Source organism: Silene latifolia, chromosome 11 (genome assembly GCF_048544455.1).
Source record: "Silene latifolia isolate original U9 population chromosome 11, ASM4854445v1, whole genome shotgun sequence".
NCBI lineage: Eukaryota > Viridiplantae > Streptophyta > Magnoliopsida > Caryophyllales > Caryophyllaceae > Silene > Silene latifolia.
This window is the reverse complement of record NC_133536.1, coordinates 46243120-46315208: the sequence shown is the minus strand read 5'-3', so window position 1 is coordinate 46315208 and position 72089 is coordinate 46243120. Positions and strand designations below refer to the sequence as shown.

At 39.4% G+C, this 72089-nt stretch overlaps 4 protein-coding genes across 7 annotated transcripts; 1 reads left to right on the top strand and 3 right to left on the bottom strand.

Moving 5' to 3' along the window:
- Positions 1-15401: 15401 nt before the first annotated feature.
- Positions 15402-18289, bottom strand: LOC141611593 (wax ester synthase/diacylglycerol acyltransferase 11-like). The gene is made up of 6 exons (XM_074430169.1): positions 17197-18289; positions 16942-17014; positions 16787-16863; positions 16466-16693; positions 16162-16299; positions 15402-15910 (listed from the first exon to the last, which is right to left on the bottom strand). The coding sequence occupies exons 1-6, from the start codon at positions 17992-17994 to the stop codon at positions 15590-15592; spliced, it is 1635 nt and encodes a 544-aa protein (XP_074286270.1). The 5' UTR covers positions 17995-18289; the 3' UTR covers positions 15402-15589.
- A 165-nt stretch (positions 18290-18454) lies between these two features.
- Positions 18455-26792, bottom strand: LOC141611594 (wax ester synthase/diacylglycerol acyltransferase 11-like). Of its 3 annotated transcripts, XM_074430170.1 has the most exons (6): positions 25748-26792; positions 23241-23313; positions 23033-23100; positions 21000-21218; positions 19396-19533; positions 18455-18778 (listed from the first exon to the last, which is right to left on the bottom strand). In XM_074430170.1, the coding sequence occupies exons 1-6, from the start codon at positions 26528-26530 to the stop codon at positions 18611-18613; spliced, it is 1449 nt and encodes a 482-aa protein (XP_074286271.1). In that variant the 5' UTR covers positions 26531-26792; the 3' UTR covers positions 18455-18610. The 3 variants fall into 3 exon arrangements, with proteins under 3 accessions (XP_074286271.1, XP_074286272.1, XP_074286273.1); XM_074430171.1 differs by lacking the exon at positions 19396-19533 and having other exon boundaries at positions 25748-26681; XM_074430172.1 differs by lacking the exons at positions 23033-23100; positions 23241-23313 and having other exon boundaries at positions 25748-26627.
- A 7175-nt stretch (positions 26793-33967) lies between these two features.
- Positions 33968-38010, bottom strand: LOC141614831 (uncharacterized). 2 transcript variants are annotated; one of them, XM_074433557.1, is made up of 7 exons: positions 37863-38010; positions 35557-35733; positions 35308-35431; positions 35081-35210; positions 34827-34987; positions 34607-34723; positions 33968-34504 (listed from the first exon to the last, which is right to left on the bottom strand). In XM_074433557.1, the coding sequence occupies exons 2-7, from the start codon at positions 35580-35582 to the stop codon at positions 34091-34093; spliced, it is 972 nt and encodes a 323-aa protein (XP_074289658.1). In that variant the 5' UTR covers positions 35583-35733; positions 37863-38010; the 3' UTR covers positions 33968-34090. The 2 variants fall into 2 exon arrangements, with proteins under 2 accessions (XP_074289658.1, XP_074289659.1); XM_074433558.1 differs by lacking the exon at positions 35557-35733.
- Positions 38011-45290: 7280 nt separating this feature from the next.
- Positions 45291-46004, top strand: LOC141613340 (uncharacterized). Its single transcript, XM_074432072.1, has one exon. The coding sequence runs from the start codon at positions 45291-45293 to the stop codon at positions 46002-46004; it is 714 nt and encodes a 237-aa protein (XP_074288173.1).
- The last annotated feature ends 26085 nt before the right edge of the window (positions 46005-72089 follow it).

Genomic DNA, 72089 nt, shown 5'->3' with positions numbered 1-72089 from the left:
ACCCGCGAGAGTCCATTATCAAAGGTATTCCAAGGTCGACGGTTCAGTTTTATTATAAACATCTTACAACTCGTTTGCATTTCATAGGTTTTGCTATAAGTATTAGTGCTTGCATTAAATCGGTTTAAGTGGATAATTTGTAGCGAGCTCTGAGTTTTCTTTTCGGTTCCATTAGTTTTGCATATAGTCTACTTGGGGACAAGAAAGGGTTTGATTTGGGGAGATTTGATGCGTGCATTTTATATATGCATTTTGTACTTCATTTGCTCGCATTCCTATGCATATTTAGTAGTGTTTAATTAGCTACAAATGTTCCCCGAATTGTCTACTTTGGTTTCTCTTGTATTATTTATAGGTATGAACCGGAGAGGAGCGTAGTCAAGCTTAAAACATGTCCCTATGCATGCATTTAGGAGATGAGTTGATTCGGAGCTTGGAGACTACTATTTTGAGATGCGCATAGAAGTAAGGAAGCTAGGCGAGCAAAGGAAGAGCTTCATATCACTAGTACCTACTTTGAAGATCCATATCTCTAGTTCTACAAAATATAATTAGGATATTCCAATTGGATATGAAATATTATCCTCTTACCTTTCCAACGCCACCGAAAACGCCTGATTTGCCTAAGTAACGAAGAAATGGCGGCCGTTTGAAGTTCAGTGCGCGAAGCAGGAATTACGCGCTGGAAACCACTCGATCGAGTACTATAGTGCTCGATCGAGTACTTAATGTCCTCGATCGAGTGGTGCCTTTTTGATAGTGCTCCATCTAGTACCTAATGTCTTCGATCGAGAGGTTTTTGTTAGGAATTACTCGATCGAGGAGTTCTAATGTCCTCGATCGAGTACTTTTCTATCTGACTCAAGATTTTCTTGCGTGAACTTATTTATTTTATTTTCTTAGGTGGCGTGTTGAATAAACATCTTTCCTATATAAAGGAAGGACGTAATTAGGTTTAGGCTCTCTTTTTCAGATCTCAAAAAAACCTCAGTTTAAATTCTGTTCGACGTTGCTCTTCACTTGCCGGATCCAAACTTTTTGTAATCTTCCTTTCTCTCTTTTAATCAAGTATTATTTCTCTTTTCACAATTTTATGTTATTTCTCTTTAATCATCTCTTCACCATGCTTAGTATTGTTTTATCTGTTGTTTTTATCGCTTTACTTATTATGAGTAGCTAGATCCCTTGTGTTAAGGTATAGGGGGGCCATGGTGATTAGGAAGATTGAGATTAGATGATTAGGTTTGGCTGAATCTAGTTTGTGTTGTTAATCATTGCAATTAACTGTAATTAGCTGCTTGAGTCGACGCATTTAGCTGATTAACCTTGGTACACCTTGACCTGGATCGAGAGATTGGAAGGGGTAAGACCTGCAATGAACATTAAGGCATTCTAATGAGGGTGAAAGCTAAGTTAGTAATGTTTTAGGGCAAATAGCAGACCGAGAGGACCTTTTCACTACCCTGCAACTGAATTTATGCCGACCTTTGACTCTAGTTTTGCATTCCTTGGAAAACCATGGTGAACCGACAATCCTAGCACTTTCTTCTCTCCTTTGACCACATCTTTATCTCTCTCACTGCTTTTAATTCCGTTTTTAGTTTAGTTTTAACAGCTCAAACCCCCTTGATTTGTGACCATAGACAAACCGAGCAACGAGTAGATAGTGACCCCTCCCTGTGGATACGATACCCGACTTGCCTCTGCTATATTAGTTAGAGCCGGTTGGTTATTTTTGATAGGGTTGCGACAGCCGTGTCAACGTGGAATGAAGAAAAGCCAAGAAATGATTTGGGTTAGTTGAAGGAAGGGTTATTGAGTATTGGGCCGAACCAGACTGAATCGCACAGACCCGCCAATTCAATACCAAACCCGCCCACATAATTTCAACTATTCATTAGTGAATGCTCACTTAATAGTGCATAGGCTTACTCTCTTTTATATAAGGGGGGATTTTATTATTTCTCAACAACTATATATACTCTCATACCCTACCACATAACCTCATATATTCACAACACAAAACTCAAACAAAAAAGATAGAGGGAGAGTTGGAGGGAGATTTTGAGATAACCTTCAACAAATATTTTCTAGATCTATTCCGTAAGTATCTTACCTTACCTTTAATCAATTATTTATGTTAGTTGTTGTTGTTGTTGTTGACCCATTGAACATCGTAGACCAACTGTTGACCGCCGAGACTCACCGTGCCAAGGTTGTCATTGACCGAACACGGGGTGGTTTGACCGTGGGGATTTGTCGTGGGGGTGGGGACAGTTTCTAAAGGTTTGTTATAGGTATTTTACATCTTAAATTTTGTATAAGACTAGTTAGTAATTTAATGTAATTAATGATTTATGAGAGAAAGCAGTGAACGCATAGAGAGAGAAACGTGCCGCCTTTGATTTTCGAGCCCATGGCTAGGAAATCGAACCTGCAATGGCAGAGAGAAATGACTTTGAGAGGAAGGAGTATTCCAGTTACATCCAGAGAGTCATCTTTGGCTGATCCAAATGAGGAAAATATGGAGAGCAGAAACCCTAGTGAATCAAAAACCGGTCCGAATGTTGATAAAGAGGGGAAAACTAAGAATATTCATGAGGTTATTGATCCCCGAACTGGTGGTGGAGGCGGATGACGAGGATGAATTAGAGAAAGATGAGAACGAAGTAGAGGTCAAGGAGGAAAAAGTTAATGAGAGTGCGAAGTAGGGGAATGCTATTCATGAGGATGATCCAAAAATAGAGACTGGTGATATGTTGCAAATTCAACAGAAAGATGTTGAGGAGGAGGTTGAGTATTGGAGTCAGGCTGTCTTATGTTTCATTTAAGGAGCCAATCCGCCATGGGAGGTCGTTGACAATGATAGTAACATATATAGATTGGTGAATCGTTTTATATGTATTTATCGCTTGAATGTATGTGGAGGCATTTATGATTTATATACACACTCCAATGATTAATTATTGATTATATTTTGATGGAACCGTAGTTTATATTTTGTATAAACTACCGCCTTGGTTGGCATCAAAATACAGTAGGCTTGTGATCTGTCAATGCTTCAAAAGTTGTTTTATCTATCACCGCCTTGGTTGGACACCTATTAGGAAGATATACAGCTGTGTTTACAGCCTCAGCCCAAAACTTTTTAGGCATTTTCTTCTCAAATAGAATGCATCGCGCCATCTCCATAACAGTTCTATTCTTCCTTTCAGACACACTATTTTGTTGTGGTGTATAACCAACAGTGAGCTGATGTGTTATACCTTCATCTTCACAAAATTTAGCAAACTCGTTTGATGTATATTCTGTGCCTCTATCGGATCTGATTCGTTTCAGCCTACAACCACTTTAGTTTTCAGCCATAGCCTTGAACTTCTTGAAAACAGTGGGAACTTCTGAGCGTTCTCAAAGAAAATAGACTCATGTCATTCTTGTAAGGGCATTACCAATAGACAAACCCCAAATGAGGTTTATCTAATGCCACATCACTCAACACACAAACCTCTCTAACAACAAACCTCAATACAATAATAGACAAACCTCATAAATATAGACAAATCTCATAAAATATACTACATAGGATCCACTATCACTCACAACCAAAAACACAAACCTGTATACAAAATTGTAACCATTCTCATCTATGAACTTCAACCCCCATTCCCAACAATAGAGAGGTTTGTCAACAAACCTCTAAAAAGTACACAAACCTTTGTTGAAAAACCTCTATTGTTGATGCCCTAAGATCATCAATAAAAATAATGAAATGCCTATATTTCTCATCTGTTATTGTTCGCATGGGGCCGCAAACATCTGTATGCACTAACTCGAGTTTCTCTTTAGCTCTCCATGCTTGATCTTATGGAAAAGAATCTCTATGCATTTTCCCCAATTGGCAACCTTCACAAACGTCTTTTTCAAGATTCACTAAAGGCAAATCTCTTAGCATGTCCTTTTTGTGGAGTGTTTGTAAAGCATGAAAGTTGTAGTGACCAAGTCTTTTATGCCACAGCCAAGAGTCATTATCCTCTACTCGGGCAACACTTTCTTTTGGATACGTCCATGAAAGAGGGAAGCTTTTGTTTTTCATTTCAATTCGAGCAATCTCATTTCCATGAAGATCATAAACCAGATATGGTGAGACGGTGTTGCTTAAGGTTCTGTGGTCTAATCATGAGGTTGAGGAGGCTACATGGGAGGCGGAAGAGGCTATGAGGGAGCGGTACCCGTATCTTTTTTATCAGGTATGTATGGTTACGGGGACGTAACCTCGTTTCTTTTAGGAGGGTAGGAGATGGCCACGAAGAGTTTTTGCATGTTTTTATGTGATTTTGATATAGTTAGTAGTTGTTTGAGTTGGGTTGAGTTTGGTTTCGTAAGTATATTTTGGAGTTTTATGTTGAGTTTTGTTTTTGTTGTTGTGTCGGGAGAGTGTTAGTGTGTTTTTGTTTTGTTGTGGTTTGAACTTCGGGAGTGAAGTTCTTTTTAAGGAGGGAAGACTGTAATACTACGATTTTATGAGTCTTTGGGTACTCTATCGAGTGGGGCTTACTATGTCGAGTAAGTATGTTTGGTATACGAAACAGTAGTCTGCCTGTAGGGTACTTGATCGAGTAGCCTTGGCACTCGATTGAGTAAGTGGCACTCGATCGAGTACGAGACTTACTCGATCGAGTAAGTCGGTTATCGGGTGATTTGCGACGGGCTTATTAATAATGCGGATTAATATATAATACTCCGTCATCTTTTTCCTAAACACTTTTACAAACCTAAAAACACAAAAAGGAGAGATTACAAGTTACGTTGTTCGATTCATTTGCATTATTGGCAAATCCCGGAGCTAGAGGTGTCGGTTTCCTTTGTTCTTTATACCGTTGTGATCCTTGCGGCAAGGGTAAGTTCTACATATCATTTTTATAGCGTTTGGTTAATGTTGGTTAAACCCTAATTTGGGGATTTGGGGGTTTTTATGATTGTATGGTTAAGGTAGTAATTGTATGAATGTATGTATAGGAGGAGGGTTCGTAGAAGAGAGGTTTTGAGACAGCTGCTAGATCGTCTGATTCTGTGATTGCATTCCAGGTATGGTTTCCCTACTCAGTATTAATTACATGATGTGTTTGGTTGTTTCATTGTGATTATTGTTAAAGTATATTGTTGGTGGTTGTGACGGTTCTTGGTTATATTGTTGGTTGTATTGTTGATTAATATCGTTGATTATTGTTGTATCTGTCTGTGGTCTTCGGGGTGCGTCCCTTGCTGAGTGGAGTCACTTGCGGGAGTGGCTTCACGCCCTTGATTCGCTTCTGTGGAACCCGCCACAGAAGGGATGTGCACATTAATGAACATGGGTTTATCGCTCGCTGGAGATGAGCGGAGCTTAGGTGGGAACGACTGCGGTCCCCCACTGGCGGTGTGGAGTATCTGTTGCGATGGGTACTCTGACTGGGCTACACACTTTAGTGTGTAGTCATTTGTGTGAAGTTTGGTGATGGAGACTGGGGTTTTGATGTGTTGGTTGAGTTGTTTGACATTTGTTTTGTTGTGATTTGTGTTGTGTAATTAGTACTGACCCCGTTTTTTGTTTTGTAAAACTGTGGTTATCCATTCGGGGATGGTGAGCAGTTGTTGAGCAGGTTTGATACGAAGCATTTTGGCTAGCTGGGATGAGTCATCACTTGGCTTTAGAAGAGTCTTCCGCTGTGTCAGACGATTTTTTAGTTGTTCAGTTTTGATAGTAGACACTTTTGGATTTGGATGTATTGGATTTATCAGTTTTGGTTTTAAAAATGTAAGCACTCAAACTATATTTACTTTTAAAGTACGTTTCTTTATTGTCTTTTGATTATCATTGCCTCGGGTAACCGAGATGGTGACGTTCCTATACCTGAGTGGTCCTGGTAAGGCACTTGGAATATAGGGGTGTCACAATAGCCGTGTCAAATTTTGGCGCCGTTGCCGGGGAGGCAACTATTTTATTTACTTGTTGTATTTTTTTCTGTCTTTAACATCAAGGAATTTATTCCTTGAGGCAGTTCTTACCTTTTTCCTCTAGTGCTGTTTTGATAGGCCCTACAGGTCCAGCTAAATAAGATTATTGGGAGAAGATCATAAAAGGGAAGGCTTGAGTGCCTTTGATCTTCCACCTATGTTCCATCCCATGGCGCAGCAGGTGGCATTTTGTGAGAGATGTGGTGATGCGGGGCACAATGTCGTTACCTGTTATGCGGAGAATGACCGAGTCTATGCCTATCGGCAGTATAGACAAGGTCGTTACGGTTCTCAAAGTGGGGGTTACCCAAACTATTCTCCACTGCCGCCGCAGAATTATTATGTGTGGCCACATCCGATTCAGCATCAAGGCTTTTAAAAGCCTCTATTTATTTAGCCGCCGCAACAACAAACTCCTCCTCCTAACAAAAAGAACGAAGAGATTGCTGAATTGAAGTCATTAGTGAAGACACTTGCACTTTAAGTGCAATAATATGATAAATCTAGAGAGGCTCATTTCGAGCTAATTGAATCTCAAATAGCTCAATTAGCTACCGAGTTGGATTCTAGGCAATCAGAGACGGTATGCACTATCTGTACCGAAAGCGGTCTTTCCTATGAAGGACCTGGGTTGCCTATTGACGACGATGATATGTATGACTCGGAACTCGAAGATTTAGCTGAAAATGACGCATCATACGAAAACTTCTGCACTGCACAACAACAAAAATTCGTTCGAACAGCCTATAATGTTCGATCGAATGAATTATATGAGGGAGAGCTCGATCGAAAAGAATTCAACATTCGATCGAACGGTTTGTATGAGGAAGACCTCGATCGAACTAATGTAAGTGTTCGATCGAGCAGATTTGGCGAAGAAACCCTTCGATCGAGCACTATTCATTCTCGATCGAATGGTTTGGCTATGAACAATGTTGACTCGTCATTTACGCCTATTCCGGATGACGATAAAAAGGTAATTGAAGACCAATCTGGTCAAATTGGAGGTAATGTTATTCCTTCTGTTGAGCTCAATGGGATTCCTTCTATTCCTTCCGTTAAATCATATACTGTTGTTGATTTGACGCGTCCGCCCCGGTTTGGGAGCAAGTTGGAGGAATATCGTCTTGTTTCTTCTTATACAGGTCTTGAAAGGTTAGAAGACCCGGGAGGAGGATATGAAGATTTCATCCCACATAAGAAGAGGGTGTGGGATATAGCTAAGAGAAGACACGACGTAGTTGATGCTGTAAAGAGTCGCTGTTCTTCCAATGCTGTGCTGTGGCAACCAAAAGTAAAAATCATGGATGCTGAAGGGACTGCATTCAGTCAGAAACCTTGTTGTGTGCCATTAATTCTTGTTGTTGGATGAAGAGAAGAAGGTCGAGCTGAGACCTGTCTGAAACTAGCGCTGACCGGGAGGCAACCCGGAGGTTAAAACTCTTTTTAGTTGATTTTCAAACACTTAAGTTTTTGTTGGACATGTAATAATTGGTTTTCGGACATAGACTGGAACGTTTGGTTTTGTTTTGTTAGTTTGTGGGTTGTTTGCTGCATGTCTGCAGGTACTTCTCGATCGAGCACTTCCGCGACCCATTTTAATCGATCGAGTACCTTGCTTTCTCGATCGAGTAGGCTTGTTTTGATTTGCTTCCAGTGACTTTGTTATGAAGATGTTATTAGCGACCTCCCATCTTGCTGGCTGGTTTGGGGAGGTCCCTACTTCGCGCTATCTTATAAGTTTTCTACAGCTTCACTCTTCTTTTCAGTTTGCGTTTCCTTTCCCTATTTTTGAGTACAATGAGGGCATTGTACAGTTTGGTTTGGGGAGGGTATATGCATCCATATCCGTGTCTGCATTTTATTGCATTTCTGTTATCACGTTTAATTTTTGTATGCATTGCCTTTTATTCTCAAAAATTGAAAAAATACAAAAAAATTTGAAAATTTGAAAAAATTAAAAAATTTCACGTTTGTTTTTGCATTTAGGTTGAGTCAGAAGGGTGTATTTCGATGATGAAATTGCACTGCATTTTGTCATTTTGCTTAAGCCTTGCATAAACTGATATCTTTTAGTATAGTCATTTGCATAATCTACGAGTTAATATTGAACTTTAGCTGAACGAATAGACTTGACCTGAAATCTTGGCAACCTACTCATATATTCTAAGTTTCAGAGCCTTAATAACTCATGTCATTCATGACCAGTTCATGTAGGATTGTGAGTAGTTACTCCTTGCATAACATGTATCATTAATTTGCACATATATGAGATTCGATTGCTTTTTGCCTACATACGTTCGGGTTAGTGGTTGGTGTCACAAGCAGGGAGGTTCTTACATTCCCTTTTTTTTCTTTCATTTTTACCCATTAAACTCCACATTTAGCCAAATTTGCCTTTTGACCCTTAACTACATCCAAATTTAGCCTGCCTTATCAAGCTAGTTTAGTGTATGTTTTTGCGGTATATGTTTTATCGTGCTGAGTTTGGCTTGTATTATATAGATCTGGAGTTGGTAATTTATGGAGGAAGGAGGATGTTGAAATTGAGAAAAGAAAAAAGAAGTTGAAAAAGAATTCGAAAAAAAAAAACAGAAAATGAAAAAAAAAACGAATGAAAAAGAAAGAGAAGAAAAGAAAAAGAAAAAAATGAAAAGAGTTTGATTGTTGACGGTTTTCCTCATATGCTTTATTTATATTTTAGGAGGAGTATGTTTTATTTGGTTAGTGAGTTTGTGTGCCGGAATAAGGGGCACTTGTGCTTATTTTTGATGGATTAGAAGCGGATATGGTTCATTTGGTTCTGTTTAGGTAGCAAGCTTGGCTATTACCCTCACATTCCCAAAAATGTTTTGCCTCTTCTTTCCCATTACCTCACTTTTCCTATACTTTTGTAAGCCCTCAGCTATGATAGACCTTGATTGGTTGGAATGTATGTGTACGGTAGTTAGAATTGTCTATCATATTAGCTGCATGCATGTTTATGTCGGTCGTAGTTTAGGTGAACGACTATTTTCTTCCTTTTCTCTTACAATTAATATGCCTACCCTATGCTTCATGAGAGAAGAGTGACCCACGAGAGTCCATTATCAAAGGTATTCCAAGGTCGACGGTTCAGTTTTATTATAAACATCTTACAACTCGTTTGCATTTCATAGTTTTTGCTATAAGTATTAGTGCTTGCATTAAATCGGTTTAAGTGGATAATTTGTAGCTAGCTCTGAGTTTTCTTTTCGGTTCCATTAGTTTTGCATATAGTCTGCTTGGGGACAAGAAAGGGTTTGATTTGGGGAGATTTGATGCGTGCATTTTATATATGCATTTTGTACTTCATTTGCTCGCATTCCTATGCATATTTAGTAGTGTTTAATTAGCTACAAATGTCCCCCGAATTGTCTACTTTGGTTTCTCTTGTATTATTTATAGGTATGAACCGGAGAGGAGCGTAGTCAAGCTTAAAACATGTCCCTATGCATGCATTTAGGAGATGAGTTGATTCGGAGCTTGGAGACTACTATTTTGAGATGCACATAGAAGTAAGGAAGCTAGGCGAGCAAAGGAAGAACTTCATATCACTAGTACCTACTTTGAAGAGCCATATATCTAGTTCTACAAAATATAATCAGGATATTCCAATTGGATATGAAATCTTATCCTCTTACCTTTCCAACGCCACTGAAAACGCCTGATTTGCCCAAGTAACGAAGAAATGGCGGCCGTTTGAAGTTCAGTGCGCGAAGCAGGAATTACGCGCTGGAAACCACTCGATCGAGTACTATAGTACTCGATCGAGTACTTAATGTCCTCGATCGAGTGGTGCCTTTTTGATAGTGCTCCATCTAGTACCTAATGTCTTCGATCGAGAAGTTTTTGCTAGGAATTACTCGATCGAGGAGTTCTAATGTCCTCGACCGAGTACTTTTCTATCTGACTCAAGATTTTCTTGCGTGAACTTATTTATTTTATTTTCTTAGGTGGCGTGTTGAATAAACATCTTTCCTATATAAAGGAAGGACGTAATTAGGTTTAGGCTCTCTTTTTCAGATCTCAAAAAAACCTCAGTTTAAATTATGTTCGACGTTGCTCTTCACTTGCCGGATCCAAACTTTTTGTAATCTTCCTTTCTCTCTTTTAATCAAGTATTATTTCTCTTTTGCACACTTTTATGTTATTTCTCTTTAATCATCTCTTCACCATGCTTAGTATTGTTTTATCTGTTGTTGTTATCGCTTTACTTATTATGAGTAGCTAGATCCCTTGTGTTAGGGTATAGGGGGGCCATGGTGATTAGGAAGATTGAGATTAGATGATTAGGTTTGGCTGAATCTAGTTTGTGTTGTTAATCATTGCAATTAACTGTAATTAGCTGCTTGAGTCGACGCATTTAGCTGATTAACCTTGGTACACCTTGACCTGGATCGAGAGATTGGAAGGGGTAAGACCTGCAATGAACATTAAGGCATTCCAATGAGGGTGAAAGCTAAGTTAGTAATGTTTTAGGGCAAATAGCGGACCGATAGGACCTTTTCACTACCCTGCAACTGAATTTATGCCGACCTTTGACTCTAGTTTTGCATTCCAAGGAAAACCATGGTGAACCGACAATCCTAGCACTTTCATCTCTCTTTTGACCACATCTTTATCTCTCTCATTGCTTTTAATTCCGTTTTTAGTTTAGTTTTAACAGCTTAAACCCCCTTGATTTGTGACCATAGACAGACCAAGCAACGAGTAGATAGTGACCCCTCCCTGTGGATACGATACTCGACTTACCTCTGCTATATTAGTTAGAGCCGGTTGGTTTATTTTTGATAGGGTTGCGACAGCCGTGTCAACGTGGAATGAAGGAAAGCCAAGAAAGGATTTGGGTTAGTTGAAGGAAGGGTTATTGAGTATTGGGCCGAACCAGACTGAATCGCACAGACCCGCCAATTCAATACCAAACCCGCCCACATAATTTCAACTATTCATTAGTGAATGCTCACTGAATAGTGCATAGGCTTACTCTCTTTTATATAAGGGGGGGATTTTATTATTTCTCAACAACTATATATACTCTCATACCCTACCACATAACCTCATATATTCACAACACAAAACTCAAACAAAAAAGATAGAGGGAGAGTTGGAGGGAGATTTTGAGATAACCTTCAACAAATATTTTCTAGATCTATTCCGTAAGTATCTTACCTTACCTTTAATCATTTATTTATGTTAGTTGTTGTTGTTGTTGTTAACCCATTGACCATCGTGGACCAACTGTTGACCGCCGAGACTCACCGTGCCAAGGTATTTTACATCTTAAATTTAGTATAAGACTAGTTAGTAATTTAATGTAATTAATGTCTTATGAGAGAAAGCAGTGAACGCATAGAGAGAGAAACGTGCCGCCTTTGATTTTCGAGCCCATGGCTAGGAAATCGAACCTGCAATGGCAGAGAGAAATGACTTTGAGAGGAAGGAGTATTCCAGTTACATCCAGAGAGTCATCTTTGGCTGATCCAAATGAGGAAAATATGGAGACCAGAAACCCTAATGAATCAAAAACCGGTCCGGATGTTGACGAAGAGGGGAAAACTAAGAATATTCATGAGGTTATTGATCCCCGAACTGGTGGTGGAGGCGGATGACGAGGATGAATTAGAGAAAGATGAGAACGAAGTAGAGGACGAGGAGGAAAAAGTTAATGAGAGTGCGAAGTAGGGGAATGATATTCATGAGGATGATCCAAAAATAGAGACTGATGATATGTTGCAAATTCAACAGGAAGATGTTGAGGAGGAGGTTGAGTATTGGAGTCAGGCTGTCTTATGTTTCATTTTAGGAGCCAATCCGCCATGGGAGGTCGTTGACAATGATAGTAACATATATAGATTGGTGAATAGTTTTATATGTATTTATCGCTTGAATGTATGTGGAGGCATTTATGATTTATATACACATTCCAATGATTAATTATTGGTTATATTTTGATGGAATCGTAGTTTATATTTTGTATAAACTACCGCCTTGGTTGGCATCATAATACAGTAGGCTTGTGATCTGTCCATGCTTCAAAAGTTGTTTATCTATCACCGCCTTGATTGGACACCTATTAGGAAGATATACAGCTGTGTTTACAGCCTCAACCCAAAACCTTTTAGGCATTTTCTTCTCAAATAGAATGCATCGCGCCATCTCCATAACAGTTCTATTCTTCCTTTCAGACACACCATTTTGTTGTGGTATATAACCAACAGTGAGCTGATGTGTTATACCTTCATCTTCACAAAATTTAGCAAACTCGTTTGATGTATATTCTGTGCCTCTATCGGATCTGATTCGTTTCAACCTACAACCACTTTAGTTTTCAGCCATAGCCTTGAACTTCTTGAAAACAGTGGGAACTTCTGAGCGTTCTCAAAGAAAATAGACCCATGTCATTCTTGTAAGGGCATTAGCAATAGACAAACCCCAAATGAGGTTTATCTAATGCCACATCACTCAACACACAAACCTCTCTAACAACAAACCTCAATACAACAATAGACAAACCTCATAAATATAGACAAATCTCATAAAATATACTACATGAGATCCACTATCACTCACAACCAAAAACACAAACCTGTATACAAAATTGTAACCATTCTCATCTATGAACTTCAACCCCCATTCCCAACAATAGAGAGGTTTGTCAACAAACCTCTAAAAAGTACACAAACCTTTGTTGAAAAACCTCTATTGTTGATGCCCTAAGATCATCAATAAAAATAATGAAATACCTATATTTCTCATCTGTTATTGTTCGCATGGGGCCGCAAACATCTGTATGCACTAACTCGAGTTTCTCTTTAGCTCTCCATGCTTGATCTTATGGAAAAGAATCTCTATGCATTTTCCCCAATTGGCAACCTTCACAAACGTCTTTTTCAAGATTCACTAAAGGCAAATCTCTTAGCATGTTCTTTTTGTGGAGTGTTTGTAAAGCATGAAAGTTGTAGTGACCAAGTCTTTTATGCCACAGCCAAGAGTCGTTATCCTCTACTCGGGCAACACTTTCTTTTGGATACGTCCATGAAAGAGGGAAGCTTTTGTTTTTCATTTCAATTCGAGCAATCTCATTTCCATGATGATCATAAATGTTACTCCCTCTGTCCCGGTCATTTGTTATCTATTTCTATTTTGGGGTGTATCAGTGAATTATTTTCTATTTCTACTTCTGGTAAGTTTTGTATGTTAAAGGTAGTGTGCAAGTGGATGAAATAATATTATATTACTTTGTTAGACATCCTTTTGTATTTACTTGGTCTTTGTGCTAAATACAATAGATAACAAATGATCGAGACGGAGGGAGTACATGTATTTCCTTCAAAATTGACATTGTAACCATTTTGCATCACCTGGGGGCGCTTAGCAAATTTGTGGCAAGATTAGGAACTAACAAGACATTGCAAATGTAACGCGTTCCTTTCTTTGTTTGAACGGCTATAGTTCCTTTGCCTTTTGCCTCTATAATGGAATCATCGCCCATCCTTACCGGAGTCTTCAATGAAGTATCAATATGAGTGAATATACTTTCATTGTTTGTCATGTGATTTGTACAACCACTATCGACTAGCCACACATCTTTATTGCTTTTCGTCGAGGCTTGACCGGCAACAAATAGATGATCTTCAAAGATTCCACTTTCGGAGACATTAGCCTTTGCTTGTTGATCTTTAGACCAACAATCTTTTTGTTCATGTCCAAACTTTTTACAAATATCACATGGTGTTTTATCTTTGTTCCAACAATTTTTCTCCATGTGATTAGTCTTTTTGCAGATTCCACAAGGTGGAAATCTTCCTTTCTTTCGGTACCATTAGTACTCGACTTTTCTTTTGACATTTGCTTGTTTTTATTTTTTTTTTTTAAATTTTGGGACTTTTGTTTATGTTTTGCCTGAAAAGCTCCTTCCGATAAACCTTCATTTCTACTGGACACCTTTGACTCATGGGCTTGTAAAGGCCCAAATAATTCTTGCGGAGACAATATATATCAACATCTTTTGACTCTTCTATAGCGGTAACAATAAAATTGAATTTGTTGTCGAGGCTACAAAGAGTTTTGTTGACTATCCTCTTGTTGGAAATATCGTCGCCATAAATTTTCATTTGGTTTACTGTATCAATGATTCGAGACGTATAGTTCTTCATTGTTTCGGATGGTTTCATTTTCAAGTTTTCAAAATCTCTTCTCAAGTTTTGGAGTTTAATAACTCTTACTTTTTGCGAGCCTTGAAACTCCGCCTTAAGAATGTCCCATATTTTTTTTGCCGAAGTTGCATTGACGATCCTTGGAAAAATCGCCTCTCCGGCCAATTGCAGAATGTAAGTATGCAATTACTCTTGCATTCTTCGTCGTCTTCTCTTTGACCGCCTTTCGTTCTTCAGCTGATATCTTTTGTTCAACTGTTGATTCAGGTAGTTTAAACCCTTGTTCGATAATCTCCCATAAATCTAGAGCAGTTAGTAAAGCCTTCATCTTAATACACCAATAATCATAATTTTCACCTACGAAAATTGGTGCGGAAGGCATAGCCGAGCTTGATGAAGCCATGCTTCTATTTATATGGCTTTTTTTTATGTGGGTGTTTTTGATTTTTGGTCCCGAAAGATAAAAAATGTTTAGGGGCAATATAATCAAACAAAGGAGAGAAAGAAATTGATAGAATAATTTGTGTTGTATTTTCTATATCAAAACAAGTTATTACATTGATTATTTATACTAGAAGAAAGACTTATAACTTCCATAAGGCTTTAAGGAAGAAGACTAAAACTCCCTCTAGATTAACTATGACCTGTAACTCCAGTGACATTTACCATGAGACTTACAAAACCTCCATGTAGTAATGTAGGAAGTTTCTTATTGTAATTAGTTTGTAACCTTATTCCATTAATTGTCATAATGCAACAGTTTTGAAATCTACTCCTTTTAGCATTATTTTATTAAAATTTGCTTTAAAATCATAGAAATATGAATTCTTATAAAGTTGGACTCTCTAATATTGCCCGAAAAGTTCCTGCTTTATATATTTATATATGTATGTATGTATGTATTGATTGATTGATTGATGTATTGATTATTCTTTTAAACTTTCCATATTTCCATATCTAGATAATCTAGGATTCTTCTTGATTAACTCCCGATATATAGAGATATAAGGAGAGATGTTTTATGATCAGTTTTTCTAAAAGAACAAATTCTTAAGGAGTAAGAGGGAAGATAATTGTCCCTTAAGTTTGTATTAGCATACATACTGATACACTTAGGGCGTTATTGTGAGACAGTCTCACAGATTATATTATTATTCAAGCAGCTGCAATTTGGGTTTATATACTTCTTATTATTAGCATCTTTTTCGAATTCTCCCGCATCCAAGTAAGTTTGTTAATCACCATTTTATTTAATCTTAATACTTAACTTGTATGAGATATTGAGAATTCTGTAATTCAAATATGTTGAAAATCTTAATACAGAACCCTTCATCAACAACAACATTACACGGCGTAGAAACGATTAGATACTATAATCACGGTCAAGCTCTCCATCCTATTGGAGCTTAAGCTCTCCATCATATTGGAACTTTAGAATTTGGGGTGTGAATATATCCGGTGATTCTAGTAGCCACCGGTTTGGGTTTGGGCACGTCGATTATCGTACCTATTCCGCTATTAAGGTACGCATATTCCAACATAAACCAATCTGGCGAGTCATTGGTAGGATTTCCAGTGCCCAACAGGAGATGAATCAATTTGCTGGAAGACTTCATTTCCAAGAGTGACTCTTGAAAGCACTTGATTAACAATTGTGGGTCAGAAATGACTTCTTTTCCCACCATTACTTGTACGTCTACCCTTCCTGCATAACTCACCATGCTTATCGTTATGTCCGCCTGAGTAAATCATGAAAATATAATCCAATTAGCAAATAAACGACATTATTAGGGTGCCACCGCGCACTGAGTGGTACTGAAATACGATTCATTAAAATAAAATGGTTCGAAAAAACATAATATTATACTCAGTATGTAGTAGGTAACTATTGAATTGTTAGTACTACCGAGGGTACAAACACATATTTTTGTTTGTTTTTCGGATTTGTGACATTTTGAAAGAAAATAAAGTTTAAGGACAGAAATTATACTTGCGGGTTACCAGAGATGTGCCCTCTTATGTAAGTGACTGGATTGTCCGCGATCACTATTTGTTCTGTTGGTCCCTTGATGTTAGATATCAATAAGGTTGAATTCTTCAATGCTCTGTTGTACAACCAATTAGCAGCCTACATTATCATCATGCTAGCTGAAATTAGTGGTTAGATTAGATATACGCAATTTTACCCCTATAAAGAAAGAGGTTAGTATAAGTTAACGAAGAGACTACTGTTTCTACTGATTCAAGACATGAATTCGTCAACAAACGTGTTATAAAATGAAACGAACGCTTACCTTTGTACCTAAACAAGAAGCTACAAGTTTAAGAGCAATGTGGATGAAGTTAGCTTCATATGAAAGCTTCTTTTTGTTCATGATTGCCTTCATTACAGTCACATGCTCCAAAGGATGAAGACTTTTACCGCAATAAATAGGTAGTAATACTGTCGTCGTTTGATCTCCCTCTACTATTGACGTAGATGATCCCGAACTCGTTTCTAATTCTATCATATCTATAAATTTCTGTTAACCAAATCAAGCACGCACTGTTGCATTAATGAGAATGACATATATACAGTATACTCCATATATTACGAGGGTATATAGAATGAAAACCTGTAAGACGGTAGGATCTTTGCGTGGATTGACCTTAAGAATCGCGGCAACACGATGTTGTTGCTCTTTCAGCCTAACTGCAAATTAAAGAGGATGCCATTTTAAGTCATTCAATTTGACCAATTGAAACAGGTGAAATCAACATTACTTGTTACCTCTTGGTGATTCGAGATGAAGATACTTAGATAGTCCACATGATATTACCCCTAAGAAGACATCATCTATCGTCTACAAGAATTGTTAGAAAAAATTAGTCATTTATATATGTCAATTTAAAAAACTACTCCGTAAAACACAAGTTCGTGTCATGTCGTACTCCATTTTTATTTATGTTGTTTCATTTTGGTTGTCAAACAATGTCAACTTTAACCAACATCTGACCGGGGAGTTTATAAATGAATGCAACTTACGGTGTAAGGAATTGCTGTTTTAATAAACCAGAAGTCTTCAAGCTTAAACTCGGCCGTAACCAATTTAGTTGGCGAAAGCTTAGCCTTATTGTTCTCATCTATCAGGCTGAAATTGTCTTTCATCCACAAAACCCGCCCTATAAAACTTAGCACATATACGAAAGTTAGCCATATACTCTGTAGTATCCCCCAACTTTCTTTCTTCCTCCCATAATTCTTTTTGTCAAGAGTACTATGTATCCTTTGATGACCATCCTTGTTACCCATTTGCTTTGAACTATGATCAGAATTTTGGCCAAAACAAGCCGAAAGCATAGACATCAAAGAAAACTCATCACCTAAGACATGATGGACTCTTAATACCACACAATTCAAGTCCATTAACACATGTAATTTCCATAATGGTTTGTTTTCATCAACTAGCGGGGTTGCGCTTGAAACATTAATCAAGAAGGAATTGATTGCAGCTTCCTTGTAATCTTCGGGGCAGGTTTCAATGGTTGTGGTAGCGGTGGTGGTGGCCGGAGACTGGTGATGATGGATTATGATGTGGTCATCGATGTTGACATGGACTTTTTTCCAATGTTTCCTACCTTTGTTGTCTTTTACTATGATGCTGCAAAATTTCGAGTTTTTGACCATCACAAAGTTAGAGAATGCTTCTTTAAGAGCTTCTATGTCAATTTCATACTTAAGGCCCATTGCGAGGTTGATCACTTGCTCTGATTCGAAATGGACGTTTTGATTGTCATCAATCTTGTCATCGTAATCAAACTGTTTCTTGATAGTACTATCCATACTTAATTTTCACTTATGGAGCAATAATTGATTACGAATAAAAAGATAGAAGAAGGTTTACCGACTTTGAGTAATATTATGGTTAAGAGCCAATTAAGGAGCAGCATGCCAACATGAACTTTATATGTTTAACAGGGAATGCAAGATCTCGGCTAAAAACCTGGAAAATGCATTATTGATGAGGGCTAAATTTCTCAACTAATCAAGTTCCTCATCAAGAAAATGTGGACATTGTTCACCAGTAAATTGTGATGATGAATAATGAGATGATGATACATTTTTTTTATCCCGCGTTAAATCTAAAAAAAAAAAACTTTTTTTTTCTGGGATATAAGGTTAACATCTCGTCGAGTCCAATGAACATTTTATGGTCCACGCCTCCACGGCATGCCAGGCTTATGATAACTTAGCAGGCAAAGTCTATGTAAAGAACCTCTAGAAACTCATTAAATCAGAGTAGTAGCACAAAGACTCAATATATTATACTGTAATTATATAATAGTGCCAAATACTGAATTTTTCTTTAAGGGTAGAGTAATTAAGGGACACATATAATATATAAACACCGTTCCTTAAGACTCGAGCAAGAATGGTAGATCAATCTGTGATATTCTGATCAACATATCGAAATCTGTTTATTTTCCTGAGTGATGCAATTCTTCATTTCAGTGAGAGATTCCTGAATGCAATTTGCTAAAAATTGAGGATCATGGATTATATCTCTGGCTACCATAACTTGTAAATCAGCATTTCCACCATAGCTCACCAAGTGCATTGTCAAAGCCTGCTCAAAAACACACCAACCCATCAAATACAAAAACCCTCAAAAATGAAAAATCCAAAATTTTAGTTAAATTTTTGAAAAAAATTCAACTTCATCTTATGACATTACTCGTCCGCCCCTGCTGAATGTTTTCGCCTCCTAACGGTAAATCCTGGCTCCACCAGCGACCACTATATGGAATTCATGTTGTTGACAAATTCTCATTTGTGACGCGTCATAAGCATGTAACGGAGAAACATGACCATCTTATGATAAAATGTAAACATTATCTAATTAATAACTAAATAAGGATTTATGGATGATTATTTTTTATCATAAAATGATCACATTTCTCCAGTCGCAAGAGAGACAAACTACATATTTTTAATAAGCATGTGACACGTACCATTCAAATGTCTCAAGTTAAAATCCGACACTGAATTCAGCTGTTGGTAATTAAACCCGACTTGATTGTGTGTTTTAAGTCAACACTATACAAATCACGAGGCTCAGACACATTTGCAAGACTTCCATTAAAATCACTATAAGATCGTCTTATTCTATAATTTATGTTGACGATAAGTATGAAACTGGTTCAAAAGGGAAATAGGAGTAGTAGAGGAAGAAGATGTAAATACATGAGGTTGGGCAGAAATGTTGACTCTTAAAAAAGTGACAGGATTGTCACCAATCAACAACACATCAGATGGACCCATGATGTTTGAAATCAGAAAGCTAGTGTTGAATAATACTTTGTTGCTGAACCAACTAGCCACCTGCAATGCAACACAGTTTATATCATTCTGTACTACTTGTATCTATCAACTGTTCTTTCCTTGTCAATAATATTAATGATGGATCTTATTCTCCTATATAAATGGCTCTTAAATGTTGATATTCCAACTATAATGTATGCATCAGGTACGATTTTTGGCGAAATTTTTAAATTTTATTTAATGCCGTATTTATCAAGCGTCCAAGGTAAAGCCAGCTAGTACTCAGGGGTCCTATTATTAATGCCTAAATGTTTGCTTGGAATGAGAGTAATTATTAAGGGAGTAATAGAGCTTAAATGAACTAGAAAATTGAGGAAAGTGATAGAGGTTGGAGATAGAAATTGAGGAAGATAGTGTAATAGTCTATCCATTAAGGGGTAATAATTACCCACCTCCCCCCTCAAGTAATACATTACCTCCATATGGAGGTAATAATTCCTCCCTCACCACCTCTTTCCGCCCTCCACAACCACCAATAACCACCAATCTCTTTCCATTTCTTCTTATTTTAGCCTCTATTACTCCCTTAATAATTACTCTCATTCTAAGCGAGCCCTAAAAAAATACTCAGATATATTACTGAGAATAGTAAAACAAATCATACTGTTGAGTTTGATTTTGAACGAGGTAGACGAGTTCGACCCAACAGCTTATCTAGTCTAGCAATCAAAAGAAAAGATTAATATCTGTATACGAACTACTTCGTAAATATTCTAACTCCAGATTTAAACTTTAGATCACTTGTCACCTTTGTTTTCACTAATTAATATCCTTTACTTATTACGATCCGATCCGAGCTCGAACTTGAGTAGGCTCGGGATCGGCTCAAAATTTTGAGCTCAAGCTCAGGCTTGACCCAGAGCCTCGCCGAACTCAAAAACTGTAGTTTGAGGTCGGCTCGGAAAAAGATCAAACTTGATTTGCAATGAGTGGATTATATATCTGATGTAGTACATCAAATATATAGTTTTTTAGCATTAAGATAAAGTTTTTGAGTTTTATTATGAAGTTTTTAAGTTTATTTACTCAAACATTAATCTCAAAAAGTTACATTATAGCTCAAAAAAATTACATATAAGTTCAGAAAAATTTGATTTTTAACGTCATATAACTAAAATGTAATTTATAAACACTTTAAAACTCCAAAAAAAAAAAAATACACAAAAACTCATTAAGTGCGATGTATTACATCTGATGTACAATTTCTTTTCTCCTTGATTTGTCATTATGTTTTTCTCATTTACTCATTTTAAAAATATAATCAATTTTTTTTTAAAAAATGTAGAATATAATTAGAAAATGTTGCTAAATATAATATTATAACATAATTACAAATACCAAAATAACATCCCGAGGATCATTTAAATTAGTAAGAAGGCCTTCAATTTAAAGGGTTATCAATTCGAGCCGATTAATACAAAAAAATTAATGAAGATTGGATTAATCTCTAGTAATAATGGACAAACCTTTGGGCCGAAACAATAACTGAACAATTTAAGAAAGATGTAGGGAAGATGGGCCTCAAAGGACTGCTTCTTTTGGTCCATAATTGTCTTCATTATCTTCACATGTTCCAATGGGTGGATCCCGTTACAACAGTAAACGGGCTGAAGGATTAACCCCGTTTTATTTCCCCAAGATGAAGACCTTAAGCTTGAACTTACTCCCACCACATTTGTCATTCCCTACAATGTTTTCATATGTTATGTTGGAATGGACAAAACTGTGAGAAATATTATATGAAGCCAATACTATACTTTTTGTAAATTAAAATATTTTTGTAGCGGCTAATAGAATTCGGAGGTTCTATTCCAATTATATAAAGACTCTAATTATAATCGTTTTTATACTTTTCGAGTCATACAAATGCAAACATGAGATCTTTACAATGTTTTCACATGTTATGTTGGAAAACGACAAAACTGTGAGAAATATTATATGAAGCCAATACTATACTTTTTGTAAACTAAAATACTTTTGTAGCGGCTAATAGAATTCATAGGTTCTATTCCAATTATATAAAGACTCTAATTATAATCATTTTTATACTTTTCAAGTCATAAAAATGCAAACATGAGACCTTTTGATTTGTATTTGACGGCGACATGATTGAAATCTATGAAGTGCTAAACAAAAATCTATGAACAATGTATATCCTTACAATGCATTTAGTATTAACTTAAATAAATTATTTCTCTATTTTTTTCATTTAGCTCAGCCATCACCCTTATTTGAGAGATCAAAATTGATAAATAAGACTAAATGAAAAAAATATAGAATAATATAATAGATTTATTATATTAAAATATTCGTAACAAGTATCTCTATTTTTTTAAAAGTGACATTTTTCATTGTAAATATATCATCACCTAGACAATAACCACCATCTAAAGTATATACTCTAAAATTGATAGAATAATAGGCAAGATATCCAAAAAAAAGTCAAAATAATGATTAAAATTACAAAACCTAGTGCAGCAAAAAAAGGTGAAAAAAATGTAAATCTTGAGAATCGATCCTCAGATATCCACCAACTTGCGGTATTGCAATGACACACACTACCGCTACCACTAGAGCTGTCAAATGTAGTGGGTCAATTCAGCTCGGCCCTGCTTCATGACCGACATTCATCAATCTAACCAGCAGTCCAGCACTAGTGTTAGCCCGCCCAACCTAGTGTCATCGGACTAGTGCCGCAATTTCCTTGGCCCGACCCCGTCCAAACACTAATTAAAATGTTATACGAAGGCCTAGCTCGCCCCGATACTGACGCTACTCAGTGGACCGAGCTCGGACTAGACAAAACTAACCCAGCCCAGTCCAAGGCTGTTGGCACTCAGCTAGCCCGCCTCTCGACCCGGCACAGCTCATCGCATAGCTCTAACTACCACATACCATAATAAATTTCAATAGCTACTACACGCATCAAACTACTATTTGTCCTTTCCTTTATCCAGATGAGGCCCTTACAAACTGGGCCTCGGTTCTACGAACCGAATGAACAGGATAAGGACTGCCCTTGATTAGGCTCAGGACCGCCCTTGATTTTGTAAGCAGTTGTAACTTGTAACATACAATAAATAATACTCCCTTCATCTCATTTTTATTGTTCTTTTTCTATTTTGGGAGGATTTAAGGAAAAGTGGTGCATTACCAATTTTACCCCTCAAATTAAAGAAGAGTTGAGATACCAATTTTATGGTAGTTATAGTGTTAATTAGTTAGTTATCAAGGGACAATATTGGATAATTAAAGTTTTTCATTACAAGATTTTAAAAGGGAGAGAGAAATGTTAAACAGTTAAAGTATTGTAAAGTATAGTAAAACTGTATGAAGCCTTCAAACAGAATAGGGCATCTGAATGAGATTTTGTGTTAAAGAAAGGAAGATAGAAATGTTAAACCGTTAAAGTATGTTATGAAACTATTGTTTTAGAGATGATAAAGTGTCATTTATGCATGTATGATGTATGTACTAATATAGCAATGTAAATGGGAACCTGAAAGGCAGAATTTTTACGCAGATTGACAACAACAATTCCTGTGACTTGAAGTCCTTGCAACATAGCTACGTAAGATAAGAGAAGGTAGTTGAGGTCAGTAAATAATCTCGACAAAGACGAACGTACAACGGAGTATGGACCGGACCATATAAATTGATTATTGGCTGTAAATTTTAAATAGCATAGTAAATGAACCTTTTATTACCTTTAGGAGATTTAATTTCCATGTACTTGGAAAGTCCTGAGGATATGAGACCTAACAGAACATCATTAACAGTCTGCAAATTTTGTGTAAGAAAAAGGTTATTGTTTTGATCAGATTAAGGAAAGTTGACAGTCCATGAAGCTAGGAGTAGTATATAGGTCAGACTGGTCAATGTTGTCTTAATTTTTTTTGCAGGTTGATGAGTGTACTAAAAAAAAAAGTAACAAGTGCATATGTTTGTATTATTAGGGGGGAAGGTCATGGTAAATTATTACGGATATATTTTGATCTTAGATGAGAATTTGTGTTATAACTTTAGTTCAAAATACAAAACAATGAACATAGAAAGGAAAGAAAAATAATAATTTCACAAATAATACATACTTCCTCTGTCCCGTTTATCTGTTGTCCTATTCTATTTTTGGATGTCCCAGTCAATTGTTGTACTTTTTATTTTAAGAATAAACTTGATGGGTAATTTGATCATTTACATTCAATTTGTTCCACTTGTTATTTATTAATGTGGCATCCTCTTTTTTCCTTGATCTTTGTACCAAAATTAAAGGATAACAATTGACCGGGGCGAATAAACTACAACATTATTTGGAAAACTTTCATAAATTTATATTTTCAACAAAATGTCTAGTGTAGTACTACTAGTAAAAAGTGTATATGTTTGTATTATTTGGGGAAAAGGTTATGGTAAATCATTATTACTCTTTCCTTCCTATGTTGCTTAGGTTTTGTATTTTGAATTAAATTTATAAAATGTTGATGATACATATAACATTATTTAGATAACTTCCACAAAATAATATTTAGAAAACTAGTACTACTAGTAACAAATGCATATGCATGTATTACTTGGGAAAAATGGTCGGATATGCATATATCATAATTGTACTGGATGTACTCGTCCTCGATTCCTTGGACACTAGTCGGAGTGTGTAGATTCATTCCCAAATCATCATCATTTGGTTTGTTGCATTATAGTCATAATCTTACTGTATATTACGGAATACGGAGTACAACGTTAATAATCATATACTCGGTATTTAGAAAACTTGACCTAACGTTGTCACGCACTTATTCCGTCGTCAGTGTAACATTTCATAAATCCACTTCTCTACTAAAATCTAAGAAACGTCCTCTGATCCATTTCGAAGCTCATTATCTTCCGCCCATTCAAGGAATGTCGGCTGTGAGCTTCCGTTCGGTCTATTTCTAAATATAGCCTGATTAATTGGGAATCAAGTAGTTATGGGGTCTCGGCTGTCTTTCAGTTTGATTTAGCTAGTTATTATATAGTTAAACACTATGTAATCTAGTTTTATTTTATTTATCCCATTTACACCACCATGAACTGTCCTTTTTTATTTTATTTTTATACAAAATGTAAAAAGATAGACTATAACAAAGCGTTTTCGACAATGTTATGAATTATTTTATATAAACCTCACACGGCAATACCTAAGAGAAGAGCAGTGCCTTTTTTTAATAAGATTACTAATAGCTTGGATAATCAATTTGCATTTTGATCCACATCGCCGGTGCTATTGACTTGATAGGTCTGCACGCGTATGCCACAACCTCACTTAACTAAATTTAAGTCTTCTTTTATACGTAGTAATTTGTGCGCATAAATGCATCATACAAAATTGATCATATTCATGACGGTAGTCTTCTTTGTTTGATGAACAGCTTCCAAATTGTTACAAATATGGCCTTATTGAGGCCTTGAAGTTTTCTTTTATGGTCATAATAATCATAATAACTAATTGATTATAAAACTTTAATTTTAAAGGGTTATGATAAATACAATCAAGTGAGTTGTATTTAAGCAATTAAAAGAGAAAATAAATAGTTAATATATGCATTAATAGTATTGATTTATGTGTAATTTTCTCTCTAATTTCTAAATTAATACTCCCTTAATACCACACCAATGGTAACATTGACTTTTTCACACTTGTCGAGACACGTTTTTCAACGTGAATATCTTTAGTTACATATTGTTAAAAATTTGATATTCTTATAGCATTAATAACGATAAATCAAACAAGATCTCACATGACTATATTTTGTCTTATAAATTAAGAATAATATCGAATATTCCATACGACCATGAATAGTATCAAGATTCTCAATATTACCATTGGTGTGGTATGGAGGGAGTAGCAAATATAAAAGGGTATTAAATGTTTAAATACAACCCAGTGGGTTGTATTTATCATTTCCCAATTTTTAAACTACCCTTTTATTTTAATTAGTTTGAAATTCAAAATTGAAGGAGGGAAATAACTAAACACCAAAAATTTACTATTAGGTGGCACTCAGTTTAAATATCGTCCGCTGGCGCTATCTCATTATTCTATCCATTTAATATGAGTATGGTGGTATGATTTATTAACACTACTCTACTAAACATGTACAGTAATTAAGAAAGCATTAAATCAATGTTATCAAAGATTGGGAAAAAAATTATAAATGCATGAATATTAACTTACAGCAGAAGGCATGGCCATTTTGACAAACTTGAAGTCATCAAGCTTAAACTTAGCAGTAACCAACAGCCTTGGCCAAAGTTCAACTCCATTACCACCACTAATCACACTTTCCGTGTCTTTCACCCATAATACTTTCCCTAATAACCTCAACCCAAAAACTATTGTATACCATAATGTCTTAATTAAACCCCATACACTTTTCTCCTTCCAACTCCTCTTCTTCCTAATTGCATGACCATCTTTCCCCACATTGTTCTTATGATCATCACAACTCTTTTTCCCGAAACATGCCGAAAGCATAGACATCAAAGATGCACCATCACCTAAGGCATGATGAACTCTTAGCACCACACATTTCATGCCACTTAATACATGTATCTCCCATAAGGGCTTGTTTCTGCTTAATGGGGTAGACACCGAAATGTCGGCCAAGTAAGCATTGATATGATCAGTCTCCTGATCTTCATCCCCGCCTTCCGGGAGGTTTTCAGTGCTGGTAGGTTGGTTAGGATGGATGATGACATGGTCGTCGATGTTGACATTGGTTGTTTCCCAACGGTCGACGCCTTTGTGGTCTTGTACCATGAGACTGCAAAATCTAGGGTGGTTGAGCATGATGGAATTAGAGAAAGCTTTCTTTAGGGCATCAATGTCAATGGGATTCTTAAGGCCCATTGCACAGTTGATTATTTGCTCTGTTTGTGGAAGTAGGTATATTCTACTAAAGGGTGACTTAAGGACTTCACTATTACCATCATGATGCTCAATATTCTCCATACCCATCTTACTTCTCTACAATATGGGATACAAGAAAATAAAGACCCCTTCAATTTAAAGGGTTTTGTAGAGAGTTTTTAGTTGGATGCAAGAAAGGAACTCTTTTTAATACTCTTGGGTGTCCCTTTTATATAAGGACATGAACAAATGCGTGCGTATGAAAACGAAAGGTATTTACAAATCAAAATAACATGGGTAGAAGACTACAAGTCATTGAATTAGCCAGTTGGAAAACACTTTTTTTTTTGACATTGAGAAAATTACTTTTAAGTTTAAATCTACGATATATTCCGTATACAAGTATACAACATCTAATAGATTAAACCCGTCCTTGTCAATTATTCCGTAACAATGTTCCAAGTGTCAGTTAACTCTATTGCACTATTGCACAAAGTACATTTTTACTAATCTAAATTTCCTTTCTATCGTGCCGATTTTTTGAAAAAGGAAATGTGCTTACAAATCAAAAGAACATGGATAAAATTTACTAGCTAGCCATTTAGAGGATATACTTTTTGTTCCACATTTGATTTAGTTTGGATTGAAGTTTGGGATGACGAAAATAAAGACAAATTCTTTCGAATTTAAATTTACAATAAATCTTGAACTCGAGACATCCGATCAAATTATTAGATTTATTAAACCCTTGACAATTCACAATAATGCATAGTGAATTACTAGTAACATTTTTACTAATTCCTCCGTCCCGGTCATTTGTTGTCCTATTCCACTTTGAGGTGTCTCAGTCAATTGTTGTCCTTTCTATTTTAAGATTGTATTTGATGAGCAATTTGATCATTCACAACCAATTTGGTCAACTTGTCATTTTATAATTCGTCAATTCCTCTTTCAGTAGTCTTTGTGCCAAAATCAAAGGATAACAATTAACCGCACGAAGAGAGTAGTAAATTTGAATCATTTACATGGTACCAGCATAGAAGTGTTGTCCCAATGAAGCAAAGTGGTAGGACAATAATAAATTCAATTCAATAGTACTGAATTTACCGGTGAATGATAATGGTACGATATTATATCTGTAATAAAGTGATTGTGATGTCAATTGGATAATATTTTGTTACATTCATACTAATTATAGTACTCCCTCCTATTTATTTTAACTCTCCCCTTTTAAAAAAGGCATGCAAATTAAGGGTAGGATTATTTTATTGTAAAGTATTGTAGTGGTATAAGGTAATTGGAGAGAGAAAGTATTATTGTGGGATAAGATAATTAAAATAAGTACTGTTGTGGGATAAGGTGATTAAAATAAGATAAAATATGAGTATTGTGGGGTATTGTTGTGGGGTAAGGTGATTAAAATAAGTATAAAATTTTACTAAATAAGAAAAGGGGAAGAGTTATATGAATAGATGAAAAGGGAAAGGGGGGAGTTAAAATGAATAGGAGCGAGTATAACCATCCCCCTACTACTAAGAGAATAAAAATTCTCAATAGTTTTCCCTACAAAAGGAATCTATTTAAATAAGGAAACAAGAGTTTATTTTTATGAAATTATTATCTAATTATTTTATATTCTTTTAATTATTATAACTTTTTTTAACTAAATTATAATCATTTTATCAAAATAAAATAAAACTGGTATAAATCTAAAAATTTCTATATGAAAAACTGTAAATTAATATTATTAGATTCATATTAAAAAAAAAAAACTTAAAAATTATGAAATGACATTATTAATTATGTGACAGAAAAAATCTTTAAAAATATCTGAGAAAATTTATAAATTAAAATCATTTGTTTTGTGATAAAAAATTTCATTAAAATACACATTTTACAACTTTACTTATTATTTCTTTTAATTAGTTTTCCATTTCAATTTTATATCCTTATTAAAATATATAAAAAGTAATATTGTGTCAATTCAAATCTATAAATAATATATTACAAATTAAATGATCTAGAAATACCGCACATGCATGGGCGGGATTTATACTAGTTTATACTCAATCAGTGATACTGCTCCTAATCTATCTCCCATATATGTTGTGTATTTGGAATGAAATTGGCTATTGATAGCATTGGGCCGGGGGGGACTTAAAAATGTAAAGAGTTAGATAGCCATAAATTGCTATTAAGAGCTGGTAAGCGATAGAGTGCCATAATAGTTAATACTCTCTCCCATTCAGATTAAAGGTTACATTTAATTTTTTGGTACTATTCATAATTGTAAAGAATCTTTGGTATTATTAGTAATGTATAAGAGAAAACATAGTCATGTGAGATCTTGTTTGATTTATCGTCATGAATACTATAAGAATATCAAGTAACTAAAGATATTCACATTATAAAACACGCCTCGACAAGCGTAATAAAGTCAAATGTAACATTTGTTTGGATAGAAGGGAGTAGCTTTAACACCAAGATCAAACAAAGATTGAACAATCTTAGCGATACCGATTGAAGATATCACCGTGAATCCGTGATATCCATGGCAACAACACGCATGATTCGGGTTCCAGGCCATGGCCTCTATTGCAATCGATGTACACCCAACAAGCATCTTCATTTGGAACGTTTTTTTACGGCAAGCTGACCAGTTTAATGGTAAAAACTAAAAACCAACCAGAGAAATTGACAGAGATTTCCGATCCAAGAAAAATTGCATGTTCTTCAGCTTAGTACCAAAAAGCATACCCTTTTGTATTTGGCGGCCAATAAACAAATTGGTAAAAAAAAAAAAAAAAGAATAGAGCCTAAGTGATAAATTAGTAAAAAAGAAAAAACTAAGAGACAAGTTATTTCTCAAAAAAATTGTGAATGTTTAGCCAACATTTTTAAAAACCTGTTTTCAATATTTAAATATGTTAGGCCAAAAGTTTTGAACATATTTGAATAAAATTTATATTGGAAAACATTTAAAAATATTATGTATATATGGTTGTTTAGGTGATTTTTATCAAGTTGACTGTATTAGTTCAATGCGGTCTTACTCGTTGGTTGCTTGATTGATCGTTTGTATTTGATATTTAAATAAGGAAATTAAGCACGAAATATAAATTGACACGTAAGATTTTGTGACGCGGAAAACCCAATGTGGGAACAACCGCGGGAGGGACGGTACCCTGCCAAATATTGCACTAGCTTTGAATGAGAGGATGAATACAATTGAGACGGAATGTAAAGTTAGCTAGCGCGAGGTACTGTGTGTGTGAGATCTTGAATGCCCTTCTTTGATGGCTTCCTTGGTTATTTATAGGGTAAGAACCCTAGGTGTATCCTACCACGTTTATGGAAAGGAATATAACTTCCATAATAACTCTTTCCATTACACGTCATCTCCCTCCATTCTCCCTGATCTCCCTGACTTCTCCCTGAACTCTTTCCTAAACACGGACATTCTTCCCAGTGGGCCTCGTCTTCCCTTGCACGCTTCCTGGCCCATCTGACCTTCCTCCACCCACGGCCTCCCCTTTCATGGTTCCTCCCTTCATGGCCCATTTCCTTAATTATTTACTAAGTGGGCTCTACTTATTATGTAAATTTTAGCCCAAACATTTTGCCCCCAATTCCTTGCGAGGTACGCTTCGAGGTGTCGAACAAGGAATTTACGTAGTTAATTTTTAAAACCCTGAGCCGTCATTTCGCACACTTTCCTGCGCACTCATCATTACTCGCCGCCTACCTCCTCATTTCTCGCGCCCTTCTCTCTCTCTTCCTTTATAATCTCAACTCCCTCCTCACTTCATTTATTCACTTCAACATTTCCCTCAAAAAACCCCCCTTCTTATTCCTACCTTTTTCTTTCGTCTTCCCCGCCGGTTTTCTTGTGCTCCCACCGCCGTTCACTTCACCCGGTACTCCTTCCCTCTTCTCCTTTCTTCTTTCTTTTCCTTTCCAATTATGGGAAAAACTCGACAAGCTTCTTCGTCCTCCACCCCAACTGACCGTATTCCTGACCCTGTCTTCCCTTCCCGGAATCTTTTCACTCACCCCCACGAATGCAACCCTGCCCTGACTCCTGTCGACATTCCCTTAATCAAGGGTATGCTCGGTCTTGGTGATGGGGTGGACATAGCCATCCCTGAACCGGGTCAAAAAGCCGATGCCATCCGTCCAGGGTGGGTATGTCTCTATCTATACCAATTTAGATATGGCCTTTGAAGAGTCTATTGATCCAAAATACTCAAGAGGGGGAGAGGTGAATTGAGGATTTAAAACTTTTTGAAGCTTTTTCGATTGTGCGTATGTAATTGATTATTTAAAGTTTATTGATTAAACTTTAACTAATCAACTAACGATTGTAAGCAAAATAAACGAAAGAAAGAAACAAGAAGAGACACACGGATTTTTGAAGTGGTTCAGTTTCACAAGTCGAAACCTACGTCCACTATTCTCGATTAATAAATTTAGTACCTTTCTACGGATTACAAATTTACTAACCCAACTCGTACAACTAACTCTAGTTGTAACTCAATGAGTACCGTTAAATACTCGAGTGACTAACTTACGCTAATAAGAAAGCACTAATGATTCTAACAAAGGTTCACGTTAATGAACAAGTTAAGAAATCAACTAAGCACTATTATCTTATAACGATAAATGAAGAACGAGTATGCGAGTTTTGTGACACACGACCTTTCAAAATTGCAAATCGGTTTTTCAGCTTAAAACACACGGTTTGGTTTTTAAATATGAAAACAATTTTTATGCTTAAGGTCTCTAACTTAGATGTTGTAAATAGCAAAGTATTTATAGGCAAGGAAGAGGTAGGCTACACGGTTTCTACACAAACCCTAATAGCCGAAATAATAAGATATAATTACAAATTATATCTTCTTATTATCTCTTTCCTAAAAGCCTTATTATCTCTTTCCTAAAAGCATGTATCTTTCATCCCTCTTACTATTAGGCTGCTTTCTTGCTGATTTCTCTACGGCTGAGGTGCTGGATACGCTTGGTGTATTAGGTAGGCTGGCTCTGGCTAGGATGTCTTCCTCCAATCTGATTGCGACAACTGCCTTTTCTTGTACCGCTTCAAAGCTATGACAAGGGTGCATAGTTAGCTGCTTGTACAGGTCGGAGTCATGGTGGAGGCCTCTCCTGAAAGCTTATACTGCTGTTGAAACATCACACTCCCAAACTGCCACCTTCTCGTTGTTGAATCTGGTGTTGTATTGCCCAATGGTTTCTCCTGCTCCTTAGACGATTCGGTACAAGTCTCCCGCATGCTTTTGTGGCTTCCAGCTGCTTGCAAATTGCTGGGTGAATGCATTTACCAATTCAGCAAATGTGGAGATCGACCAATTGGGCAGGCTTACAAACCATCGAAGTGCTGGCCCCGTCAATGTGGATCCAAACCCCTTGCACATGCAAGCCTCCTTTACTTGCCCTACAGTTGTCACTGTCATCATCTTCTGCTTGTAGTGGCTCATATGGTCAAAGGGATCTGTCGTGCCATCAAAGAGAGGCATGTTTGGATTTGTGAATCCCTTTGGCATGGCTGTAACGGATATGGCGTCCACAAATGATGAGTCGGCATAACTGTCAGGTGCCGCCTTCTCAAGTAGAGGTGGCAATCCTGGGACCCTGCTTAGCATCTCCCTTAACTCCAAATATTGCTGGTTAGTTATGCTTCCTGAGTCTGGGGCTCGCCTGTCAGCTACCTGCTGATTCAGTGTGCTGCTTCCTGGTCCAAACTCTTGAAGGTTCTGATGTGTCATGGCAGCTAATGGGGTTGTAGTCACGAGTGTTCCCTGCTGCCAGTTCTTCTGGGGGCTGCCCGTGGACTCTATGCCAGGTGTCTGATTGGTTGCTATGAGATTAACCACATGAAGGCTACCTGACCGTGCTTCCACATGGCTGGCTGACTGCCAGTTATCTAGTGTGAGGTATCCCAACCCTCGCGGGGTTATCCTTTCTTCTGATGATACTGCTGTTAGATCCAACCTTGTCACCAGCTCAGCTGGTATCTGTCGAAATGGATTCCTGCTGCTTGATGCCTCCTGCGTTAGATCTACTAATGGAGCCCTCCCTTCACCCTCTTTGTTTGCTGACGTGACGGACTGCTACTTCAGAATGTCTATCTGCGCCCATAGTTCCCTATCTCTTTTTCTTGCTTCAGCTTCAACTTTTCTCTGGTCTTCTCGCATATTTTTCATGGCCCTTTGAAGGTTTTCTACGCCAGTGAGCAAGATTTGCGTTGGGCTGGGTGGTGGGGTGAGGCCTGAGCTTGTTGTATTTTTGTCTGATCTGGCTTGGGCTGCGGCAGCAGGGGTTTTTGGAGGTAAAGAAGTTTTTGCCGTAGATGTAATTCTTGAGGTGTGCCCAGGAGCCTGAGTTGACACCGTTGATGCCGGGTTTTGAGTAGAGTTTGGTGGCAATGACGGTTGACTGCTCCCTGACACGGCTTCTGACACTTGCTTATCCATCGCGTATTTAGATTATCAACGATTGACGACCACAATGCCCCACGGTGGGCGCCACACTGTTTAGGTGATTTTTACCAAGTTAATTGTATTAGGTCAATGCGGTCTTACTCGTTGGTTTCTTGATTGATCGTTTGTATTTGATATTTAAATAAGGAAATTAAGCATGAAATATAAATTGACAAGTAATATTTGGTGACGCGGAAAACCCAATGTGGGAACAACCGCGGGAGGGACGATACCCTGCCAAATATTGCACTAGCTTTGAATGAAAGGATGAATACAATTGAGACGGAATGTAAAGTTAGCTAGCGCGATGTACTGTGTGTGTGAGATCTTGAGTGTCCTTCTTTGATGGCTTCCTTGGCTATTTATAGGGTAAGAACCCTAGGTGTATCCTACCACGTTTATGGAAAGGAATATAACTTCCATAATAACTCTTTCCATAACACGCCATCTCCCTCCATTCTCCCTGATCTCCCTGACTTCTCCCTGTCTTATCCCTGAACTCTTTCCTAAACACTACAACAAATAAGGTAATTGGCGACCATATAAGGCGACTGAGAACAGTCGCCATTAAGAATAAAGCGACTAAGACCCGTCGCCCGCACTTCGTAGCTGGGTTTGGTCGCTTTTGGCGACAGGCGTTCGTCGCCAATTTTGGCGACTGAATTACTTTAAATCGGGCGACCAACATTCGTCGCCAAATTGGCGACTGTCATGAGTCGCTAAAAAGGCGACTGCTATTAGTCGCTTTCCTAAAATCCACGTCATCTCAAAATTTTTTAAAAAGGCGACGGATTTTGGTCGCCATTTTGGCGACAGATGTTGGTCGCCAATTTGGCGACAGATTTTGGTCGCCAAAACTACTGTTCTCTGTCGCCAATGCCCATGAAATTAATTCATAATCAGAGACTTAGCGACGGTTTCCCGTCGCCAAATGCCCAGTGTCCGTCGCCAAATTTACATGTTTTTTAGCCTAAAAATCGTTTTTGACCTAGCCAAATACGTAAAAACCTGCAAATAAACCAACATTTCCAGCAGAGAACACATGGGAAGCCAACACAACCAAACTTGATAAAGAAAATCATGTTCCATACACACAACTACGAGTTCTACGAGTTCTACGAGTTTGGTCATCTAACATTATCCGGGAATAACTACGAGTTCTACTACATAACTACGAAACAGGGAAACTTGCTCCCGCTCCACTACCACCTCCATGATTAGGATCTCTAGGATCCTTTGGTTGCGGGCGCCACCCAGTGTTGCAATTGGCGAAGAAGGAGTTCATCCGTTCCATTTCCTCCTTCATCCTCCGAATTTCAGCATCTCTCTCGGCATCCCGCCTCTCCCTCTCGGCATCCTGCCTCTCCTTGGCGGCTAATTGAGCTTGGAGCACACTCACGACACTTGGGGTATAAGGTTGTTGTTGGGAGGAAATTGACCCTCTTCTTCTTGTAGGAGGGTAGAAAATCTCCTTTGCCGACCCGGCTCCATACACATCTCCTCTTTGGAACCCCTCAACAAGATCAAACCATAGCTCATTGTCATCAATTTCCGGGTTGTTCTTCCTACGGACAAGGAATTGTTCCTAAAAAATTGATAAAACATTAATGGTTAGAGGTTACTTATCTAAAAATTGATAAAACATATACTTTAAAAAGCTAAGAAATTTTTATTTTTTGACACTTACATATAACTGTTGATCTTTTTCCTTCGCGAAGATCAACTTGCCCTTGCTTGTCTTCTTTGCGTGAGTGTCAACAAAGAGATCAACAATCGTGGGTACCTTACCCTTATTCTTCTTGGTCTTCCGGAAAAAAAAACAAGGAAATTGTTACTCAAACATGATAATTAATGAGACTAATTAAATTAGAAGACTATTAAATTAAAAGCTAAGACAAATAACTTACATCTAACACCACACGATCATGAAAAGATTGAGACCCTCCATAATGAGTAGGCTCAACTTCCGCATCCTTATCTCCTCCTTTCATGTTGATCTTGTTCCGGGCCGATGCTTCCTTGAACTCAGGACTGTTCCGGTACTTGGTATATTCCTCATATGACGAACCTGTAATCAATAAAATAACAATTATTAATTAATATATTTTCAAAATATGTAATGAATTTTAACTAATTACGGGTATTAAAAGAAACTAAATACCTTTCATGAAAGATGGCGCCTTCTTCCTCTTAGACACCTTATACATGTTGTCCCTTAGCCTCTTCTTGCCAATGTCATTATACCTTTGCCAAACTAGGCGCTCAAGGTTGGTTGGCCAATAGAACACACGCTACAAAAAGTAAACACATAGATGAGAAACAAATTAATAATAAGGTAAAAAGAATAAATAAATTATATTTAATAATATATATTTTATAAATAGATACCCGGAAGTTGTTGAACCACATCTCCTTATCTTCATCACTAGCGTTACTCCAACAAGTAACGCCGTGTGTCATGTTCTCTTGGGTGCTATTAGTCACACCACGAACAACTGTTTGACTTCTAAACCTGAAATCAAACATGTTAAAAACATAATTATATAGGAAAAAAATAATGTATAATTAACATATGTCTAAAAAAAGTCATTTATTACTAAATAAAAAAATTACAAAATAGAATGAATAAAAAATTACCAAAGACCATTCGGATCAAGGATCATCCTGTTGTCAGTATGTCGGGGTATAGCAACCTCCTCCTCCTCCTCACTCACCTCCGTAGTAGAACGGTCAACGTCCTCCTCCCGCTCCGGGAGCTACTACCTCCCTCACTATAGCCTCCGCGCCGCCTACTTCCTCCAGGAGCCATGTGTACTACAATTGAATAAAAAGTGTTAGCAAATATTACAAGATAATTATTATAAGATACAAAAAAATAAAACCTAATAAACAAGTATAAAAGACAAAATAAAACGCTAATAATTGTTTCCAAATTTTGATATGTATACTTTTAATACCTTCTCTTACTCATCATCATCATCATCCTCATCTTCTTCTTCTTCTTCTTCTTCTTCTTCTTCCTCTTCCTCCTCCTCTTCTTCTTCTTCTTCCCCCTCTTCTATCTCATCCCTCTCCTTATCATTCTCTTCTTCTTCCTCTTCTAACTCCTCCTCCGCTTCTATCTCATTTGCATAAATAATTTCATCATGATCAACTGGGGACAAAACTGTTTCTGATACAACCTCTTCTTGGAAAAAAGATGTATCAACTTCTTGAATTATCCCTCCATTGAATCTTGAATAAGACGGTTTTATAACTCCTATCCCGGCCATTGTTCGAGTATGATTCACTTCCACGAGTATGATTCTGACAAAACTGTTCGAGTATGATTCACTTCCACGAGTTTGTAACGATCATGGACTCTCGTTCCAGCTACGGAATTATCCCTCCATTGAATCTTGAATAAGACGGTTTTATAACTCCTATCCCGGCCATTGTAACACAACTCAAAGATATCCTCTAATATGCCATAATAATCATTGCCATCAAGAGAAGAAATAGTAACGCCGTAGTTGCATTTAGCCTTACTTTTGCCATAGTCAAATGTTTGAAACTTAAACCCATTAATATTGGATTTGAGGTTCTTCGGGATAATATTTTTCTCCATGGGAGATCCAATTGTAGTAGTTTGGAAAAAAACCATTTGTAACAAGATGCTCTTCTACTTCAATGTCAAATAAATATTTTAAGTTTTTACATTTAGTACAAGGACACCTAAGTTTATGTTGTTCCAAATCATATGAATCTTGACATCTAGCAAATTCAATAAATCCACGAACTCCCTTTACAAATCTAGCGATAGGACGTTTCTTCTTATCTACTCTTTCTTCGTACATCCAGCTACGTTCAGATCTCTTCATTTTAATCTATAAGCAATATATAGCAAACTAACCATTTTAAATAATAATATTTAATTTCAACAAAAAAAGCAATGGTTATCTCATCCTCCATTTTATGCTAATTTCAAGATTTCAATTGGGTCCTTATCACTCCAACCTAAACCCATCAATGTACGTTTCAAGTCACTAGCAAACACACATTTGTGAATTATTAATGAGAAAAAAATTCGGCAGCAATTCCCCTTAGTTCTCCAAATACACAATGTGGAAAAGATACATATTCCACATATGTATTCAGAGAACATTGGAGAAATTTGCAACCAAATTCTTTTCTCATTAATAAAATCACAACTATGTGTTTACTACCTAAGTGACTTGAAACGTACAAAGACAGTCCCAAAATGGGGACTATTCAAGAATTGCTCCTAATGAGTAATTCTTGAACGGGTACTAGGTCATTATATATTAAACAAGTTGTCAAAATTATAAGGCAAATTTATACAATCCCCTAATCAAATGACATTACTAATTTAACAAATTTATACATCATGCTCATTCCATTCAAGAAAAATGCTAATTAATTAACAAAAATGCTAATTAAATTATTCTAACTTAATTAATTTGGTTAATTATACAAGTTGTCAAAAATGCTAATTTCTAACCCTAACTCAAATTAATTAACAAAAATGCTAATTAAATCATTCTAACTTAATTTGGTTAATTATAAGGCAAATTTATACAATCCTAACATTATACTACCTTCATAAAACTATACTACCTTCAACAATACTACTTCAATATTACTAAAACTAAGCATCACTAATCAAATCACATTACTAATTTAACAAAAACCCCAATTTCTACCTTCATAAAACTATACTACCTTATACAATCCCCTAATCAAATCACATTACTAATTTAACAAAAACCCCAATTTCTAACCCTAACTCAAATTAATTAACAAAAATGCTAATTAAATTACAACTACATACAATAATAAGCATCACTAATGTATAAATTTCAACTAGATACTAAATAAGGATCACAACTTAAACAACATATGAAGGATTGAAGTAATTAAATCGATTTGAGTCGAAAACAAACCTTTATTATAAACAAAGGGTCGGTAGGGATGTAGTGTGCGGATGGCGGCGGCGAGTGGTGGTTGGGATGTAGTGTCCGGTGGTCGTTGTAGTTGGTGGTGGCGTCGGAACTCTTGGCGATTTTTTTTTTTTTTTGTTTTGTTGATAGCTTGAATGAATGAGGGACGGGGTGAGAAGAATCTGTCAAAAAAAAAATAACAGGCTATTGGCGACCGTTTTTGGTCGCCAAAATGGCGACGGGTAATGGTCGCCAAATTGGCGACTGATTTTGGTCGCCAATTTGGATAATATTTCGTCGCCCGTGGATTTCATACGGATTTTTGGATAAAAAGTATAGTCGCCAAATTGGCGACGGATAGTGGTCGCCCGTTTTTTTTTCCTGTCGCCAATTTGGCGACTGTAGTATGTCTGTCGCCTTTATCGTGTTTTCTTGTAGTGAAACACGGACGTTCTTCCCAGTGGGCCTCGCCTTCCCTTGCACGCTTCCTGGCCCATCTGACCTTCCTCCACCCACTGACTCCCCTTTCATGGTTCCCCCCTTCATGGCCCATTTCCTTAATTATTTACTAAGTGGGCCCTACATATTATGTAAATTTTAGCCCAAACAATGGTCTCACTAATATTAGAAGTAGTAACAAAACTTGACATGTGATAGATTCTTTGTGAAACTAGAAAAACTAAAAGTATAAATTTGCTACTTCTATCTCTAATGGGCTTATTAGGCTCCGTTTGGCAATGCTTTAAGTGTTTTTTTTTAAACAGAAGTAGCTTTTTTCACAAAAATCCAAGGAAGTTTATTTTTTTTGCAAGCGTTTGGCAAATAGCTTATTTGTCTAAATAAGCTACCTGAAATATTACCTAGCGTAGCATTTCAGATTTGAGGTACCTAATTGTGGACATGGGCCACCCGCGCGTTGGTTTCGAGGGGGCGACACTTCTCCCACGGAACCTTGGTTTGCCAAAGCACGTCATGAGCCGTTATCGATTTGTGAGGCATTGAAACCGGTGAAAGGTTGAATAAGCCTGCATTTGTGGAGTCGCCACCAATTTATTGTGAAAAATTGGAAACCGTTCGAATACCTCATGCTATGTCAAGACACAAAGTAATGACATGAACACTAAGAACTCGTTACCCTTAGCATTCTATGACTAGAATGACTCTCGAAGATGCCAATGGACACGAATGTCCAGAGATCTGGAGTAAGGGGTGAGGGTACGTATTAGGAAGCTCTTTAATCGAACACCTACTCCCGCCCGCCTCGATAGCGGCCTCTACTAATGATTAGGAAAATCGTTCATATTTGATATGTTGTCGATGTAATGCATGCAATGCAACAAACATAGATTAATCCTAGCATGTGAGATTAGACTATGTCGGTTACACGTATTTTAGCAAGCAATGTGGTCAAAGTTGGAAGTTAGATTAATTACATGTGAAAAAGTCAGATGAACAAATCATACAAGGGCGATAAATAAATAAACTATAATAAAGTACAATTGAATTACAATGGATAATTGAATTTACGTCACAAGTACGCTTAAAAAAAAGGGTTTTGGAAATAAAAGAAAAGAAATAAAAGAATTTAAGGAATTGAAAGAATTGAAATATGAAAACATGTCGAATTAGTAGTGATGATAAGGATAATAGTCGATTAAAACCTAATTAGAAAGCCTACGTCAAAACAAGACGAGTCCAGAGGTAGAAACCACCTCAGAACAGGCGCAGCATCTGCTGCGTCCCTTAGAAGAAGCTCATCAGTTCATGCGACTGTTCTTGAGTTGGTTTCTGACTGTGAAAGTCATACTCGTTAATTGTTATCGCTGGTTGTTTAATTAGGATAGATTATTGATATATAACTCGAATGAAGGTTATTTAGTAAGATTATATATGCATCAGGAACCGTCATAAAATGATAAAAACGGATTGAAACGAACTATTACAGGTAAGATATTATTGACGATGTTGAAAATTGGTTTATATACAAACTTGAAGTTAGAGGCTGAAATTAAAGATTAAGAATTTATGAAGAAAACATAATTAAAACATATATCAGAGACGAATTCTTGATATGAACGAATCGAGCCTCTTAAATCCGGGTTTGAATAAGATGACGAAAACCCGCAAATATCGAATTATAAGGGATTCAAGTCGGAATTATTAAAAGGTTTTATTGAAAACGAATTATAAACTGGGCAATATAAGAATTCGGAAGAAATAAGAAAATAAAAACAAGAAAAGACTTCGAACAAAACAACGAAGAAACACGAGGAAGAAGAAGAAGAGCAACAGTGGCTAAGCAGCCTCTGGAAGAGGCGCAGCAAGTGCTGCGACCGTTCCAGAAGGTGCAACAACTGTTGCGTCTCTTCTCGACAGTGCCTCTCTGCTGATTCGTCAAAAGGGTTTTAAAATACGTTTTTGAAGACGGTTTTAGGCGTACTAATGATATAAACTCGTACATTAATTACAATAAAATAAATATATTAAATAAAATTGGGATTTTACACCCTCGGACTTACATGTTAGCGTCGCGAGATTTAACTAAATCGGTTTTTAGTGGTAACTCGACTCGATCTATGCAAATATGAAAGTGCCGTTAAAATAGGAATTAAAACAAGTTGATTAATTATGGTGTAGTGATCAAATTGGTCGGTCATGCAAACGTGACTGGTACTCAGAATGATCTGAGCTTATGTGGTCGATTGATCAAGCACGTAGGCATCGAAAGCAATAGCGTGGTCTTAGAATGCAAAGGGAGAAGAGAAGGGCGGATACTCGCGTGAAAAATATGTGAGGCAAAGGCCTCTATTTATACTAAAAACACGGAGGAATTATGGTAAGAATAGGATACGGAAGGAAAGATCCGGAAACAACCGACTTAAGTTGAAACACGGAAACTTAGACAAAAATAAAGCCTTGAGAAAAGGCGCAACAGGTGCTGCGATCCTTGGAAGAGGCGCAGCACTCACTGCGTCCTTTCTCGGGTAGTATTCTTCTACGAGAAAACGCGTTTGACAGCCTGTCGTATTTTAGGCATAACTCTCTCTACAGGACTCGGATTAAGGTGATTTTGGTGGCGTTGGAAAGCTAAGAGAAAGATCTAGAACTTTATATGAAATAGGCCAGACCAAAAAAAGTCATTATCACCTTGTAAAACGGGCCTAAATGTCGGGTTGTCATTTTGGCTAAATGAAATGCACATTTTGTAATATAAACTTAAGTTTAGCCCAAAGAAGTGACATGGGACTCAAAATGAGATATACTCATAGCATTTTATGACATCCTAACCTTAGGTAGACAAGCACATTGCTTTTTGACTCAGGATTTGACGGTTTTTGTAAATGAAGACGACTTTTGACCCGGACTCCAAATTTACTCTAATTACTGCCAAAACGACCGTAATGACACTAAGATGACAACCAAGGGGTAGACACAAGTGTACGAGTTACCTTTTATTAACCGATTTACGAAACATCATAAAATCGCGACATATGCTAAACACGCGGCCCAATCATCAATGGGTGTTTGGCGGGACGTGTAGAAACGAGGTGTCTACACTAATTATTCTTCATTTATTTACCCTTCAATATTTATATGAAATGTGCTATTATTTATTACATTTATGATATCAAATAAGAACAAGTCGTCTATGAAAATGATCAAATGAAAGAGTCCATGATAAGAGTAAGATTATTGGTGAATCTTCAAGACTTCTAATAATTTACCATAATCTTGACAAAGACTTCTAATAATTTAACATAGACTTCTAGTAAGATTTTCGAACTTGGGAGTTTTAGGTACATGGGTCAATTTTCGAGGGTATGGTCGCTTGGGAGCAATTTAGGAACATTTTATCTAGATCTGGCAAACGATTAACCCTAATTCGTCCCTAAATCGGTCCCCAAGATGTGTATAAATACCCAAAACATTACCCAAATTAAGCTAATCAAGCTTATATGGAATACCCATGTTACTCGTATAAGTGAAATCGATGGCAATCGGAGATAGGAGTAGTCCATCGATTGAAGCGACTTCAATTCGAAGGAAGAAGGAGAACCTATACAGAGGTGTTGCAACCGAACCAATTAAGGAGTTATTATAATAAAAGGTTAGTTGATTTCAAGTCTACCAATATTGTTAGGCCCAAATTCTGGATATGGGCTGAGCCAGGGAAGCAGGTCAGAAGGCAGAGTAATTAGGAAGCAGGACCAAGACAGCGTGCGTTGAGAACTTGGGCCCGGATTAGGATGCTCACATATTCACGGGTAAAATAAGAAAATCCTAGTCATTACCATATTCTGAATAAGGAAAGTCCAATCTTATACCAAATTCGGAATACTTGGCAAGAAAGCAAGGAACTCTAGGTTGGAGAGCTTCACTATATAAGGGGCATCAACACAAGACCAAAGATCCATCCAAAAATACATAAGAGAACCCTAGCCTCTGAGATATAGCAACACCGTCTTACATTATACTTTCCACCGAATTAAAGTAAAAATATTGGTGGGATTCCGTCTCCCCCCGCGGTTGTTTCCCATTATGGGTTTTTCGCGTAACCAAAATTACTTGTGTCCTCTATTTACGTTTACATTCAATTCATCATAGCACACAAAATACTATCATCAACAACTCGTAATATTGATTAGGCAATAATACCACTTTAACCCTAAATTGGTAGAAATTTACCAAAACAGTTTGGCGCCCACCATGGGGCATAGTGGTCGTCTCCGTTAATCAGTATACAAAGAACAGAATCATGTCAGGGAAACCTTAAGCAAATCCGAGCAAAATGGACGGTGCTCCAACAACACGAGCACCAACCCTACCACGGCTTCCACAGTAGTACGCGCAACCCCCACGCAACCACCAAACGCTGCACAAGGAACAGTTCCAGTGCCAGCTATCAAGCAAAGCCCTAGTTCCCAGACAGCGGTGAATCAACAGCAAACGGAAGGTCGTAGGCCAGAGACCCAGGTGTCGGCCAAGGTAAACAAAGGATGGGACAACCGGAGAAAGGAGGACAGTCCAGGCACCAGGATCTGGCTCCACCAAGTCCTACCAACATCATGATAAGCGGACTAGATACCCTGGCGAGGACCATCAGTGTTGTGCGGAAGCGTGAATATCCCGTGTTGGGCCTCTGCTGCATCTGTGTCCACAACCCATAATAGTACGATATTGTCCGCTTTGGGCCAAGCCCTCACGGATTTACTCTTGGGCTCCTTCCCAAAAGGCCTCGTACTATTATATTTAGTAGATACTTATAAAGATGATCTTCCATCTTTATTCTACCGATGTGGGACAAGGGTTTGCACCCTAACAATCCTCCCCTCAAACCAAAGACCATCATCTTGACTTGGACCTTGACCTCTACGGAGAATTTCCCATACCATACAGCCCCAACCTCTAGACACTCGCATCACCAAGTCTTGATAACCTCCCCTTAAACGACACTACATGTGTCTCACGGGGCTTGTGCTACACTTGCGTACCAAACTCCTCTGCATCCAATATACCCTAGACTGGGTCCGAATCCACCGCCTCAGCACGTCACACCGGACCGCCTTTTTGGACTTACCATGGACCGCTTTTGTTGCCTCCACTAAGCCTCAGCCCACCTCGCCGGGTCGCTGACGATCTTCTCTTGGATGGCCTGCCGTCTCAACGCCGTGAGACCATGTCGCTTCTCGCGAACATATTAGCTCTCCCTCGAGCTATAGGAGTTCACGTCTTATTGTGTACGTCCACCTTCAAGTCTTGGTCCTGATGAATCTCTGTGTCTAGCCCAAGTAGAACCTTGGGCTCTGATACCACTTGTTGTGCGGAAGCGTGAATATCCCGTGTTGGGCCTCTGCTGCATCTGTGTCCACAACCCATAATAGTACGATATTGTCCGCTTTGGGCCAAGCCCTCACGGATTTACTCTTGGGCTCCTTCCCAAAAGGCCTCGTACTATTATATTTAGTAGATACTTATAAAGATGATCTTCCATCTTTATTCTACCGATGTGGGACAAGGGTTTGCACCCTAACAATCAGGACAATGCAAAGTGAAAATAGGAGCATGATATCTCAGATGGTAGCAGATAACAATCTCCTCCGGGCCCAGATTGATGAGCTACGATAGCAAGCTACCACTCGAATGACCTGGACGCAGGATATCAGATTCAGAGGTGCGTCAGCAGGAGACAGTGTAAGGAGGCAGGCATGCCTACTACAGCAAGATGTGGTAACTCAGCTAGATATGGAAACCACACCACAACAGAGGAGAGGCCTGATTCCAACAGGATTGGGGGCACTAACACCGGATGACGAGTCAGCACGCCAGGAACCAACACCCATGTCAGATACTCTACCCCCTAGTAATTTCATACGTTCTAACAATCTCTCTGACGCAGGTATAGGAGGACGCCAACAGGGCAGGTTGATATCCGCGGCCTCGCCAGCCATAGAGCCAGCCCTGAATAGGTCGGAATATGCGTGGGTAGGCAGCTTAGGTCCAGCAACACAGCAGATGCAAGCACCAATAACAACCGGATAACAAGATCTCGCAGGAGCTACGGATCTGCAACCGCTGGTGCACCAGCAACTTACAGGAAGGGAAGCCTATATAGAGCAGCAGTACCAGGAACAACGTAGCCTTCTCCAGAGAGTCCCAGGAATGCTGCCACCCATGGAGATGGCAACGCCAGACAACTATGCTAATTCGCCTTTTACTGACGCAATAGCTGTTGTGGCTTTGCCAAAAGGGTTCAGTGTCCCGACAATGACTCTTTTTTATGGGACCATAGATCCCTGCGATCACATTAGTCAGTTTAAGCAAAAGATGATGGTGACTACAACAACAGGGGTCTCTAAAGAGGCATGTATGTGTAAAGGATTCGGGTCAACCATGTCAGGAGCAACACTATAATGGTTTGTTAGTCTACCCAACAAATCTATATCCTTATTTGCCGACCTGGTCAACGCATTTAACTAGCAATTTGCCAGCAGCCGAAGGACTCCAAAGCAGCCAAGTGATATTTACAGGATCGTCCAAGAAATTGGGGAGTCAATCAAGGACTACGTTACCAGGTTCAACACGGAAAATGTGGCCATACGAGGTTGTGACACGTCAACAACAATTAATGCCTTCAGGCAAGGCTTGGATAAAGATTCAGATCAATATAAGGAATAAACGATGCACCCCTGCGAGAGATTCGAGGAAGTTCAGCAGCGCGCAACAAAAGGATTACGGCTGGAAGAAGATATGCTGTCCAGAAAAGGAATGGTAACTTTTGAAAGAACAAGTAGAAAGGTTCCGACAGAGAAGAGGGACGAGAGAACTAAACCATACAGCAGGCCCAGCATCAGCAAAGTAGCATAAAAATCTCAGCAAGGGGAGGACTCGCAATATCCACCCAGGTTAGCTGAGTACGGGTTCAATACGGGAATGGAAGGTCTGTTAAAAGCATTGAAGGAACTGGGCGACCAGGTGAGGTGGCCTAAGCCGCCTACACAAGACAGGTCTAACGACGAAAGAGACCGTAGTAAGAGGTCTGAGTTTCACCAAGACGTAGGACACCGAACAGAAGATTATTTCAGATTGCGAAAAGAGGTAAAATTTCATGTACGGAAGGGGAATCTGGAACACTGGGGCAAGCAGGACAGGAGGGAGACAGCAAATCAGGTGCTCCCCTCTGCCCCATCTATTTGCACCAAGATCATTAACGTGATAACAGGTGGATCCGAGTTGTTAGGTTTAAGCTACTCTGCAGCCGAGAGGCGAGCTACCGAAGGCAAAAGAGAGCACCTAGAAACATCATGCAGGGTGAGCCAGAGTGACGTGCCTATGGTCACATTTGATGAAACTGACGTTGGAAACGAGGCAGAGCAGCACAACAGCGCCCTCACCATAACGCTATCTATTGGGAACTGTACCGTTCGAAAGGTATTAGTGGACACCGGAAGCTCTATGAACCTCATCATGTTTGAAACTCTCAAAATAATGGGCTTCGACCAAGAAAACTTGATAAAGAAATCCGTGCCACTGGTGGGATTTAGTAGTGAAACGGCACATTCAGTAGGCGAGATAACCATTCCAACGTATATTGAAGGAGTCAACAAGTTAGTGAGGTACCTAGTCATCGAGGGCCCAGCCACTTAAAACATTATCCTGGGGAGACCGTGGCTGCATCAAATGAAGGCAATCCCCTCAACGTACCATCAGTGTCTCAAATTCCCAACTCCATGGGGTGTAGTCAAAGTGAAAGTAGATCGCAAGGAATCCAGAAGCTGTTATAAACAAGCCCTAAAAGCCATAACCAAGCTTCCCTCATAGCAATTACAGGACCGGGGAAACTCGGAGGAATACAAGGAGCCACCCTTAGAGGAATTAGATTAGGTCCACCTGGACGAGGCGCACCCGGACAGAGCAGTATTAATTTGAGCAACCTGTACTTGAAAGCTACGAGATCAACTAATTCAATTTCTTAAGGAGAACATGGACTGTTTTGCTTGGTCCCACAACCATATGGTCGGCATAGATCTATCCATCATCTCACACAAGTTAAGCGTGAATCCGGGCTGTACCCCAGTGCAGCAGAAGAGAAGAAAATTTGCGGCATAACGGAATGAGGTTATCAACCAGGAAGTAGACAGCCTTCTGGCAGTGGAAAAGATCAGGGAAGTCAGCTACCCTGACTGGCTCTCTAATGTAGTAGTAGTGCCAAAGAAGAATGGAAAGTGGAGGGTGTGTGTAGACTTTACGGACCTAAATAAAGCTTGTCCTAAAGATCCTTTTCCGCTACCATATATCGACGCAATGGTAGATGCCACGGCTGGGGACGAAGTGCTCACCTTCCTAGACGCTTAGAGTGGTTATAATCAGATTAAGATGCATCCACAAGATCAAGAGAAGACGACATTCACGTCAGAACGAGGCATATACTGTTACAATGTCATTCCCTTTGGCCTGAAGAACGCTGGCTCCACCTATCAGCTCCTAGTAAACAAGATGTTCAAACAGCAGATAGGGAAGACCATGGAGGTATATATAGATGATATGGTAGTTAGGTCGAGGAAAGCTGGTATGCATATGGAACACTTAGCGGATACCTTCAAAACGTTAAGGGAATATAAGATGAAGCTTAATACATCCAAGTGCTCGTTTGGGGTGTCCTCTGAAAAGTTCTTAGGATACATTGTAACTCAGAGGGGGATTGAAGCCAGTAAGGAGCAGATCAAGGCAGTCCTCCAGTTGGAGTCACCACAGAGGCCAAAGGACGTGCAGCGGCTAGCAGGAAAAGTGGCAGCCTTAAGTAGATTCATCTCACGAGCCTCGGATAGATGCAAACTATTCTATGATATACTAAGAAAGAGTCAAAAGTTCGAGTGGACGGAAGAGCACGAGAAAGCATTCAAAGAACTCAAGTGCTACCTAAGCACACCACCACTGTTGGCGAAGTTAGAGTAGGGGGAACCACTGTTCCTATACCGGTCGGTTACAGAAGCAGCGGTAAGTGCCGTTCTAGTCAAAGAGCAAGAAGGGATACAGCATCCAGTATACTATATCAGTAAGTCTCTGCTTCCTGCAGAGACCAGATACACACCTTTCGAGAAATTAGTCTTAGCTCTGGTCACTGCTTCGTACAAACTGCGCCCATATTTTGAATCTCATACTATTCATGTAGTAACTAATTACTCGCTGAAAACGATCATGAGAAAGCCTAAATTATCTGGAAGAATGAACAAGTGGTCGGTACACCTAAGTGACTATGATTTACAATTTGAACCTAGGATGGCGATCAAGTCCCAAGTACTGGCAGATTTTGTCTCAGATTTCTATCCCGCTACCCATGTGGAGGCAGAAAAGGGGATGTTGACATTACTAGGGGACCAGGAGTGGGACTTGGACCCTGTATATAGATGGAGCCTCGAATGCTCGGAGAGCTAGAGTAGGTCTGGTCCTCTGGTCCCCAAAGGGGGATATGATGGTACAAGCAGTCAGGTGCGAATTCAAAGCAACTAATAATGAAGCTGAGTATGAGGCACTTATACTGGGGATGCAAATGGCGCAGGGGCTCAAAGTGAGGAACCTGAGAGTATACAGTGACTCATTGCTTATGGTGAATCATGTGAACATTGAATATGTGGCGCGTGATTCGAAGATGATAGCCTACTTAAAGGTAGCCACGGAGCAGAAGCTGAAGTTCCGGTCTTTCAAGATTAATCAGGTGCCAAGGGATCAGAACATGGAGGCAGACGCTCTAGCCACGTTGGGATCCACCTTCCAGCCCACGGAACTCCAAAATATACCAATTACTCATGTGTTAACTCCAGCTATACAGGAAGAGTTGGAACGAAATCAACCGGGGGGAGCAACGCACGTGCAACACGTAAATGGGGCAGGAATCCTAGTATCAGATGAAAACTAGCAGGTGGGTTCAGATTGGAGAAAACCTTATATGGAGTGGCTGAAAGATGGAAACTCCCAGAAGATAAGAAAGAAGCACAAAGTTTCAGGATCAAGACCTTCAGATTCGTGCTAATAGATGACGTGCTCATTAGAAGATCTTCGGCAGGACCTTATCTCAGGTGTCTGAATAAAGAGGAAGCTAACACGGTGCTGCAGGATGTACATAACATAGAATGTGGGAATCACGCTGGTGAACGAAGTCTATCTAATAAAATCTTAAGGCAGGGGTATTTGTGGCCTACTGTGAGGGCAGACGCTGTAAACCACGCCAAATACTGTGACTCATACCAAAAGGCAGCCCCAGCAATTCATCAGCCAGCAGAACCAATGCATCCGATCATCTTCCCGTGGCCATTTATGATGTGGGGAATGGACATAGTGGGGAAGCTACCCAGGGCTCCAGGGAATAGAGTATATATGCTTGTCATGACCGAATATTTCTCAAAGTGGATCGAAGCTGAAGCAATGACAGAAGTAAAGGAGGCTCAGGTGATCTCTTTTATAAAATGTAACATCATCAGGAAGTTTAAGATACCATCTGAAATCATATGAGATAATGGATCCCAGTACATATCTGATAAAACTGAAGGGTTTTGTTCACGTTGGAACATAACGCTGAGGAAATATGCTCCTCGTTACCCACAGATAAACGGCCAAGCAGAATCCAGTAATAAAATCATTGTGCAGAACCTCAGGAAGCGGCTGGAGGAGCTAGGGGGTAAGTGGGCAGACGAGTTACCACTAGTACTCTGGTCAGACAGGACGACACCAAAGGTAGCAACGGGGCAGACGCCATTCAGCCTGGTATTCGGGGCAGAAGCAGTAATACCATCAGAAGTTTTGGTACCAACACACAGATATGGCTGCCAAACAGCAAAGCAGAATCAAATCGAAATGACCAGGAGCATGGATACAGTTGACGAGCTAAGAGAAAGTGCTTACATAAGTATGGCATCGTGCAAGCAATCTATAGTCAGAACGTATAACAAGAATGTCAATGTGAGGACCCTTGCGGTAGGGGACCTGATACTCAGAAGAGTATTTGAAAATACCAAAAATCACAAGGCAGACAAGTTTGTTTACAAATGGGAAGGACCATATCAGGTCGAAAGCATTGTTAAGAATGGGGCATGCAGGTTGATGACCATGCAAGGTCAGATCCTGTACAAACCCTGGAACATTCGCCATCTGAAACAGTACTTTGTCTGACAAAGTGCTGAAACCTTAGTGTACACAGGACATTTCAACAGTCCATGAAGCAAAAAAAGAAAAAACAAAAAAAAGGGGGTAGGGATAATATATGCTTTAGGTTATGGTTTGTTTTTTTACTTTCAGTTATTTTTATTTTCTTTCGTTTTTTGAGCAAATTGAGTCGTTTTTAAAACAAAGTGATGCGTGAATTTTATATATGGTTTTTTACCCTACATTTGCACGCATTTCTGTGCTATTTATGTAGTGATTATCTACAAATGCCCCCGAATAGTCTACTTTGGTCTATCTTGTATTAATTGCAGGAATGAGCCGGAAGGAGCATAATCAAGCCTAAACTTGTCCCGTTTGCATGCATTTTGGAGAGGGAAGAATCGGAGCTTGGAATCTTTCACTTAGAGATGCGTGAAGTGGATTTGGAAGGTGTTCAAGAGTTCATCCATGCTAATATAGCTCGATCGACCAAGTTGGCTGCTGAAACTGGTCGATCGAATGCTTTATGCTGCTGAAGATCCTCGATCGAGTTGTTACTGAACTCAATCGAGAGAGGGTGTTTTTTGGTTCCTCGATCGAGCACTTAATGTTCTCGATCGAGATGTTTGTTTTGGTTTTTCCTTGATCGAGTGGTTTTATTCTGCTCGATCGAGTAGATTCTGCCGTAGGGGTATTTTACGCAAAGATATTTTATTTCCTATCTTGAGAATAAATAGGATGACGGTAGTAGAACAAAGGGATCACTTCTTTTACCTTTAATTTTTAGATCTAAATACTTCTTCTTCTTCCCTTTTCTCTAATTCCTTCTTTACTCCCTAGACCTAATTACTCCATTGCTACTCTCTTGTATTCGGTATTTCTACTCCTTATTTCGATTAATTATTATTGCAATTTCATTCTTGTTTTCATCTTTGCTTTTGGTTTCTCTTTCTCTTGTCTTTGTTGGAAATATATTCATTATGACTAGTTTAATTGTTATGGTTAGTGTCATTATTCTCTCAGTATCAATTATGCATAGCTAATCTCTTTTGCTAGGACATAGGGGAGCCATGGTAATTAAGGAATCATGAATAGGTGATTAGGGTTTGGTGTAATTTTAGTCTATGTTGTTAATCATTGCATTTAACTGTAATTAGCTGCTTGAATCAACGCATTTAGCTAGTTTATTTGGTACACCTTGACCTAGATCGAGAGATTGGAAGGGGTAAGACCTGCAATGAACATTAGGGCATGCTAGTGAGGGTGAAAGCTAAGCTAGTAATGTTTTAGGGCGAATAGCGGACCGAGAGGACCTTTTCATTACCTTGCAGACCGAATTTATACTGACCTGTGACCCTAGATTGGACTCCTAGAAACCCATGATGAACGGACTGTCCTAGTTATCTCTCTTTGTTTGCCAATTTATCTATACTTTAATCCTTATCCTTTCTTTGCTTTCTTTCTTTACAACTTTGTAGTTTAGAACTCAGACAATCAAAACCTTCAAGAAACGGTTACCTAGACAGACTTAGTTTAGCATACATTTTCCCATCTCCCTGTGGATTCGATACCCGACTGCCTCTACTACATTTTATAGGGACCAGTTGATTTTATTTTTGATAGGATTGCGACAGCCGTGTCAAATTTTGGCGCCTTTGCCGGGGAGGTGGCGTAATTTTGTTGCTTTATTTTAAGTCCATCTCTCGTCTCAAGGAATTCGTTCCTTGAGACTGATCTCATATTTTTCTCTAGTGCTTTAATTGTGTTGCAGGAAATCTCTCCTAAAAGAGGACATTGTCATACCTGTTGTTCTTCCAACTTTACTTGCTGAAATGCCGAACATCGCCAGTCACTCAGAACCTACGGTGGTATCTCTGCCTAAAGGTTTCTTGCTTCCTACTAAAGATTCGGGCACCTTTGGTATTCATCCATCCTACATACAGTTGGTTGAGAGGAATCTCTTCAAGGGGGTAGCTGGCGAGGATCCATGTAAGCATATAGAGTTGTTTACGGAGTATTGCTCTACCATTCCTTTAGTTGCTGGGGTGACACGGGATAGGGTCAAGGGAGTTCTTTTTCCTTTTTCTTTAACTGATGATGCCCGGGAATGGTTGAGAGATTTAGAGAGGGAAGCTGCTGGTGTTACTGACTAGAATTCCCTAGCCTTAGCCTTCTATAGAAGGTATTTTCCACCACAGTGCACGAATGCATTAGGAGCCCAAATCACTACATTCACACAACTGCCTACCAAAGATCTGAATGGAGCTTGGACTAGGTTTAAGAAACTTGTTCGTTCTGTGCCTTATCATGGTTTCCAACGGTGGTTCTTATGCACCCAATTTTACAATGGGTTGTATGCTGATCAGATAGCCATATTGGATAATGTAGCCAAAGGGAGATTTCAGAAAAATGTTGAAGATGATAAGGGATGGCATCTTATTAAAGACATGGCCATTCATGTAGCTGAATATGGAAATCCCAGAGGAGGTAGACGAGTGAATGAAAGAGATGGTGACTCTTTTGTAGCTGAAGTGGAAATTTCTAATGAGAGGTGCATCAATCCGGAGATTTTGCAAAGTATAGGTGAGCATGAGCATGTTCATGCTATGATTGAGCAAGAGGTCACTTGTGGTAGGTATGGTGTGGAAGAACATGATCCTATTACTTTTATGGCTGAGGTGGAGCGAGTCCGTGTTTACCAACAATTCAAGCAAGGAGTCTCATTTTCTCAATTTTATGACAATATGGCCGTAGCAAGTACTCCTAATCTTGTCGATCCGATGCTGCAACAAGATGAACCTTCCTCTACGAATATAGAAATTAATAGCGGAGTTGAAGTCATTAGTACTATCTTTAGCACTTCAACTTCAGAAAAATGTGGAAGAAAATGTGGGTTATATGAAGAAGTTGCAGGATCAAGTCGCGCAACTTAGATCTGACCAAATGAACCAAGCAAGTTACTTACCTCCTTGTGACCCGATCAATGAAATCAATCTCCGAAGCGGTCTTACTTATAATGGACAAAAAATGCCGGAAAATGCAGATATACTTGTTGATGAAACTCCGGAAACTGTTTTGGAAGAACACATTGACGACGTCCCTGCTGAACATCGTCCAAATGCTTGATCGAGTGAATCTGGTACTCGATCGAGCAGGTTCCTCTGAAAGTCCTCGATCGAGTGATGTAAGGTCTCGATCTAGGAGTGCTCAAATCGAAGAACTCGATCGAGAACCTTGTGTTACTCGATCGAGTGGATCCCATGAAGAAAGTGTTCGATCAAGTGAACATTGTACTCGATCGAGCACTAGCAATAGTGGGAACGCTGTTTTGACGTCTAAACTTGCTGCTGGATCATCTTCTTCTGCTGCGGAGATGCCACGTTTAGATAAAGGTAAAGAGAAGGTCGTGGACCCGCTTATTGTTACCAGAATTCCTTATCCAGGACGTCTGAAAGATGCTAAGGTCGAGTGATAGTACGGTAAATTCGTGGATATGGTCAAGGATCTTCAGGTGACTGTTCCTTTTACCGAGCTAATTACCCAGGTACCTTCTTATGCAAAATTTATGAAAGATATCTTGACGCGTAAGAGAGAGCTGAGTGAGTTTGAGACTATTTCATTTATGGAAGAGTCTAGTAACTTAATCCTCAATAAAGCTCCGCCTAAAATGAAAGACCCGGGTAGTTTCTCTATTACCTGTACCATAGGAAATGAAGTGATAGATAAGACTCTCTGTGACTTAGGAGCCAGTGTCAGTGTCATGCCCTACTCTGTCTACAAGAAACTTAATATGGGTCACCTTAAAATGACCAATATCACCCTCCAGATGGCTGGTAGATTAGTTAGACGACCCTTAGGTATCCTAGAAGACGTGCCTGTCAAAGTAGGCAAGTTCTTTATACCAGTAGATTTCATTGTCTTAGGCATAGCTGGGGATACCCGGACCCCAATTATACTAGGAAGACCATGCTTATGTACGGTTAGGGCCATTATTGATGTCAAACAAGGGTGCTTTACTCTTGCAGTGGGGGATGACGCTATCACTTTCAGTTTGCCTGGTACACTTGCCAGACCAATGATAGAGGATACTTGTTATTCAGTTGATATCGTTGATGAGTCTGTTTATGAGTTCTGGTCGGATTCCTTGATTAAGGATCCACTGGAAGCTTTGATGTTGCTAGATGAGTGTGCAGATAACCAAGAAAACAATGACGCTGTGTTGGACTTGATTGAAGCTGCAATAGATGAGCGTGAACTCACCGACGCTGAAGGAGAGAGGGTAGAACAATTGGTAAATACTCTTCGCGCTATGGAGGTAAAGGTACCTGAGCATAAGCATCTTCCTTCTCATCTTAAATATGCATTCTTAGATGATACAGAGCAATATCCAGTCATTGTAGTGCTAAATTAGATGATAAACAGCTGACCGCTTTGTTAGCTATTCTGAAGAAAAATAGGAAAGCGATGGGTTATTCATTGGATGATATTAAGGGCATCAACAATGATATCTGTATGCACATGATTGAGTTAGAGGAAGATCACAACCCTTGCAGACAGGGTCAGCGCAGGCTGAATCAGAAGATGTAGAATGTTATGGTGGCTGAGGTAATGAAGCTACTCGATGCAGGTATTATCTACTATGTTGGTCATTCTAAATGGGTGAGTCCAGTTCAGGTGGTTCTTAAGAAAGGAGGAACAACCGTGGTTAAGAATGATACAAATGAATTGATACCTACTAGAGTTGTGACTGGTTGGCGGATGTGTATAGACTATTGACAGCTGAATGCTGCCACAAATAAAGATCACTTTCCCCTTCCTTTCATTGATCATATGGTATAAAGGTTAGCCACTCATAAGTTTTTCTGTTATTTAGATGGGTATTCAGGGTTCATTCAGATCCCTATTTATTTTGTGTGGATTTTGCGCAGGGCGAAATCGGGTCAGGGAAAATTTAGGTAGGGTTAACTAGCTCTAGTTAGTCTGTAAATCAGGTCGTCAGGGTGAAGTGCAAAAATGAAAGTACAGTAAAAAAAATAATAAGACAAAGAATTTTGTACGTGGAAAACCCTTAAATGGGAAAAAATCACGGGCACCAAGCCAGGAGAGGATTTCTCTATTATATTGAGTATTTAGCACAATGGACGTAATTATCTTAAAAGTTGTGTAAGAATATTGTATGCTAGAATTTGTCTTGTATACGTCTTCTGTCTTCAAATGATTTCCAAATGCTTCTTATATAATGATATGCTGAACGACTGATTAGTCTCACCATTAATGCCAAATATTCTGTTATAATTACCCGCAATAATACCCATTATTACGTCCTTAATTGTCGCCTTAATTGTAGAATCTTCCTAATTAATGTTGTGCGCGTAATCTTCTTATAATATGATCTCCTGGTCTGATATCGTCCTGATATTTTGACCGTTGTCCTCTCCATGGCCTGGCGCCTATCTTCATGTGTCCTGAACTTTGATATCCTGACACCCTGTCAGTTAGTTCAAGGCAAGATATTGATCAGGGATATCTGCGGATTTCTAGGCCCAACAATTGCCCCTTATCTCCTTATTTTCGATGTGCCAGGACAAAAAATAAGGAGATAACTTCAATCTTTGGAAAACAGTTCAACGGTTAAATTGTGGCTAGTCAGTTCCTGTAACGGCTAGATTGTTCAGTTTGTGACGCGTGTTGTATTTACTGCAACTTCTTCAATGATTATCCATCCAAATTGCGGTAGAATCCCTAGTTTCACCCACTATAAATACCCCCTCACTTCATTAAGTTAATCTTCACCAAAAAATCTGCTTTGCCCTCTTCTAATAATTTTCTTCTTCAACTTCCTTAACTCCCAGTTTTTAATCTTCGTCTAATTTTTAATAATCCCTCAACAATGGCCGCAAAAAAAGAAATCTACCAGGGTGATGCCTCCTGGAACTCCACCTGCTCAAAACCCTGAAGAAACCACTTCTGAAAACATTCCTTCATCTTCTGCTGTTCAACCTCCTGTGGTTGGTAAAACGAATGATTCTCCTCTTGAGATGATTTCAATTTCCCATGGTGATTTCCAATTCAAACCCACAAAAGTTTTGAAAGATGATCAGTCTCTCTCAAATCGCCTGAAGCCTGAATTTGAAAAGGTGCTGAAAGATAAGGGAATCATTCCTGCTAATTCCGAAGTTTGGATCCCTGAAGATTCTCCTATCAGGGCTGACTGGGCATGTCCTGGTTGATTCTGTATTCATGACTGGGCCTTCAGGGCAGGTTGCAAGCTTCATTTCTCTCCTCTCATGGTGGAGGTTTTTAAACAAATCGGTGTCCCTTCTTATCAGTTGATGCATAGGTATGGAAAATGATCTGCTCTGTTGAGTATCTCTGCAAAAACCACAATATATTGTTTTCCCTCGATGACCTGAAGACCTGTTATGCTGTCAAGACAAACAGTCCTGGCCGTATAAGCTTTACGGTCAGGCCTTCCACTACACCCCTTCTCAGCAATCTGGACAGTGGCCATGACAAGAATTGGGCTGCTGGGTACATGTTTATCAGGACCAATTCTGTGGGTCCTGATCTGGCATATTTGAACTACGAAGCTTGTGTTGCTGGTGAGTATTTTAACTTTTCTCTTATCCCGCATGTTTTATTCATTAGTAAAAAATAAAATTATATTGAATCATACCTCTTGTGTGTGCAGTTGATGACTGGGTTACTGAAACTGAGTACCCTACTACAAACATTTCTGCTTTCCTTGCTATTCTTCCTTTGGAGAGGTCTTGGCCTCTCTGTTGCGGGGCTGGCCATCTTCCTCGCTGCTTGAAGGCTGATGGTGCTACCAGGGCGCCTAAACCTTCGAAGGCTGTTAGTGCTTCCACTTCAGGCAGTAAGTCTATTTTGTTTTCTCCTTTCTTCCTACTTTGGCTTTTCTGTGATATTTAGTTTATATTGCTAATGTAGTGTTTCATGTTATAGCCACTAGATCATCTACTCGCCTTGCCAGATTTGGTATGGCTGACCTCTCAGCCAAGTTAGCTAAGATCAAGGAGGAAGGCTCCCAGGAAAGCGGAGATGCTGAGCTTGTTATTGATTTAACTGAATTGCCTGATGCTTCCAAGGTTTCTACCGCTCCTCGCCTCTCGAAACAAGTTCAAGAAATTTTAAGAGGAAAATTGAAGATGTTGATATATCTGCCGCAGTCAGGGAGGTGAGAGCCAGGTTAGATAATGTGGAGGCTGCCAAGGTGAAGATTAGGGATTATGCTACTTCCAAGTCAGATGTCATGCTCACCATTGACCCTGTCGAGACTGCTACCCAGGCAGTTGCTTCAGTGGACCACTCTTTCGGCCTTTTGTCAAGTGCCTTGGCTACTGTGAGGGAGGTACGCTATTTTTATTATTATGTGTATTTCGTAATATGTGTATTTTGTTTGGATGTTTTTATTATTATGGCATAATATCCATATTATTCTTTTTGCTTTTGGTTAGGGTGCCGCGGCCTGTCTCCACAATGCTTATCAGGCTACTTCTCTGGTAGCTAGGATTGACCTGATGAGATCAGATTATGATAAGCTGAAGTCTGAACTGGACTTTGCACGGGCTGACCTGGCTACTAAAGCTGCTGACTTTGCGAGGGCGCAGGCTGAGAAGGATGTGCTAAGGCTGAGGCAGATTCAAATAAACAGCTTTTGTAGGAGGCGTTGGACAGGAATGAAGAGCTCGCCCTGGAGAGGGATGATTTGGAGTTTAAGCTTGATGATGCCTCCCTTTATTTTTATATTAAGGGGAAGGTGACTGCTATGTCGGAGCCTATTGAGACCAGGGCAAATTGGAACCCTGAAGCTGAGATGACTTTTGCTGCTTCAAAGTATCCTGACCTGCATAATATGGGAAATGAACGGGAGGTCGATTCTCCAGGGGAACAGGATGTTGATGCTGAGGCTGATCAGGCTAAGAGTGGGAGTGTTGATGCTGTTTCTAAGGAGAAGCAGTAATTTGATTTTTTTTGTTGGTATTTGGCCCATCCAGGGGGGATGTCCCTGGACAAACAATTTTATTTTCTCTGCTCAGGTCATGGAGACTATCCCTGGCCTTTATGAATATTTTGGTGCCTTTGCCCCAGGGGTTAAGGGCTTTATTAATATGATCGTAATGGCCTTCCTTGGCTGATTTTGCTTATTTCCTTGACATTCAGTTTGCTTTTGAATTTCTTTGAACCTATGAACTTTGTTTTTCCAATCCTTTGGTCCTGTCAAAATTTCTATTTTGTTAACCTGTGAGATATTTTTTGAACTTGTCCTGTCATTTGAACTGTCGTGAGTAATTCAACCAAGTATGGTTTTGGCCATAGTGGTTGAAGGGGTGGGAAAACCGGCCTTGCAGGAGGGCTTATGTCCCCTGCCTGACTGGAGGGCTTGGTACTCGGCCTGACAGTAGGGCTTTTTAGACTAATGGTTAGGATGGCACACCCTTCCACCGTCTTGCTGCGTCCAGCCGTTTGTAAACATGTGAAGTAAACTTAGTCAGGTCAGGCAACTATTTCATGCCTGATTGGTCCTGACATTTGCTGTATCCGGTGATGGTTACCAACTCGTTAGGCACAATTAAGTGCAAAGTTTTGTTTTAGATTTTGAAATATAGTAGAGTAGCCCTCAATCCTGAATATTTATGCATATAAACATTTATCATGTATAATTGTTCAGGATTCAAAAAATAAGAGAAGTTGAGTTAGTTAAATATATAGACATGGATTGCGCACAGAGCATATAAAACACGTAATTTTTCAGATAGCACATTAGGTTGAATTACTGATAGTAAAGATATGATTTTGTACCTGATTATGGCCTGATATCGGTTTTATACATGGAATAATTTCAAATGAGTTACATTCCAAGATCTTGGGATCATTTCTCCTTCTAATCTTTGGAGCCTGTATGGTCCTTGTCCAACGATTGAATCAATTAAGTAGGGGCCTTCCCATGTGGGGGCAAGCTTGCCTGCTGATTTTTCTTTTTTGTTTGGAAAAACTTTTCGTAGGACGAGGTCTCCTTCCCTGAAGACTCTAATTCTAACATTTTTATTGTAAGTCCTGGCTACTGCTTGTTGGTATGATGCCATCCTAATTTTGGCAGCGTCTCTTAGCTCTTCTGTCAGGACCAGGTTATCTTGCATTAGGTCTCTGTTTGCTTCAACATTATTCAGGCTATATCTTGATGTTGGCACCCGGACTTCTGCAGGAATGACAGCTTCACAGCTATACACCAAAGAATATGGTGTTTGGCATGTTGATGTCTTTGGAGTTGTCCTGTCTGCCCATAGTACTAATGGAAGTTCTTCAGCCCATCTGCCTCGTCTTCTTTTTAGTTTCTTCTTTAGGCAGCTTATGACTACCTTGTTGCTGGATTCAGCCTGGCCATTAGCTTTTGGATATCCAGGGGTGGATGTTACCAGGCTGATATTCCATTCTTGGCAAAATGCTTGGGTCTTTTCCCCCACAAACTGGGTTCCATTGTCACATACTATTTATGATGGGACTCCATATCTGCAAATAATGTTCGTTCTGATGAAGGATATTACTTCTTTTTCAGTTACTTGCCTGAAAGAGTCATCCTCGATCCATTTGGAGAAGTAATCAGTCATAGCCAACATGAATACTTTTTGTTCTGGAGCTACAGGCAGCTTTCCTACAATATCCATGCCCCACTTCATGAATGGCCAGGGTGCAGAAATTGAGTGAAGGAGCTCAGATGGCTAATGTATGATTGGTGCATGAACTTGACAGGCTTCACACTTTGAAGAGTATTCTAGGCAATCGGCCCTCAGTGTAAGCCAGTAGTAGCCAGTGCTGAGTACTTTACATACCAGGCTTTTTCCTCCTTTATGGTTACCATAATGTCCATCGTGTATTTCCTGAAGTACTAATTTGGCTTCGTCAGGCTCCAAGCATCTTAGGTATGGTCCAGCCTGTGATCTCTTGAATAAAGTGTTATTGATAATAGTATAGGTTGAAACTCTAATTTTAAAAGCTCTTGCTTCGTGTCTCCCTTGATGTAGTATTCCTCGGAGAAACCAATCATAATAGGGTTTAGTCCAAGAATTACTATCCTGATTGATAGGGTTGACTTGTTCAGGCTTGCTGATGGCTGGCTCTAATAAATGAACAATTGGTATTTTATCGAAAATTGTAGGGGTAAAATTTGAACCTAGGCTGGCCAAAGCATCAGCTTGTGTGTTCAGGTCTCTTGATATTTGATCTATATCAAATAAAGCAAATTTAGCGGTAAGGTTTTTTGCATATTCTAAATACGAAATCATTTTTGCATCCTTAGCCGTATAAATTCCCTTTATTTGATTAGCAATTAGAAGTGAAACAGTTTTTACCTTTAGATTTTGAACACCAAGGTCTAGACATACATTTAAGCCTGCTACCAGAGCTTCATATTCCGCTTCATTGTTAGTAGCTTTGAATTCACAGCTTATAGCCTGCGCTATCATATCTCCCTGTGGTGATTTAAGCACTAATCCTAACCCTGTCCCCCTGGCATTGGATGCCCCATCTATGAACAAAGTCCATTCTTGGTCTGGGGTTTTATTTTCTAATTGGTTGACCACTTTTTTCAGGCCAGGTTCTAGGTTAGGGCTAAAATCAGCTACAAAGTCTGCTAGGGCCTGCGATTTGTTCGCTGCCCTGGGTTCAAAAGAGATATCATATGTGCTAATTTGAACTGACCACTTGGCCATCCTACCTGATAATTCGGGCTTGCGCAGGACGGATTTTATGGGTAAGTTGGTCCTGACTATAATGGGGTGGCTTTCAAAATAGGGTCGTAGTTTAGTACACGACATAATTAAAGCTAAAACATATTTTTCAAGTAATCCATACCTCATCTCAGCATCCAGCAGACTCTTACTTACATAATAGACCGGATGTTGTTGGCCTTCCTGTTCTTTTACAAGGACCGCACTGACTGATGTGTTAGTGACAAATAAGTATACTGACAGGGGTTCTCCCTTTTCTGGTTTGGCCAGTAAGGGTGGAGATCACAAATAAGATTTTAAGACTTGAAAGGTTGCCTCATGTTCATCCGTCCAATGAAACTGTTTATTTTTTCTGAGCAGGTTGTAAAATGTTTTACACCTTTCAGAGGATCTTGATATGAACCGTTTCAGGGCAGCTACCAGGCCTGTCAATTTCTGAATATCTTTGACAGACTTGGGTGACTGAAGTTCCAGGATAGCTTTTATCTGTTCTGGGCTGGCTTCTATGCCTCTCTTCGTAACCATGTATCCAAGGAACTTATCTGCAGAAACTCCAAAGTGGCATTTTGCGGGGTTGAGCTTCATGTTGTATTTTTCCAATATTTCGAATGCTACTTCCAAATGCTTTACATGATCTTCTGCATTTTTGGACTTTACCACCATGTCGTTGATACGTGCATATTCTATACACTTTACCTGCGGTTTTGGCACGTATTTCCATGCATAATTGATAGCTTAAGGCTACTATTTCTCCCGAAACGGTTTAATTTGCATTTTCTATGATTTATTGTAGGAATGCGTGGAAGTAGGCTAAATCAAGCCGAGTTCGTTCTCCGGAAGCAAGTTTAAGGAAGCCAAGAAGAAGGAGGGTCGTATTCACTCACCTTGGGATGCGTGCAAAGGAGTGAAGTGTTTATTGGAAGCAACAAGGAGCTACTGCACAGCATATTCGGTCGATCGACAATGCTGTGAGGTCGATCGACCACTGGAGCTCGATCGAAGTTATCGTTCGCGTGAATCGATTGATCGACCGTGTCTTGACCAGATCGATCGACCTGATTTCGAGCTGATAATTATTTCTCCGTGTTAGACTTTTAAAAGCCCAACTTGTAATTAACTTTGGGTATCTTTTTATCAGTAGAACGCAACAACTTTTAGGTTATGCTTTCATTCTGGAAAAAACTTAGTTTTCAGATCTAGCTTGAGACGGAAACCTTTGATTCGAATGCTTTTTTCTTGATATTCAATTAGTAAGCTTTTTATGCAATTCTTCCTCTTTCTTATTTTTCCTTGTTATTTTGATTTTTGTTTCATCAATTAAATTCAGCAATTGAATTCTTCCCCTTTGTTTTAGTTAGATTCCATTATGTCGAATTTGTTCTTTATTATTAGTGTCGAAGTTAGAATAGTCATAATTATGCGTAGGTAATTTCTTTGATTGGGAACAAGGTGAGCCATGGTATTAAATTAGGATTGTTGTGTAGTATGAGTTCTTCCGTGTTGGTCTCGCTATCTTTTGATAGATTTCTTTGCTAGATTAAAAGATTGGTCATTTGATTTATCGTTAGATTTAGAATTTCTCTTGAGTGAAAGCTTTGATAAATTCTAGGGAATTATTAAACCGTGAGGTTATTTGAGCTTTGATCGAAAGACTAGCTTATCTTCCCTGAGACCGTATTATGAGACCTCTGCTGCTTAACTGACCTGTTATTTGCCATGGTGAACCGAAGTTCCCAATCCTCTTTTTATCTTGTTAAGAATATTCATTTTAGCAATTAGCCAGTTAATCAACCAAATTCAAAACCCCCCAATTTATTGTCACTTTCATAGACTGAAAAATAGCAAACAAAATCAACCTTGTCTCTCTGTGGTTCGACCCTTACTATCACTAGCTATAGTTTTAGTTTGGAATTATAAATTAAATTTTGGTACTAAACGACGGTATCAAATTTTGGCGCCGTTGCCGGGGAGACGGTGTAACTCTGTTTGCTTTATTTTAGTTTATTTTTCTTGTCTCAAGGAACTTTTGTTCATTGAGGCCGTTGCTTACCTTTGCTTCTAGTTTTGCTTTTGCACAGTTAGAAGACAGGTTTTTGAGAGGAAGACTTGAGTACTCTCACTTTGGAAGTTATGGCTACGATATACGATAATTTTCAGCCAAAGGAGCACCACCTTCCAAAGGGGCGCCAGTTACCTACCCCTACTACCGGTAAATTCGAGTTTCATTCCTCTTATATTGATTTAGTGGAACGGAATCGGTTCATGGTCTCCGGAGATGAAGACCCCTTGAAACATATGGAAATTTTCACGGACTATTGCTGTTCAATACCTATACCGGAGGGGGTAACTCAAGATGAAGTAAAGGGGTTTATGTTCTTATACTCCTTGAAGGATTCAACGTGAGATTGGTACCGCTACCTCGATAGGGTAGCAGCTGGAGTCACTGATTGGACATCTTTAGCATTTGCCTTCTACAAGAAGTACTTCCCGCTTTCAAAGACTGATGCCTTGAAGGGTAAAATCACGAGTTTTCAGCAAGGAGCCGACGAAGATTTTTGTGAAGCATGGGGACCTTTCAAACGTTTGGTCCGGGCTGTCCCTCATCATGGTTTCCAGCAATGGTATCTTTGCAACCTATTTTACAATGCTTTATATGATGATTACAAGGTCATTTTGGATGCAATTTGCTAATGGTAGGTTCCAAAATAATACCGGTCAAAGTAAAGGTTGGAACACCATTGAGGAGATGGCAGTCCATAAAGCTGAGTTTGGAAGTTCACGTGGAAAGTCACGAAAGCAAAGTGAAGAAATGACTGCTGTTATGACACTTATGACTTCCATTTCTACCCGTCTCGAGAAGCTCGAGACTTCTGAAGCTTCCAAGGAGAAAGTCGAAATTCCTGTTCAAAACTCAGATGAGATCGAGAAGTTAAGAGAGATGGTCCAACTCCTTTTGGTTCAAGTGGCGAATATGGAAGCAGCCGGGATTGAGTCCTCACGGAATTTTGTGAAACAATTGGAGAATATGGAGGCTAAGCAAGCCGCAAATTCTTCAAGCAAATGTGAAGGGCCGGTTGAGACGATCAATGCCATCAATCTCAGAAGTGGCCTTTCTTATGAAAGTCCCGACAAGCCAAAGGAAGACTCGGGAAATGATGAAGAAGCTCGTTTGAATTTCGATGCAAAACGAGTCGAATGCCAAGATCGTTGGTCGATCGACCAACATTCCCGATCGATCGATCAATTGTCGACAAAATAGTTTCGGTCGAAACTATTCACACCTAGCACATCCGGTCGATCGACCAACATCCTCGATCGATCGATCGAGATACCTGATGACGTTAATTTCGGACAGAACTGCTTCACGCCCCTTACTTGGTCGATCGACCACCCATACGATCGATCGATCGGATCTCCGAGCAGGATGCAAATCCGTCAACTAGTTTGCATGATTCGTCACTCATTGATGATTTGACGGGGATTTTAAACCTACGGAAGCCGAAGGTTACCGATCCTACGGCCGGTGTTGCGGTCCGAATCGAGCGGTTGAAGGCTACCAAGTCGAGCGTAAGTTTGGTAAGTTTCGGAGATGGTCCAGAATCTCGAGGTAACGGTTCCTTTCACTGATTTAATTACCCAGGTACCCTCTTACGCTAAATTTATGAAAGATATTTTGAATCGTAAGAGAAATTTTCGTGATGATGGTAATGTTGCGTTTGTGGAGGAATGTAATGCTCTTTCACAAGTTAATGTGCCACCTAAATTAAAGGACCCGGGTAGTTTTTCAATTCCTTGCACTATAGGTAACCACGTAATTGGAAAGGCCCTTTGTGACTTAGGGGCCAGTGTTAGTGTCATGCCATATTCTGTTTGCGAAAGGTTAAACATTGGTAGACTTAAGGTGACCGATATTACCGTTCAAATGGCAAATAGATCGACTCAGAGACCTATAGGTGTTCTAGAGGATGTACCCGTTCGAGTGGGTAAGTTTTTTATTCCTGTCGATTTCGTTGTTTTGGACATTGCAGAGGATAGTCAGATACCTATTATTTTAGGCAGACCGTTCTTACATACAGCTGGGGCTGTGATAGATGTCAAACGCGGAACCATCACCTTAGAGGTAGGGGATGACACCATTGAGTTCAGTCTTGCTCACAAGGCAACTGAACCTGCTGATGAGGATACATGTTATTCCATTGATATTGTTGACAGGGTTGTTACTTGTAATTGGAGGGAATCCTTAGCCAAGGATCCCTTAGCTGATCTAACCCATTTAGATGAGTGTGCAGGTAATACAGTGGAGAATGCTGAGGAGCCAGATGCTTTGGTTGCCTCAATGGAGAGCTATGAGCTCAATGAAGAAGAAGATGAGATGCTTTTAAGCCTGGCCAACGATAACTTGGTGAACACTTGCTACACCATTGAAGCTGATTCTGTCTATGCTGTAGAGGTAAAGGTACCGGAGCGTAAGCCACTTCCTCCTAATCTTAAGTATGTTTTTCTAGATGATACGGAGCAGTACCCAGCTATTGTTAGCTCTAAGCTCAATGATGACCAGCTGTCTGCTTTGATGTGTGTACTTAAGAAAAACAGGAAGGCTTTGGGTTACTCTCTGGATGACATTAAGGGCATCAGCCCCGATGTTTGTATGCATAGGATAGAGCTGGAAGAGGGCCACAAGCCTTACGCATGTGGTCAACGCAAGTTGAACCCGAAGATGCAGGAAGTTGTTATGGCCGAGGTGATGAAACTACTTGATGCAGGTATTATTTATACAGTTGGCAACTCCAAGTGGGTTAGCTGATTCAGGTGGTCCCGAAGAAAGGAGGGACTACCGTGGTTAAAAATGATAAAAATGAATTAATACCAACTCGAGTAGTGACAGGGTGGCGGATGTGCATTGATTATAGACAGTTGAATGCCGCCACCAAGAAAGACCATTTCCCCCTCCCTTTTGTTGACCAAATGACTGAAAGACTTGCTTCTAACAAATTTTTCTGTTTTCTAGACGGATATTCGGGGTTCTTTCAGATCCCTATTCATCCGGACGATCAGAGTAAGACTACTTTTACCCGTCCACGTGGTGTTTTTGCGTATCGTAGATTTCTTTCGATTGTGTAACGCCCCCGCTACCTTTCGAGGTGCATGATGGGGATTTTTTCGATTATATAGAGAATATTATGGAAGTATTCATGGATGATTTCTCAGTTTATGGCAGTGACTTTGATCGTTGTTTAGCTAACCTTGATAAAGTCATGCAGCGTTGTATAGATGTTAATCTTGTTTTAAACTGGGTTAAGTGTCAGTTTATGGTCAATGAGGGAGTTGTGTTAGGGCATCGATTTTCGATAAAGGTATACATGTTGACAAGGCAAAGGTGCAAGTGATTGAGCAATTACCTCCTCCCGTGAATGTTAAAGGAGTGAGGAGTTTCCTTGGTCACGCTGGTTTTTACCGGCGTTTCATTAAGGATTTTTCAAAAATTGCTAAACCACTTACACAATTGCTCCTTAAGGATCTTTGTCTTTGAATTTTGATGAGTGCCATGTCACTTTTAACAGGTTAAAGGAGGCCCTAGTTTCTGCGCCAATCATTCACCGCCGATTGGGACCTCCCATTTGAGATCATGTGTGATGCCAGCGATTATGCGATCGGTGCGTTCTGGGAAGCGAAAGAATAAAGCTTTGAATGCCATATACTATGTGAGCCGAACTCTGGATGAGGCTCAAGTCAACTATTTTACCACTGAGAAAGAGTTTCTAGCTGTTGTTTTTGCCTTAGACAAATTTCGGTCTTATTTATTAGGTTCTAAGGTTATTGTTTATACTGATCATGCAGCGTTGAAGACTCTTTTTATTAAGAAAGATGCGAAGCCGAGGCTTTTGAGGTGGATACTCCTTTTGCAGGAGTTTGATTTGGAGATCAGAGATAAGAAAGGAGCAGAGAATGTGGTAGCTGACCACCTATCTCGTCTGCCGCTGACAGAAAGGGAGGATTTGTTGCCTATTAATGATTCTTTTCCTGATGAGAGTTTGTTAGCAATTACTACTTCAGGGTCTTATCCACCTCCGTGGTTTGCTGATTTTGCTAACTTTGCTGTGACAGGTAGCATACCACCCGAGCTTTCATGGCAGCAGAAGAAGCGGTTTGCCTATGATGCTAGACAATATTTTTGGGATGATCCTTATGTTTTCAAGGAATGTGCAGACGGTCTCATCCGGAGATGCGTACCTCAGTGGGAGGTGAAGGATATCCTAGAGGCTTGCCACTCTTCTGCTTATGGTGGTCATCACGGTCCGTCCAGGACCGTAGCTAAGGTACTCCAATCTGGTTTCTATTGGCCAACTTTGCATGCAGATTGTCGCAATTTTGTTGCTGAGTGCGATGCTTGTCAAAGATCGGGGAATATTTCCAAGAGACATGAGATGCCACAGGTAGGCATTCTTGAGGTCGAGATTTTCGATGTCTGGGGCATTGATTATCAAGGACCTTTTCCGAGCAGTCAAGGTAATAAATATATCCTCGTAGCTGTAGATTATGTATCCAAATGGGTGGAAGCTATTGCTACTCCCCATTACGATGCAAAGGCCGTGATTAAATTGTTTAAAAAGATTATTTTCCCTCGTTTTGGTGTCCCTCGGGTTGTCATTAGCGATGGGGGAATGCATTTTAAAGAGAAACAACTTAGCGCTTTATTGACTAAATTCGGTGTCCAACATCGTAGAGGTTTGGGGTATCATCCCCAAACTAGTGGTCAGGTTGAGGTTTCTAACAGAGAATTGAAAGAAGTCTTAGCTAAAGTCGTTTCTAAATCACGGAAAGATTGGAATCTTAAGTTAGCTGATGTCTTATGGGCTTATAGAACTGCGTTTAAAACGCCAATCGGGATGTCACCATACCGATTGATTTATGGTAAGACATGTCATTTACCTGTCGAGTTAGAGCATAAGTCATGGTGGGCTATTTGTGATTTGAATTTGGATCCTAACCTCTCTCGTGAGAAACGCATGACACAGCTGAATGAGCTAGAGGAATTTAGGCTGCTGGCCTATGATAATGCAAGGATCTACAAGGAGAAATCAAAGCGCTGGCACGACAAGAGAATCATCAAGCGCGAGTTCCATATTGGCGATAAGGTACTTCTCTTTAACGCTCGTATCCGTTTATTTCCTGGTAAGCTGAAATCCAGGTGGACCGGCCCCTATACGGTCACAGCTATCACAAAGTTCGGATCAGTTGAATTGGAGACCTCTGCTGGAGAAAGGTTCAAGGTAAATGGCCAATATATGAAGCACTATCATGGATCAGATGCATATGTTGGGAAGGTCGAGGTTTTGTACTTCGATCCGCTATCAGATGATGAAAAGTGAGGTAACAAGGTCGTGCGGGACCTCTTAAAACCGCTTAATCGGGAGGCAACCTTGGTTGTAATTTTTTGTAACTTAGGAACTTTATTTTGTCATTTCAATTAATTTGCACTTTGAGTTTTTGTTTTACTTGTTTGTTGTTTTCTTTAATCCCCTTTAATTGGCAATTTCTTGGTTTGGGGAAAATTGTACGCCTTTGATAATTTCTATAGGAATTTACTTTATGCAAAGTGCGTAAGTGGTATTGGATTTTTGCGAGAGAAAGACAGGAAGTTATGATGGCAAAATGAATTTTGACGAATTTAAGTCCATTTGCCAGTCCAAATAGTCGATCGACTAGGAGGTTCAGTCGATCGACTGAAGCGAGGAGAACAGAGGCTACTGTGTATAGGGAAGTGGTCGATCGACTGGGTAAAATAGTCGATCGACCACCAAGGAGAGTCCAGAAGCTACTGCGCAGGTATTTTGGTCGATCGACCGAGCAAAGTGGTCGATCGACCACTCTGCGGGATCAGATTACAACTGAAAAAGGGGAGTTTTGCTCATTCACTTGTTCATTTTCACAAACACAAACTTTTAAGCAAACCCTATTTCTCTCCCTATTTTCGCGATTTCTCTGCATTTTCGACCTTAATCTCTTCCTTTCTTGCTTTAATCTTCAAGGTTTCTTCAAGGTAAGTCTCTAATCTCATTCCTATGCCTTATTCTCGATTTTATTGTGGTTGTTGTGCAAAACTTTCTGAATTTTGTGCTTGTGAGATGAAAAATCGATTTGGGGAAATCGAATTTTGGGTTTGATTTCTTGTCATCCTTGTACTTTAATTGCTTAGTCTACTCTTTACCCCTTGTTTTTCAACGCAAATAAGCAGTTATGACGTGTTTTAAGCCGTTTCCCCCAATTTATTCGAAACCCTAATTCGCTTCCAGGTCTGATCTTGATTCGGGTTTCCAGAAATTGACATTGCTAAGGGATTTTTCGTTGCTTATGGGCTGTTTTGCAGGTAACAACAATGACAAAGGGAAAAGAGCCAATGCAAGAGGGACAATCGAGCCAAAGGCCTGCTAAGCGGCCACGCGGACCACCCCTGATGATAGAATCCACTACGGATAGTCTACCTGACTATCCGCAGGTTATCTTTGCTAAATCTATTCAGCGCGCTAAATTTTCCTTCTTTGTTTCGAATTTGAAGGTCACAGCTACCCGGTTTCTCCATAAAGATACTTTGGAGAAACTAGGCTGTTACGAGTCGGTCGTGTCCCTGCTAAATGGGACGGGTATGACAGGTTTAGTGGACATGGCTGAATTCACGTACTATGTTATGACCCTTGAATTCTTTTCCTCTTACGCTTTTGACTCCAAAGCCTTTGAGGCTGATGCGACCAAACCCTGCATTTCCTTTCGACTTTTTAATGTCAATTATTCTCTGACACTTGCTGATTTTGCGGGTTTTCTGGGTCTTTACATCGAGGGCAGAACCTCGGACCCCTCTGACACTCACCGGGCCATGTGGTCTTGTATCGGTGACACTTACGGGTCGAGGAGGACGGGCACTTCCGTCCACTTGCCCCCTTTTCGTTATTTTCTACGGCTAATGGGTAATACCATTTTGGCCGTAAAGAGTCTAATAATGTGAATAATATTGAGCTGTCGATTTTGGCGGGCTATCTGAACGTTGAGCGTCGGAGAGCCCGCATCTATAACATTGCCTACTTGACCGCCGCTCACTTTCAGACTGTAAGTGAGGGCACCTTGACCACCATTGCCTGTGGCGGATTGGTGACACGATCGCCAACCGCCTTGTTTTACTTTTCCTCGACAGAGGATCCCATCGACCCCGAGCTGCGTTTCATGGACCTCCGTTACGCGAGGGGTGTCTATTGGATCGATAGACAGATGCGGTGGAAGATTGATTCTTTCATCTGTGACCGCATCCCCATCACATCGGCTACCCTCCCGTCCCCCCCCTTACCATTGTTGAGGGGCGCTCGCCGCCCCCGCATAGTTACAGGCTTCCTCTGGTGGCGGCCACACCTTCTGCTAGCACATCGAGGAGGGCTCGTGCCTCCTCTTCACAGGCACCCCCTACCTCCACTACCACCCCTACTGCTGGTTCATCCACTTTTCTACCTCCTACTCCTTTGGTTGTCCCTCCGATCATGGACCAGAGGGCAATGTCACGTGTTTTGGGTGACTTGTGCAGGAGTTTCAACCAGCACAGGTTGGATACGGCCATAGCCCTGTACCCGGTCTACGAGGAGCTAGCTCGTGGGGGGATGCTTCCACAGGGTGACTGGGCTCACCCTTCTTACTTTGTCCCTCCAGCGGGCGGTTACCCTCAGCCTGCCAGGAGACCGCCTCCCACTACTACTGCTGGTGCCTCCGGTTCCAGGAGGGCCACTCCCGCTGCTGCTGCTGAGTGTAGATACCTCATTTCTGCACCTCCCGCAAACCACCCGGTGATGATTGGGCCGCATGTTTGATTCGCGGAACGATTTGTGACAGTTCGTAAGATTATCGTCAAGTGATTGCTCAAATATTAATGTCGACCTCATAGTTGTCATCTACGTCCTGATACGGTCGTTTTGGCAGTAATTAGAGTACATTTGAGTCCGGGTCAAAAACCGTCTCCATTTTCTGATAACTGTTAAATCCCGAGTCGGAATGTTCTGGAATGTTCCGGATATTTCTATTCCATATTTCAAAAATTCTATCTTTTGGCAAATAATATCCCGTAGTATTCATAAGATAATCGAATTATTTCCGTCCTACCATAACTCAAACGCGGAGATCTTTCTTCAGCAGGAGGAAACCTCCTGGGAATAGACGCAGCAGTCCGCGCCTCTTCCAAGGGACGCAGTGGGCGCGCGCCTCTTCCCGTGCCCTTCTTTGCATGTTTTACGTATCTTTTTTATATCTTTCCGAGATTCACTTCCAAAGAGTCTCCGAAACCCTATTCCTTCACGTGATTAGTATAAATAGGAGCCTTCGTTCCTCATATTTCTCACGCGAGTGTCCGCCCTTCTCTTCTCCCTTTGCATTCTAGACTTCGTTCTTACTAATTAGCGCCTACGTGCTTGGACTTCCGACCACGTAAGCTCGAATCTTTCCGGGTACCAGCCTCTCCGTTGCATGACCGACCAATTTGACCAACTACACAATAATCAATCTAATCAACTTAATTAATCAATCGTTTTCCTCTTACGAGGGCACTCTCTTTGCATTCGTGTCGAGCATTCACTAATCGATATCTTAGTTCTTCTCGTTTCGTCAACATGTAAGTCTGAGGGTGTATAATCCTCTTTTATTTATTGTATTTACTTTTCGTATCACCATTGTAAGATTTATGTCGAAAACACCATTAAAACCGATTTCTAAAACCGTGCTTTAAAACTCTGTTTTTGCGGATTTCCAGTAGACAGACGTCGAGAAAAGACGCAAGAATCGCCGCGCCTCTTCGAAGGAGCGCATCCTCGCCGCGCCTCTTCGTGAGGGCCCGCAGATTCTCGCTTCTTTTCTTCTTCCTCGTCCTCTGTAATTTGCTTTCTTTTTATTTGTTATTTGTTCGTCCGTTAATTCTTTGATATAATCGTCACTGATAATCACATGTATATTGTATCGCATAATTCATCATTCATTAATATGTTTTAATTGTCATAAATCCGACTTAAATCCCAAATAATCAATGTTTGCGGGTTTTCGTCATTAAATTCAAACCCGGATTTTGGAGATTCGATTTGTTCATATTGAGTTTCTGAAATTCGATCATTGATATAATTTTCATCTGTTTATTCGCATGTTCTTCGCATATTCGTTGTATATCCGTCATATTTAGCCTAATTGATTTATTTCAATAGAGGACTCATTAATGTTTCCATCATAATTTCATGTAAATAATCCGTTTCCGGTTCGTCTCATCCATGTTTATCGCTTTCATGACCATCATTATGTAATTAACCTGTTAATCACCTCCATCCGAGTCAAATAATCTAATCAATCCTTAAAATTAATAATTAATATTAACGACTTGCAGTTCCGGCTTCACAGCCAGAACTCACCCTTGGAACAGACGCAGCAACTGCTGCGCCTCTTCCAGAGGGCGCAGTCCCTGCTGCGCCTGTTCCAGGATGATTTCTGTCCCTGAACTCCGTTTCTGCGTTGACGTAGTTTAATTAGGTTATGTAATTAACTAACTAATATCCGTAATATCGCTAATTTCTGTTCGTTTATTTCATTAATTTTATCCTTTTATTCTTTTATTTCTTTTTTTCTCAAATTATCCGTTTTAAAGGTATTTTCGACATAAATCGCCTATCCGTTGTAATTATTGTAATTTTCATTATTGTAATTTTTATTTATCATTCATTGTATTTCATATTGTTTGTATGTTTTCACATGTAAATGAACATTAACTCCAACTTCGACCCAATTGTATGCTAACTACTTGTCAACCGACTTAGTATTAATTCTCACATGCTAG

Bases quoted from the DNA above. Each gene is read 5' to 3' on its own strand.
- LOC141611593 (XM_074430169.1), bottom strand. From the start codon at position 17,994: ATGGATAGTACTATCAAGAAACAGTTTGATTACGATGACAAGATTGAT. The intron at 17,015-17,196 runs GTAAGTTGCATT...CAATTCTTGTAG, and splicing joins AAACAGCAATTCCTTACACC to ACGATAGATGATGTCTTCTT. The intron at 16,864-16,941 runs GTAACAAGTAAT...TTTAATTTGCAG, and splicing joins TCATCTCGAATCACCAAGAG to TTAGGCTGAAAGAGCAACAA.
- LOC141611594 (XM_074430170.1), bottom strand. From the start codon at position 26,530: ATGGGTATGGAGAATATTGAGCATCATGATGGTAATAGTGAAGTCCTT. The intron at 19,534-20,999 runs GTTTGTCCATTA...GTTGCATTGCAG, and splicing joins GTTATTGTTTCGGCCCAAAG to GTGGCTAGTTGGTTCAGCAA. The intron at 18,779-19,395 runs GTATTTACATCT...GTTTTTGAGCAG, and splicing joins ACATTTCTGCCCAACCTCAT to GCTTTGACAATGCACTTGGT.
- LOC141614831 (XM_074433557.1), bottom strand. From the start codon at position 35,582: ATGATCCTTGATCCGAATGGTCTTTG. The intron at 35,211-35,307 runs GTATCTATTTAT...TACTTTTTGTAG, and splicing joins TGTGGTTCAACAACTTCCGG to CGTGTGTTCTATTGGCCAAC. The intron at 34,988-35,080 runs GTATTTAGTTTC...TATTGATTACAG, and splicing joins GGCGCCATCTTTCATGAAAG to GTTCGTCATATGAGGAATAT.
- LOC141613340 (XM_074432072.1), top strand. From the start codon at position 45,291: ATGGAAGGTCTGTTAAAAGCATTGAAGGAACTGGGCGACCAGGTGAGG.